Source organism: Eulemur rufifrons, chromosome 19, assembly GCF_041146395.1.
Source record: "Eulemur rufifrons isolate Redbay chromosome 19, OSU_ERuf_1, whole genome shotgun sequence".
In the NCBI taxonomy this organism is placed as follows: domain Eukaryota; kingdom Metazoa; phylum Chordata; class Mammalia; order Primates; family Lemuridae; genus Eulemur; species Eulemur rufifrons.
This window is the reverse complement of record NC_091001.1, coordinates 78,362,912-78,435,000: the sequence shown is the minus strand read 5'-3', so window position 1 is coordinate 78,435,000 and position 72,089 is coordinate 78,362,912. Positions and strand designations below refer to the sequence as shown.

The 72,089-nt window shown below is 38.7% G+C and overlaps 1 protein-coding gene and 1 non-coding gene across 4 annotated transcripts; both read left to right on the top strand.

Annotated features, from left to right (window-relative positions):
* The first annotated feature begins 14,196 nt into the window (after window positions 1–14,196).
* On the top strand, window positions 14,197–69,371 carry PPP1R21 (protein phosphatase 1 regulatory subunit 21). 3 transcript variants are annotated; one of them, XM_069493913.1, is made up of 22 exons: window positions 14,197–14,429; window positions 24,554–24,622; window positions 27,120–27,266; window positions 29,793–29,894; window positions 31,042–31,206; window positions 31,387–31,445; window positions 32,418–32,512; window positions 36,277–36,329; window positions 36,819–36,968; window positions 40,633–40,734; window positions 40,841–40,929; window positions 42,914–43,050; window positions 48,629–48,721; window positions 52,293–52,420; window positions 55,181–55,333; window positions 56,466–56,558; window positions 58,664–58,906; window positions 61,388–61,420; window positions 62,572–62,688; window positions 65,364–65,462; window positions 66,677–66,805; window positions 68,677–69,371. In XM_069493913.1, the coding sequence occupies exons 1-22, from the start codon at window positions 14,373–14,375 to the stop codon at window positions 68,704–68,706; spliced, it is 2,343 nt and encodes a 780-aa protein (XP_069350014.1). In that variant the 5' UTR covers window positions 14,197–14,372; the 3' UTR covers window positions 68,707–69,371. The 3 variants fall into 3 exon arrangements, with proteins under 3 accessions (XP_069350014.1, XP_069350015.1, XP_069350016.1); XM_069493914.1 differs by lacking the exon at window positions 61,388–61,420; XM_069493915.1 differs by lacking the exons at window positions 56,466–56,558; window positions 61,388–61,420.
* LOC138400361 (U6 spliceosomal RNA) lies at window positions 60,639–60,745 on the top strand. Its single transcript, XR_011236258.1, has one exon. It is a non-coding gene; the product is annotated as a U6 spliceosomal RNA (small nuclear RNA).
* Window positions 69,372–72,089: the final 2,718 nt, after the last annotated feature.

Here is a 72,089-nt window from a genome sequence, read left to right as displayed (position 1 = left end):
CAGTACACCATTGCTCCAGCGGTGACCTATTTCTATTAGACCAAAAGCCCACAAGGCCTTTATTTTATAACTGCCCAAGAGGCCCTCTGCCATCTGACCTCTTCTCCTACTTCCCTCCCCTCTGCTCCAGTCACACTGGCCTCCTTGCTGTTCCGTAAATGCCAGCAAACTCTCACTTCTGGGACTTTTACCCTGGCTACTCCCTGCGCCTGGAACACTTCCCCCAGATAACCACACTCTGGGACCTGCTTATTCCTCCTCTTCCTGTAAGTTCTTGCTCAAATGTCATCTTCTAAACGGGGCTTACCTGACCATGAATTCTAACCCCCTCCCCAACTCTCCTGACCCCCTTACAATGTCCTGTTTTCTTTGCAGCATTCTAATCTACTATAGAATGCACTACTTTATTATATTTATTATTTATGCTGTGTCCCCAACCACTAGAATGCCAGCTCTGGGTGCCAAGTGGGAGGGGCCAAAGGGGCTCCTGAGCAGGCCGGTTATTATTTACTCCATTATGCTCTCCCACTTTCTCTCCTCAGCCCTTACGCCTGCCTTTCATAAGCTCTGATGTCCTTGACCCCAGGCTAGGGTCAGCTTTACACACAGGGAAAGAACACAGCTGCCTCTGTGGTGTGATGTGAGGGGCTTCGGGAAGGTTCTTTGTTCTCAAATACTCTCTTCCCCCAGGTGCCACTTTCCTTGAGGTCTTCTTGCCAAGGCCTCAGAGACCTGGTTCACCCCCTGGGTTGTGATGAGTCGAGGAAGTATTTTCTATTTTTCAACAAAGTTTCATGGAAAGACTGTAGTTTCTATGTAGCTTGGAGCCTAGTAGGGGAGTCAAAAGCATGGGATGATGGTTTGTGGCAAAAGCTTTGAAGGAAACGCTCAGGATGTAGGAAGAACCCCTGACGGGGGCCCTGCAGCTGGGAGCGTGGGGGCGGGGGAGACTGGGAGAGGTGAGCGCCCGGCTGCGGCTGCGCGACGCCATTTTTGCGAGCGCAGGGCAGGCCGGGACCGAGTGGCGACGCTTGCCGGATGGCAGAGAGCCGCAGGACGACGCTGAGGAGGTAGGGGTTGTCTGTGCAGGCCTTGTAGGCTACCAGGAAGTCTGTTCCTTACCCAAAAGACCACGGGAGCCATGGGAACCTTCCCTCTCCCCTGGGTTTTCTTGAGCAGGAAGTAGCAGGCGGAATCTACAGGGGAGAGAGATCCCTCCCTTACCCATCTTCTCCCTCAAGCCCTGTGTCTTCCTGTGGCCTTGCTGTGGAGCACGACCACGGCTGGAACCCAGCGGACACTCAGTGCACGGCCAGAAGGAGCCAGAAGGCCCAGGGATGTGCTGGAGAACCAGCTCCCGGGCCTGCAGAGAACATGGCAGTCCAGAGCGGTCCCCCGCATCTGTGGGGTCTTCCCCACCTTGGAGGCCCCTGGTCTGTCCCCAGTGAGGCCCAGGCTCTGCCCAGCCAGCCTACCTAGGGCAGAGAAGGGGCTGCGCCCTGCGGAGAGGGGGTGACTCGTCTCCTTTCCCAGCCATCAAGTGAGGAAGAAGGGTCCACACCCTCACTCTAAGCCTCCAGGGAGCACAGGACGTCCCAACACGTCCCGCAGAAGGACTTAGTAATTTTCCAGTTACTAATTTGCCTTACCTGTTTTGTTCAAGCAGGCTAATTGTTTCCTCAGAAGGACTCAGGTACAGTGGGATGAGGTCACCAGAGACGTGCCTAAACAATTGCAAACACTGGTCACGGGCGCTTCGAAAGACTGGTAACTAGTTACTCAGACTGTGGGTCTGATTTTATCTTTCCTGGAGCAGCTGCGGAGCAAATTCAGTGAGGGCGCGCCCCCTGGTGGTAACACTACATTACAGCAGGCGGAAAGCCCTAGACGGGGAGCTACTCCTCTGGGTAGGAGAATTGAGCAGAATTGGGTCCCGAACGTTCTGAGCGGTGCACGTTCATGGTTAATTCTCCATAAATATTCGTTGATTGAAATACAAAATAAAAGTGATTTGTATAATCCATTAGTCATTAAGGTCTTGGAATGCGTGGATTTTAATAAAAAGCGAACAATCAGCCAAGGCAGAAAAAAAGCAGGGAGAGCTGATCTGCGGTCTGATAAGAAAAAAGAACATTAGTTGGAGAGCTTCCATATACTTTCTGCTTTGACACTGTGAGTATTATATTCTCTCCTTATTTACCTAAGGCAGTCAATTTTTTATCATGAAAATTTCCAGATATACACAAAACAGTGAAATAAACGATTAACTCCCATATACCCACCACCCAGGTCCTGCAGTATCAAGCTTCTGACCCTTTCACTTTATATATACCTTTTTTATTTTTTATTTGCTCTTTTTCTCCCTTAAGTATTATAACCCTGACATCATGTGATTTTAGACATTTAGAAATGCATACTGCATTTCTAAAAACTGAGGGCATTTTCTTATACAGCCAGATGCCATTATCACATTTAAAATTTCATAATTCCTTGGATTCATCTAAATGTCCAAAGAGTCTACATTTAGGTTTTCTTGAAAACTTTTTGCAGTTGTTTGTGGATCCCAGAAGTCCACACATTATGTCTCATGTCTCTTGGGGCTCGCTCTCTCTCTCTTCCCCCCCCCACCCCGCCTCCCTTCCCTCGCTCTTCCTCTCTCCTTCCCTCCCTCTCAATTGATGTATCTTCACTTACAGTGAAGTGCAAGGTATGACACATACAGTTCAATGAGTTTTGACAGATGCATACATTTGGTAACCCACACTCTTACCAAGATAGTGAACATTTCTGTCACCTCCAGAGTCTTGGCAGTCAACTCCCTCCTCATCCCAACCACTGCTCTGATTTCTTTCACCTTGGATAAGTTTTGCTTATTCTAGAATTTTATATAATATGAAAATGTACAGTATGTACTTTTTGTGTATGGATTTTTGTGCTCAGCATGGTGTTCCTGAGGCCCATCCATGTTGTTGCCTGTTCCTTTTTATTGCTGAGTTGTATTTCAGGGTATGCATATATACCACAGTTTGCTTATGCGCACTCCTCCTGCTGGGCATCTGAACTGCTCCCAATTTAGGCTATTAGGAATAAACCTATTATGAATATTTTTTGCATCAATTTTTTTGTGGATATATGTTTTTATTTCTCTTGGGTAAATACCCCAGAGTAGAATAACTGGTCATAGTGTATGTATTTATTTAGCTTTGTGAGAAAACCTGTCTCTTCTCATCTAAAGCACTTCTCCCTTTTTTCAGTAGTCCAGTAGTTTGACATTCTGCACATGTCCATCAGCTTCCTTGTGGTGACACTTAATTTGTCTCTCTAATCCCAGGGTTTCTTATAAACTGGAAGGTGAATCTAAAGCCCAGATGCGATTCAGGTTAAGCGCTTTGGCAAGAATGACTCAGAAATGGTACATAGTTCATTCTGCATCTCATCGGAAAGCAAGTAAGTGGCAAGGTTGCCGACTGGTAATTAGGACACTAAGACTGATGAGTAGATCCAAAGGGTGGCAGCCTGATTCCCCCCATGTAAACTTCTGCATTAACCCCTCATCTAATTGTTTCAGATGGTCTTTACTTTGAATCCATTTTTTGTTAGAAATTTCAAAATGGTGGTTTTAAAATTCTGTCATCCTCCACATTTATTACCTGTAATTCTTCTATAAAGAAGCTTCCTTCATTGACTTTCCCTAATTGTCATGTAAGAAAGTCAAGAAAATTATGTAACTATTTGTCTTTAATTGCTAGTGAAAATTTTTAATTTGGCTTATTGATTGTAAGAAACTTGCTAAAGGCTAAAACAAGAAAAGCTCTCACAATAAAGTCTTATTTAAAATGTAAATGTTAGAACTCCCTCATTTTGCTTTAAGAAAGAGATACCTAATATAGAAGAACATTGATATGTCAATGGACTTGGATCAAAGGGCTAAACGTTAATAATTGTAATGATAGTGTGGGAGGCCGAGGTGGGAGGATCACTTGAGCTCAGGAGTTTGAGACCAGCCTGAGCAAGAGCAAGATCTGGTCTCTACTAAAAACAGAAAAAATCAGCCGGGCATGTTAGCACACACCTGTAAGTCCCAGCTACTCAGGAGGCTGAGGCCGGAGGATCGTTTGAGCCCAGGAGTTTGAGGTTGCTGTGAGCTAGGCTGACCCCATGGCACTCTAGCCTGGGCAATAGAGCAAGACTCTGTCTCCTCCTCCTCCCCAAAAAAGTAATGACAATTACTAACATTTAGGGAACATTTCTTACCGATTTAAATTAACTAATAATTAAATTGAAATAATTTTCGTAACAGTTATAGAATAAAAGTGCTAGTCATTATAAAATCCAAAGGGCCTTAGTCAGGTTAGATTTAACTTTTCCCCTTGAGAAAATAATGAATTCATTTCTTTATTCAGTTGAAATTTATTGAGCAGTCATTTCATTGGGAAAACAAAAATGAATTAGATCCCAACTCTGTGAGGCCTCAGGGGGCCTAGCAGATGAATTTTATTTCGCTGGTTCTTGGGATTTGCTCTGCACGGATGTTTATGGTCATTGTTGTGGTATATACAAAGAACACCCTGCAATTGTTGGCAGTACCCCAAGTTTATACGTCACCTGTCCTATATGCAGGTGGCAAATATATAACCAGCTCTGGGATGGGGGCAGGGAGAAGGCCTGATTTGTAGCATTTGCCTATTTCTGTGGCAAATACTCCCATCATGGCCCATTTCAAGCTACCAGCATGATGTCACTGAATGCAGAGTTACAAAGATACATGTAGCATACCATTATATAATATTCCCACCATACAATTACAATAGATGTAAATAACTTGATGAGCATAATGGGCAAATAAATATAGTAAATATAGTAAAATAAAGAAGTGATGAGTTTTGAATATTTATTCTCTTTATAATTTATTTAATTGTAAGTTTATATAATTTAATTTTTAATGATGGCTATATTTAACAAGTGGCTTGCACAATTTCTGAAAATTTAACAGTCAGCTTTCAAGAGCCAGTGTGAGCCTGCTCCAGCACACCACTGTTCACAACCACTGCAATGTTACAGAGCAGCCACCCTAACAGACAGCATGCAGCTGGGGACTTGGAACAACGTGTCTGGGACTACACTCTGAGCCAGGATGGTCAATGGCCTTAGGACACAGTAGAAGAGAGGAGCTGGGCACAGTATTATGGTTTATTTCCTTATCTCACCTGGGGGTTATTTAGTTTCCTATTACTGGTATAACAATTTATCCCAAACTTAGTGGTTTAAAACAACACAAATTTATTATCTTACAGTTATGGAGGTCAGAAGTCAGAAAGGGTTCTCACTGGGCTAAAATTAACATGTCAACAGGGTTATGGGTGTTCCTTCTGGAAGCTCCAGGGGAGACTCCTTTTCCTTGACTTTACCAGCTTCTCCGCTCACATTCCTTGGCTTTTGGCCTCTTTCCTCCGTCTTCAGAGTTAGCAATGTTAGGCTGAGTCCTTTTCACACTGCCATCTCTTTAATTTTGGAGATCTGATTAGCAACCTTAATTCTACGTGCAAACTTAATTCCCCTTTGCCATGTAACCTAACATGTGTATACATTCCAGGGACTAGAACGTGGATTTCTATGGAGGCTATTATTCATCCTAACACGAGGGTGCTGATGGCTCTGCACAGACTGTGCACTGGGAGGTACTTCTGGAGAAGGTTCTTAGAGCCCTTGGAGGTAAGATACAATGAGGATCCCATGAAAGCTGCTGATTTACTCTGGTAATCAGTAGATGGAAATAAGTGTTATAAAGAAAATAAATAATAAGGCAGAGAGAGAGATGGGGGAGTATTTTAGTAGATGGTAAGGGTGGGTCTCTCTGAAGTGGTGACCACTCTGGGTGCAATATGGAGAAAGAATATAGCTGGGCAAGAATCGAAGCAGAGAAACCAGCTGGGAGGCTTTTTCAGGCATCCAGAACAAGATGTGATGATGGCAGTGGAAATGGAGAACAGCAAACAGATTTGGGTGTTGCTAATGGATTGGCTTGGGAAGGAAATAGTGAATAACAATCTTCTTCCTTGAAATTTAGGGCTATGTAAATACATATACTATGTATGTGGCAAGTCAGATTTTTTTTCTGTGCCATTGTCTTTCTTCCCTTGGTGGAAATGGTGGTCCTTGACAAGTGAAAGGAAAGACCCAGAGACTTGGCAGCCTTACAAGCACTAAAGTTATGCTTAGAGATGCAGTCAACATTAGCAAAAATTAAAAAAATAAATTAAAATGAATTGCCTCGTAAGTGCTTTGCTCTGACAGGCAGGAGTCCACAGGGTTCATGGAAAGGACTGCTGCTGCAATAGGGTGGGCCTCTACAATGGAACCAAGGGCCTTGGGAAGGGGGAGGCAGGAAGCCTGGGAGGAAGGGCAATGGAGGAAGGAGACGAGAGGGAGAGAGACCAGGGAGAGAAGGCAAAACTGAAAACCCATCCAAGATAACCTCCACATGGGCAGAAATGCAATGGGAAAAATAAAGAAACACTCTGCTTGTGGGAGTGCGATGTGACTGCTTTCTTTCTGGGGATGGACTGCCCTGCATACCCCTCCAGATGCTGCAGGCACAACTCTGGGCTTTCTTGAAAGTATGTTTGTTCCCAGGCATCACTGAGTATAAAGGGCTGAATCAGATGCAGTCCTCACACTAAGGATCTTGCAGTTTAGTCGAGGGCACGTGACTAAAGATGGTCTCATGGGCAATTATCAATGTAAGGAAATAAGTGTCAATAATGGTCTAGATTTTAAAAATGCTCAAGGACATCAGAGAAAGGACTACTGGGAGAAAGAGGCAGAGGTAATGTTTGAAGAGGACCTGTGGAGGTGATGGGGAGCAGGGAAGGCACTCAGAGTAAGGGAGAGGGTGTACACTAAGACACAGAGGGGTGTTGGGGAAGTGGACTGAAAATCAGAACTCCTGAAGCAGAGTGTAGGAAAGCGGGATGGGGCCCAGGAATTCAATCTTTTCCTATGGAAATAGGAAGCTGTTTTTAATCTATGAAGCCAGTATCTGTGGCAAGAAGGAGGGTAGACTGGAGTCAGGGAGGATAGTTAGAAGGCCATTTTTCAGTAGACCAGTACCCTCAGGTGAGGCCTCATGATTGGTACTGTTATCCAAAAGACCACCAGGATGGTTAACAGTAGAAAGGAGAGCTTCAGTGGCAATATCAGTTTGCAAGCTGGGAAGAGAAAGTCTCCAATACAGACCAAAGGTGCTCTCTCTTTTAAAACGGGAGGGACTGGTTGGGTTTAATGCCTTACAGGGCTGGTATCATACATGTTCAGCAGGTTTGGGGAAAAACTATACATGTTTATGAAGGGAGCTGATGCATGCGCAATGAGTAAACATATATGTAACATACATCCTTTGTTCACTTTGGAATGGGGTTTTAGCATTAAAATGAGGTGGAATTTGGTTCTTTACATCAAAAGGTGATCTATAGGACACAAAGAGGGTTTGTGAGCAGCCTTTGTAAGCTGGTTGAAACTGGCTTAGGGTTTGCAATTGCTTATCAGAAAAGCATGTTTGTAAGGCCAGTCCTCTGTCCCATCAGAGATGTAGTGGTCTGGTTGTAAATCGGAGTTGATAGCCCCTCTTGTTAGGGAGCCTCGCCATAGGAATTTAGAAATTTGCTGTGCCAGCTGGGCCCTGAACCCTCAACCCATAGGTAACTTTGTTTCCTTAAGCTTAGGGACCTTACAGTCAGTTTTAGTTGAAATAAGGGCGTCTATTTTGGCCTCTCAGATCACAGCACTATTTGTAGAGCTATGGAATAAGGCATTACTAGCCTGTCCCCAAAGGGCTACTTATAAAGTTCAGAGATGTGTGCCCTTACTCTGTCTCTTTGAGTGATACTGGCAAGGAATAAAGTAGCGACATTTGTAGTAGAGTAAGAATATAAATCATGGGCAATAGTAAAGCATCTTTAAAAAGTGAGGACACCAATAAGCATACAAAAGCATATTCAACACTATTAATCATCATTCCACCCACTCCCTGAGACCCTGCCCTCAGATTATGTGAGCAACCCCAGGATACTTAGACCAGCCCCGACTTCTTCCCCCTTCAAACAACTCCAGTGGTATCTACTACATGTAGGTACAGGTTCAGATGAATACCAAGAAGTATAAGGCTTGCTTTGGCACCTCACCCCTAATCTAGGATTCATTTCATTTCTGACTTTTTAAGCTAAAGAGTAAAGCATTTCCTACATGGTGGTACTTAACCTAATGTAGAGAATATACAATCTGCCGTAGAGGTGGAGTATGTGGGTTCTAGTTTTGGTTCTGCCATGTGACTTTGGGCAAGGATGTCAGGATGCTGTGCTTGTTCGGCTGGTCTTCTGTCTTGCTGTAACTGAGATGGGCAAGCACTGGGGCAAAGCCAAAGGAAGCAGTTGCAAAACTTCACAGTGCAGAATTTCTATTTTTAGTAGGACTCCTCTAAGTTGCAAATCATCAGATTTTGTTCAGATTTTTGCTTCACTGAGCTCTTATTACTAAACCTGAACTTTGGAACTAGAAAAGCATGTGAAGGAAAGCTCTTTTCTTCCCTGCTCACCCGCTCCCCTTTTCTTTTCATTTCATGGTAGAGTGATAAGCATTATCTCACTGGATTAAAAATAAAATAACAACAAGGATAGTATGTTGTAATAAAAGGCCCATGACTTGCCTTCCTCAGTCCTTCCCCTATGTCCACTCATACAAACACTCTTTGTTGTTCATTATCCTGATAATAAAGTATGGTGTCCAGCCATGGGAATTATGAAACCAGCCCAGTGAAAAATCTTTGCTTAGTTATCTTGGTGACTATTTGGGGAGGTGCTGATGGGGCTAGCTGGTCTTTCAGTGTTACTGGAGTAGCTGCAGCATACAGCAAGTTACTATGAAGTAGAATGTATGATTTAAAGGGCATGAAGAAAGCTGTGAAACTTGAAAGGAGCTATTGAATTTCAGAAGTGTGCAAACGTGGGAAACATATCCTGTAGCCAAGACAGTAAACAGGCGACTTTACTGATGGCATAACTGGTCGTTGTTTGTATGGCCACAGGAAGTTCCACACTGTTCTCCATCTATATACAGTTGATTCTCATTACTTACAGTAGTTATGTTCTATAAATTGTAGCAAACACTGAATTAGCAAAAAATACTACTCCTAGGGAAAATACAGGGGTAGGTTCCTGTGAGTCTCTGATCACATTTTCACCAACTAACTGATCAATATATAGCTTTGTTTTATGTGTGTTTCTGTTTAAAGACACCTTATTTAACATATTTTGTTAACTCATTAACATCGAACCGGTAGTCAACAGCACTATGACTCCTGTCCGAACAAAGCTTATCATATACCTGTATTTTCTCCAGAAGGCATATCACAGCCTTCTTGCCATTAGGAACACTAGATAACTCTTCAGCACTAGGCTTGTGGGCCATTTTAAACAGCAAAATCACCAACAAAAATGCAAAAATAAAAAAGTGACACTAAATAGACTAGCAAAAAGGTCACATGTTTACAGTACAAGAGCTGAAACAAGAAGGTGAGCATCGTCTTCTTTGACCTTAGCTGGGAACGTAGGCTCTGGGTGACTCAAACCCTTCACTGCTCTGTGCATGTCTGCAGATGACCATGAAAGTGCCACGAGTATTGACTTGGGGATTATAAACAAATTTTAGCAAGTTGGCAAATTTGCAGGTACAGTCCATGAATAATGAGGATTGACTGTAAACACTACACACCAGGGCCTACTGTAAGTCAGAAAAATCCAATTTTTGCCTCCATTATTTTTTAGAGACATGAGAGGTTAAATGTGCAATGTATTCATGTATGAGTCACTCTCAGATTCAGTAAGTTATTTAGGGAATGGCATTGCATTTGAAATATTTTGGAAATCAGGAGCGTCTTCAATGTTAGAAAAGATTTGAGACCCCCCCAAAATTATGGGTTCCCAAAGTTCACTCAGTATCTCAGTTTTCATCTTTGTTTCAGCCATTCTCTAAATAATAAAATAGGTATGTAACCCATGACAGTTCCCCACCTACTCACCCACAGCCATTAGATACCAGCTCAAAAGCATCCAATCTTTGGTGTGGAACATACTCCATATAAAAGTGAGGTAGCTCTTCAGGCAAGACCTGGATGATTCCTGTCTCAGTCCCCTTTTCTGCCCCAGGATCTAACTTCATCTTGCACAGTTCGCTGTATGGGAGCTGGCAAGCTCTGTTCTCCAGTATTATCCCTCCATGATGCATAGTGAAGCCACCAAGTCCTGTTTTATGCCAGATGTGTTGTTCAGGGTGGTATAAGAACAACGCAAACGAAGCTTTCTTTTTGCTCATGCTGTGTGACTACAATTGATTCATACTATGCTTCGGTGTGCAGAGAAAACAGAGCCTTTCCTTTCTCTATGACAGATCTAGTCTTCCTTAAAAGTCTCCACTCCACTGGAAGGGAAAAGCCCAACTAATGATGTCCCAGTCTCCTCATTGAAAATAATTTTCTTTTGGTTTACAACAATCCCTCTCTTCAGAAAATGCTCATTTGTTCTGAGTTTTGTCCCTTCCCTCTCACTTCCTGAGATGGCTTCCAGGTGTGTGCTCTCAAAGGGCAGGGCTGGGGACCTTGGATCTACAACAAGCAGGTCCTAATGTTGCTTTCTGGTCCTCACTGGCCCTTTGGTGGTGTGTCCCTTGCTTACCCTGCTGGCATCTGCCACAGAAGTCTTCATTTGGGGAAAGAGTGATCTAGTCTCTTTTGGCTTGGTCATGGCTGGCCCTAGGGATTTTCCCAGCTGACCTTCCTGTCCTATATAACTAAGACCTCATGCCAGAGCTGACTGTCCCAGGGATAGACACCTGACCCAAGTGGAGCCAATCAGAAAAATCCCTGGGATTTTTCAAACTAGAACTAAGTTAAGCAACCTAGTTCCTCTCCAGAGGCAATGGAGGCAAAACTAAGAGATGGGAGGCTCAGGACCTGCTACTATGCTTGCTACCCCACAGAAGCAGAAAAACACCTGCAGGAAGAGGCAGAGGCAGTGTGAGGGCTGCAGAAGCATTCAGATCTCTGGTCTAAGTTGTACCTGAGCTCCTGCAGCTCCTCTTTTCTTCCTAGTGTTCTGTGAGATAGCCACACATCCTTCCAGTAAATTCCCTCTGAGTCCAAGCTAATTTGAGTTTAGTTTCTGACACCTGCAACTGAAAAAAAGAGTATGTTTTTAAATGTTTTAATGATCATCCCAGCACTTGCATATTTATGATAATTCCAAGCAATCTTCATTTACACCATTCCCCATGAGTATACTATGTTTATAGATTGAGAACTATTGTTGGCAAACATGAGACAATCAAGATTTAAAAAAAATTTTGTTATTGTGAAATGTCACACTGATACAAAAAAGTACACAAAACAAAACTGTACATCACAAGGAATTATCCTGAAGTTAACACCTGCGTCACCATCACAGATAAGAAATAGAACATTGCCCAAACTCCCGAAGCCCATCTCATGCCCCCTCCCGTTAGTTACCATTCCCTCCCTCCCTAATGTAATCATGCTCTTGACTTTTATGGTAATCACTTCCTTACTTTTCTTTCTAGCTTTCACCCAAGCATCCATTCTTGAACCTTTGAGTTCTGCCATTTTCTGAACACTACATAAGTGAAGACATACTATGTATATATGATCTAGCTTCTTTTGCTCTGGATTATTTTTTTGAGATCTATCCAAGACTACTGTAGCTGTAGTCTTTTTCATTGCTGTTTAGTATTTCATAGTATGAATGTACAATCATTTACCTATCCATTTGCCTATCTATGACAGACATTTGGAGTCTTTTTGTTTTGGGTTTTGGGGCCATTATGGATAATGCTGCTATGAATATTCTTGGTGAATACATATATACTTTTTTTCCTGGTATACATAAGAGAATGACCAGATCATGAGTATTCACCTTTTCAAGTCAGTAGATAACACCAAATTCTTTTTCTAAATCACTGTTCCACTTTACATTCCCACCAGCATTTTGTGTGAGTTTCTCTTGTTCCATATCCTAACACTTGTCAGTCTTTTTAATTTTAGCCATTTGTGTGGGTGTGCAGTGGTATCTTACTGTGGTTTTAATTTCACTTCCTACTGATTACAAATGGAACTGAACACCTTTTTGCATGTTTATTGGTCTTTGTCTGTCTTCCTTTGTTAAGTGCCTGTTGAAATCTCTTGGCTATTTTTTATTTGGTTGCCTTTTTTCCTTATTGATTTTTAAGAGTTCTTTATATATTTGGATAAGGGACCTCTGTCTGTGGATATATATGTTCCAAATATCTTCTTCCATCCTGTGGCTTGCCTTTTCACTAACTTAATGCTGTCTTTTGAGGAAGAGATTTTTAATTTTATCAACTGGGATTTTATAAACAATGCATCTGACAGAACTGGATTAGGCAGTGGAAAATACATTTTTAAATTCAGTAAAATGAACTTACACAGGCTCTCTGGCTAAAGTTGCACATTCTTTCTTTGGAGTGTTATTTCCGGAATGGTGATTTTTTTTTTTTTTTTAAATAATTGAAAATTCCATTATTTTACAAACCATAGAAATACACTTACTGTATTTATTTCTACCACTTGGTGGTGCCATAGAAAACTAATAATAATTAAAAAAATTTATTGTTCTCAAAGTTTGCTGGACAGTAGGACTTGGCTATTAGCAAATTGAAAAATATAAACAACATTTTCAAAAGTGTGTAATCCTCTTACACACTACAGCAGCTGAAAATGCACGTAGCCTCAGCACGTCACTATAAAAGTCCTGGCTTACTAATAACCAAATAAGAAACCAAGATAGTACTAATAGTTTTTTTAGTCACGGAAAATTTCAAGCGTTCTACAAGTGCCAATATAACATCCTTGTATCTATTACCCTAGATAATAAATATTAACATCTTATCTACTTTAAAAAAATTAAATAAATAAGAATAAAGTTGATGCTCCTTTGCTCTCTCCAGTTCCATTCATGTTTCCTTTTTTCTCACTAGAGGCAACTACTATCCAGAATTTGATGTGTACTGTTTCAGCTGGTTTCTGTATTTTTAGTACACGTGTCCATGAACGATACAAATATTACTTTGTATTTTTAAAACGCATCTTTCTATACTACAATACACTCCAGTATGCTTTTTACATTTAATGTGTTGTTTTGCCTTGTTGATATACACAGATAATGAGATATATACAGATCTAGGTCCTTCATTTTAACTGCCACATTGTAATTTCTGGTAAACATAAACCCTATATTTATTAATATTTATCCATGCCTCTACGAAAGTACATTTAATGCCGCAATGAATGCAATTCCTGGAACAGTTATGTAAAAAAAACATTTAAATGAATGAGTAGAGCAGCCTTTTAATTCAAGCAAAACCGCCATAAAGTATCTCAGGCAGACTAATTTTTGCTTCAATTCTCTAGTTTTTTTGTTTTTTCTGGTAACGTCCACTCCATCTGCATGCATGGCAGAAATCATTACCTGAAATTTCCTAACGGTCTTTTACTCAATCCACTGGAAAAGGCTCTGATGTGGTGTGCTTAGAGGTTAGGGGTGGGAGGATGAAGTGGGTAGAGAATGGACACAAAGAAATCTCAATGTCAAAATACAAAAGACAATGACGGTTTGTGTGGTTAGGAGCAGGGGAGAGTGGCAGCAACAGCGTTATAGAGTGTTTACAGTGTAGGGCATGTCCTGTGCTACCACATCCGGATAAGAAGATGGTAGAATACAAAGGTCTTTCTCTTCACGCTCGTTCTGAAAGATGTAACCATTAAACGCCAGGCGGTTGCCATAGGAACCCCGGACGGGGGTTGAGGGATGGCTAGAATTCTTGATGCGCTTAGAATGTTTCTTCTTCCGGTCCTCTGCTCTTCGCAGACACCATCCGTCTCCTCGTTCCCCCGCCCATTCTGTAGGCTCTCAGCATTCTCTTCCCCTCTTCATTTCTTCCTTCTCCGTTCCAGGTCGCCATCTTGGACCATGCGCCAAGATGGCGCCCCCTGGTCCCCGAGGCAGAGCCTAGACTCGCTGGTGAGGTTGCGCGCGCCCGTACTCAGGCGCGGGAGGGTGGGGCAGTGACGCCAGACGTCGCCCCGCCCTCGGAGGTCGCTCCGCCCCCGGTTTTACTCCGCCTCCTCCCACCCCGCGAACCCGGAAGTGGAGGAGGAGTCGCGGCGGCCGTGGCCCAGCAAGCAGACACTGGCTGAGCCGTACCCCGGAGCTTGTGTGGGGTTGGGGGCGGGGGGTGGGGACCCGGGTGAACGGCCTGGGCAGCCTGGCCTGGACGGGGCGGGGGAGGCCATGGCCTCGGCAGAGTTGCAGGGGAAGTACCAGAAGCTGGCTCAGGAATACTCGAAGGTACCCATCGTGGGCGGGGAGCACAGGGGGTCCCCGGTCCTGCGGCCTCGGGTTGCCTTGGCAGCGACTTGTCGGGACGGAGGGGGATTGCGGAGGAGGCACTCGAGCGCGCCCCTCCTCTCCCCTCCGCCTCCTCTGTCCACCATTACCGTGCCTCTACCTGCAGATCCCAGGAGATGGGGCCGGGCGGTGTCTGGGTCCGTGTGCATTTCTGCAGGAAGAAGCTGGAGTTTAATTCTCCCTTGTCACTGAAGTAGCGGGCTTGGGACTCTAATGTCAGAAATCCTGGCTTCTTGCCTCGTGCTGGCTGGGATGGGAAGGGAAAGGTGTGGACCATCCCTTACCTCGCTGCTTCCTCAATTTTCTCAGCCCAGTGATGGGGAAAGTCAACCTTTTTTCCCTGCCCCACAGGCATGATATAGGTTAAAGAGACTTATCTTCCTCTGAATCAATTCGAGAGGTTAAATAGAGTCATTCGTGTAAACTGCTTCCCTGGGGATGGGTGGTTATGAATGTATTCAGTGCTTTGGCAAGATGTCTGGAATGGTTTTTTAAAGCTTGAGTGCTAGGGCTGTGTCCTTTTCTCTCTCTTGTCCCTTGGTCACCTGGACTGGGGTGGAGCACCCAGCAGGTGCTCAGTGCATATTAAACAAAATAGGAACTGCCCCTTTGTCGTGTTTATGTCATCAGTCTTTTAAATGATGAACCCTTTCCTTGGAAAAGGATGGTACAATTTCTGGGTAGGATATTTCCGCCTTAAGAATGAAGTTATTAAAGTATACTCTTATATCTTCAGATATTGATTCAACAGTTATTAAGCTTGGTTTTTAATGATCTTGGCATTCGTGGAGTCAACAGGAATGCCTAGCCCCTTTTTACGATTTAGGGAAATTGAGACACACATTTTTCCCCTTATGATTTCATTCAACAAATACTCAGCAAGGTGAAATGAAATATTCTTTGAAAAATAAAACCTGTGCATAAACATACACATTTAAGTCGTCACCATCAAATGGTAGCCTTTTGAGATACTACACTTATTCCAGTGGTGCCACCATTGGGGACATTTTTGCATTTCCATTTGAAATTGTCTTAAGAGCCTTTGGCACAATGTCAGTGATGACAAGTTTTCATCCTTAAGGGAGGATTTCCTTGTTTTAAAGGGCCAGAAGTTGGAAGCAAATCCATGTGATGAAGTAGGGTGGGCAGAGGATGGGAGTGCTCAAATTTGGCTCTACTATTTTTGGTTGAAAGCGTTTCATGAGTATAAAGTAAGGGGACTTATTTTTTTCCTCTGGAGAATAAACAAGCTCAGAAGGCAATTCCAAATGGCAGAAGAGGAGTTTCAAAGTGTTTTGAGCAGAGACTGCATTGTTTGACCTTCCAAAGAAATAAGAACTCCAAGATTTTATTGTTTTGGCTATTCAGGCTTGTTCAACAGACCCTTAATATGTGCGCCCTGTGAGCACTCTGCCAGGGTCTGTTGAGTGAGGCAGGGTTCCAGCTTAACAAGTCACCGTTAATAGAACATTCAAACATGGTAAATAACTGTGATACAATATGATAGATGTTAGTTCAGTGGGAGGACAGGGGAGACATTGGTAAGGGTAGAAGTTACTTAGATTGGGGAGTAGAGATGAGGGAAGGAGGTAGTGGTAACTTTCCAGGCAAAAGGAACAGCCTGTGTTTGCTGACATGCAAGATCATTAAGATAAATGGCAGCAAGTGGTGACATGAGGTTGGAGAGGTAACTTGGACCTGCTCATGGAAGGTTGTGTATGTCAAATAAGGAGTGTGAATTTTATCTTTTGAGTGATGGGGAGACATCAAATATTAAGCTGGGTAGTGACATTAGTTTTAGGAAGGAAACTGGTAATCATGTGGAGGATGGATTGAAATAGGGAAAGACTGGTGATAAGAAGGCCAGACAGTAGGCTGTTGGAATAATTTTGGGAGGGTAATGTAGGATTAATTAAAGTTGGTGACTTTGGGGATGGAGAAGAGGGGCTAGATTTAGGAATTATGGTTGAACATTTTAGCTTACCTCTTTTTTCAGTGCCTGCTATGTGCACAGGACTAAACTTATAAAAGCTATAGAGTGTATAAGGCACTCATCCTTCTGTCTCATTCATTTTTTGGGACTTGGTGGGTGAGGGAAGACTCAGAATTGGCCCTGGAGTTCTGAGGTGAGGGAACATGATTGCTGCTGACACAATGAGGGCTTGCAGGAAGGGAGTGTATTAAAGGTTAGATGCAGTCATGGCATTTTAGGGTTGGAAGGCACATTAAAGTTATGTTATTTACATACTAGCTTGAGGTGATGGGGTAATTGCTGAAACTTTCTAATGGAAATGGACTGGGTAAAAATCAGGACAAAGGCTAGTGCTTTTGGAATAATTCCCGTCAAGATGAACTTGAAGAGTTAATCAGGATAGAAACTGTGGAGAACACCTGTGGGAAGAATGTGCAGGGAGGAGGAGGAGATGCTAAGGAGACTGTAGGAGGTCTGCCAGAATTGGGATCATCTTTCCTGTTGGACCAGACCATATTTTATTCTTTTAATTGCAATGTGATGGAAATTTCAGAACGCAAGAGAACAGACACTGGTCAAAGATTTCATGTGCTTTTTATTAGTCCCTGTCAATTCTGGTACTAGGCAATTTTTGAGGTAAGATCTATCCTTCCTTCAGCGTTGTGCTATGGGAGAGATATTCTGCCTTTTTGTTATTTTCTTTCCTGGTACAGAAATTGTGGGCAGATATTGAAATCCAGTTACATTGTTCTTCTGCCTTATTTAGGATACAAAGGAAAAAAGATTTCCTCTTAATCTGTAGAAGGAAGCCTGCATATCAAGAGAGCAGCAAGCATGATCCTTAAACCAAGAACGTTTGCAGAATCTTCTCATTTGTCTTTAATGCAAATCTCAGCCTATGTTCCAGGAAAGGGCCTATTATTCCTTGCTTAAGAACTGTGGTCATAATCTGCTTTCCTCCTGAGAAGGAAAAAAGAAAAACAAAAGGTCTGAGGAGCTCTCATAAAGCCATAAAATAAGACTGATCCTTCACCTCAGGAAGAAATAAGACTGAGAGTCTAGTTAGATATAAGATGAGAAGTGCTGAGGCACACAGGTTGCTAAAACAGTGTTATGGAAACATCAGTAAAAATGGAGATTAAGACCCCCCAGTGGTTTGGGCAATTAGGAGGTCATTAGAGGCTTTTACAATTTAAAGTTGAGTAGAGTTTCCGACTGGAGGAAGGTGTGTAGAGGCTGGGTTTTAGAGGCTTATGAAGTTAATAGGTAACAGATGCAAGTTATCTCTTTGAGATGTGAGGGAAAGCTGATCAAGTCTTCAGTTACTACATTATAGATTAAGAATGAAAGAACATCTCTTACTTGCTGTTTATTCTACAACCTGCTCTGTTTTGATGCTCTGGTATATCTCAATATGGAGAAGGAAAGTGAAAAATACTCAGTTCTGGCTCGTTTGATTTTGACCTGCTTTCTTTGCGGGAGCACTGTTGCCTGGCACTATGGCATGTGTGTAAGCAAGTTTCTAGTTCTGTCTTCTCACTGTTTGTGTTAACCCGGGTCAGTGATTCTCAAAGTGTGGGCCCTGAGCTAGTTTATCATCAGTGTCATCTGGGAATGGGTTAGAAATGTAAATTCTCAGGTCCACCCTGGACCTACAGAATCTGAAACTGGCAGTGGGACCCAGCAATCTGTTCTAACAAACCTCTCCAGTAGTTTGGATGCATGGTAACATTTGAGAATCATTGCCGAAGGAATGGTATCAGGATAGTAGCTTTTGCTGAGATAAAGATAATCTTTTTAAAGCTCTTTTTGAGGCAGTGGGAAAGCCAAACATCAATTATTTCTCTAGAGTTTACTTTGTAATTGATACTTCTTTTAGTTTCAGAGGGGATTGCCTTTGGGAACTTTTTAGACTTACATTGTTAGTACGGAACTACTCACATTGGGAAAGGGTCAGCTTTGATCCGGTGTCTTTGCTCTCCAGATAAAGAGCTTGGTGGAACTTGATTAATCACCCACTCCTGTAAGAGAAATAGACTCAGGAGCTGGACTGGATTAAAATCGAGTATCCACTTTTTTTTTTTTCACCCTGATGTGTAGGTAGGGCTCACTACTAAAGCTGGACTGGAAAACAGCTTTGTGTTCAGTGCTGTCCAGTGGAACTTTCCATGACAATGAAAATGTCCTACATCTGTGCTGTCCAGCAGGGTAACCACTAGCCGTGCAGTGGCTATTAAGCACTTAAAATGTAGCTAGGACTACACTACAAATGTAGCTAGTGACTGAGGAACTGAATTTTAGGTTTATTTAATTTTAAATAATTTAAATTGCTACATGTGGCTGTTGGCTACCCTGTTGGACAGTGCTAGCTTAGACCTTAGATCAGTGCATCACAAATGTAGATGTCATGTGATTCACTTAAAGACCTTGTTAAACTGCAGATTCTGGTTTAGTAGGTCTGGGTGGGGCCTGAGATTCTGCTCCCAGGTGCTGCTGTTGCAGCTGTCCAAAAACCACACTTTGAATAGCAAGGCCCTAGAAAGACAAGGGGTGGCCTACTCTTGCTCCTTAGTTCACCTTTCTTACTGACCCAGTCACTGATGGGGCAGCTAAACTGCAAGGGGTGGGAGTGGGGGTTTTGTCTTAGTGATTTTCCTTGAATGGAAAAGATTACATTTCAGGGCAGGTCTGAGAGGAGGTTTTTCCTACTTCAGTGACAAAATAACCTCAGCTACCAGTACGTAGCATGTAGCCTGTACATACTTTATCCTCTTCCTGGGATAGGAACAAGTAAGAAGACAGACAGAAAGACTGAGTGGTATTCCCAATACTTTGACATATTTAAAACGTTAAAACTGGAAGGAGTTATCGGGATCATTCCAGCCAGATACTGAAGGAGGGGTCTACAGATGACTTAAGTATTTGGAAGCTTTTGGTGAGGCTTAGGGTTGTCTGTTGCACACATCACTTTGTAATGAAGAAAGGCTGTATGTTTAAAGGTTTGTTTTATGGGGCTGTAAAACGTGTGTAAATGTCAAAACGTCCATTGCATGAAAACAGCCATGTAAGAATGGTTCTAACACAGAAGATTGTTGAGGGTTAGCTCAAAAAATGCATATGGGTGGTTCATCTCTTTTCCCTCACAAACTCTTCCAACAGTTTGTCACTGAAGGTAGTAAACCGCTAATCTTGGGCCAATTGTCCTATCATATATTGTCAAAGAGCCATGAGAGAAATCATAGTTGGTTTACCACCACTTTCTGTAGCTAGAGAAACAGCTTTGTGATAGGCCTGACTGAGGTTGGGCCAGTCTAGAACCAAAGTTATATAGAGCCGGTCTGGGTACTGATCATTAGAGAGTTAGACTCAGGGCTTTTGTGGATTTTTGGTGTCCAATAGGACGAGATTCAAATCATTTGGAGAAGGGTCTTAAAAGGGAACTATTAAAATAATGACAATTTCTTACATAATGTATTACATTTGAACACTGTTTGCATATATTTAATTTGATTAATTAACTAAAAATGTATTGAGTGCCTTCTTTATCCATAGCATTTATCTTTCATTGTAGGCAGGAACTACAAGGAAGTATACTATAGTCTCAGAACAGTTTAAGTTGGCAGATGGGAAATGAGTACAGAAATCAGAGATGAGTAAATGTAAAGTTTACTACTTTAACACATTAACTGCCATGTGAGTTGTATTTAACTCAAGCTAGTTTTGAGCCCGGGACCTTGTGAAGCATATGTAACTCACACATCTCTTTACCCTGGGAGCCAGGTGGTGTGCAGGCAACTCGTGCTGCCATGCTGCAGCATGTTATGTGATGGGTGGCCCCCTGGGCAAGACCCTGCATTTGGTTCATGAAAATCTTACTTGTTGATGTTCTTACTGTTACAGTTAATATTGACAATTTAATTGCATATAATTCACGCACAGAAAACAATAAAAAATAACAAATTTTTCATAAAACTAGAAAGGATCATTTTGTTTTTGAAATTTTTATTCTGTTTTCGTAATAAAACACCATGGCCCCAAGGAAAAATTTTTTTTTCTAGTGTGGCAGTCAATGTTTTAAAAAGTAAAGTTAAAACTGAATAGTTTGGTCCTGAGTTCAGTCTTATAAAACTGATAGTTTAATAAGAGATACCCTGTTACTAGTAACTGCCAAAGGATCTGAGGAGTAAGCTCACTGTGAGCCACAGGGAGTGATTAGGGAAAAAATGTGGAGGAAGGAGAACCAGAGGTAAGAAGTAGGCTCCTAAGGCAGGGCATGGTGGCTCAAACTCATAATCCTAGTGCTTTGGGAGTCTGAGGCAGGAGGATGGCTTGAGCCCAGGAGTTTGAGGCTGCAGTGAACTATGATTGCACCACTGTACTCCAGCCTAGGCAGCAGAGTGAGACCTTGTCTCTTAAAACATTTTAAAAAATAAAAAAGATAGGCTCCTGGAAGAACAGATGGGATTTGGTTGGCCAAAGTAAATAAGGACTGTGCATTCAAAGTAAAGGTAAAATTAATCAGAAGATTACAAAACAAGGAAAAATGAGATTTAAAAGGATTAAGAGGGCTTCAGAGGTACTATTTCTCCACCGAATGGAACAGAAGAGATTGGTGCACACCTGCTGGAAATAGACTATATTGTCTTCAGGAGAGATTTTCTGTCCTAATAGAGACTTCAGAGCAATTGTTTCTTAGTTACATCATGTGTACTGGAGTCTTCACACTTGTCTCTTAGAGACATTAGTGACAAGCTGGTGATCTTGTACCTCTTATCTATTATAAAACAGAAACACCACACGTTTGCTGTCAATGTGGTGAATGCTGTGAGGAGAAAAATAGATTCTAAAAGATGAGATTGATCATAGTAGTATCAGCATTTGACAAGCTTCTCATTCAGCATTGCAGTAGGAGTGTCAATAGTGATGTTGAAATGCAGAAAAACATCTAGTTCCACAAAGGGTAGTTAAAATGGCAATAGAGTATGTCAGTGTTATCATCATCATCCTTGTCTGTCTACTAAATAATAGAAAGGAATTTTAGATAAATGGTTCTAAAAGAGCTGCATTTTCTGTTAAGTTCACTGAAACCATATTTGAGTTGAGTAAACAATATTTTTCAAAGGAAAATCAAAATTATTTTTTGTTATAATTATAGTCAATTCCAAACAGGAGTAATTTGGAAGTTTCATTTTGCTTTTTAACAAAAGTAGACTCTTCAGTTTGCTTTAAATAGTTTTCAGTGTGCCATAGAAATGAACAGTGAAGTTCTCTTTTTTTTTTTAGGTGCTGTGATTGGTTTAGTTGTTCTGTTCCTACAGAAAATTATAAGCTTAATGGACTTCAAACTTCATCCCTAGTCTAAATACCACAGAAAGAAAACATAAGAGATTATAGATCAAAGTTAGGATAGGCTTATGAAATGAAATCTTAATACTGAAGTAGAATTGCTATCTTTTGGCTATATGGGTTTGAAAATATTTATTTATTATATTCTGCTATGTAGGTAGCACCTTATTCAAGAGTATGTTGATGTTTCTTAAAAAGTAGAACATTACATCATGGAAGTCAACATTAAAGTAGTATTTCTGTCTTTTGAACTACAGCAGAGATCCCCAGACTTTTTCTGTAAAGGGACAAATAGTAAATATTTTAGACTTGGGATCACAGTAGTTTCTGTTACAGCTACTCATCTCTTCCATTGTAGCTCAAAAGCAGCCGTACACATGAGTGCGGCTGTGTTCCAGTAAAACTTTAAAACAACTAGCAATCCAATTTGACTCTTGGACCTTAGTTTGTCAACCCTCATTTTAGAAAATTTAATGTCTATGCTCCTTTTTATTTATTTATTTATTTTTTGTGAGACATGGTCTCACTCTATTGCCCAGCCTGAAGTGCAGTGGGATCATCATAGCTCACTGCAACTTCAAACTCCTGGGCTCACGTGAGCCGCCTGCCTCAGCCTCCCAAGTAGCCGGGACTACAGACGCATGCCACCGCGCCCGGCTAATTTTTCTATTTTTTTTGCAGAGACAGGGTCTTGCTGTGTTGCCCAGGCTGGTCTCGAACCCCTGATCTCAAGTGTTCCTCCCGCCTTGGCCTCCCTAAATGCTGGGATTACAGGCGTGAGACACTGGGCTTGGTTTATGCTACTTTTTTTTTTTTTTAAGCAGGAAATACTAGTATTGTTAATAATCTTTTAATATTTTATCTTCCTTTTTAAATTGTAAGTTCTTTGGAAACAGGGACCACATCTTTTACTTCCTTGTCTCCCCCATGTCATTTAGTACAATGCCTTACACCATGGAAACTGTAATAAATGTATCTGTTGTCCCTTTGAGTCCACTCTGATAATAAGAGCTCTGTTTCCATTTGTGGACCATTTTATAGTTTAGACAGTATTTTGATGTAGGTTTCTTGTCTGGTTCTCACAATGGCCTCAGAAGAAGAAAGAGTAGATGTGCTTACCCATTCTATAGACCATGTAGCTGAAGCTCAGGAAGGTTAAGTGAATTCCCCAAGTTTGTATAGTCTAGTAAATGGCAGAGCAAAGATTTGGGTCTGCTTTCTATTGTGGTAATGAACTGTGATCTTTAACTTTCTAAAAATAGAAGATGCTCATCTTTTTAGTCTGTCTTTTGCTCAAACTGTTGAATATCCTGCAGTGTTCTTGCTTTTCATTTTAGAATCTTAGCTAAATTTTCTATTGAGTTTTAAATACTCAGTTTAAGATTTAGCATTCAAATATTCCTACTCTTTTGGCACAGAAGAGAGTCATTTCTGTTCTCTGTTCTCAGGAGACAGATCTGAGCTATACAGAATTAGAAATAGATTTTTTTTTTAAAAGCTTATAGATAAAATTGTCCCATTCTTTCTGTTTCTCGGAGAAGAACCTGGTCTTTCATGGTCTCTGAGCCCTCAGAATATTAGTCTGTAAACCTTTTGCTTTGGCTACAATGGACTTATGTATCTATACTTAATATGCTCTGTGTTCTCTTTGCTGAGAATACTTTATTCTTACTACAGAAGTGAATTTTATCTTTTAAAACCCTGCCAGTGGTAGTTACATAAGTAACTAGATGTATACATAAGTAATGTGTACATTAAGTAAAAATTTATTAAGCTGTATAATTTTTTATTTGTATGCTTCATTTAAAATAAAGCTATACTTCAATTTTTAATAAACTATGAAAAAAAGCCCAATTTTTACCTCTTTCTCCAAAGGCTTCCCCCACCTCTCCAGCTCACTGCTTTTCTTACTTAAACGTAGCTTTGTAAAAAAGTAGCCAATATTGTCTAATTGGCTTTATGACTCTGGAGTCCAATCTGGTAGGGTCTGAATCTCAGCACTGTTGTTTAACTTCTTGGTGCCTCAGTTTCCTCATCTGTGAAATGGAAATAATTAGAGTACCTACTTCATAGGACTGTGAGGATTAGGTGGGGTAATACATGGAAAGTACTTAGGATGGTGTCTGCTATGTAATAAACGTTCAAATGTAAGCAGATGTTAATTTTTAAATTGAGCCTTCTTAGCTGCTTTTGTACACTGCCTCAGCTGATGCCTGATAACATGTCTGTCATTCTTGTGGCCATCATTATGATGGCATTTGCCATGTCTAAAGTTAGGCACAGTGTCCCACTGGGAATGTTGATGGCCCACATTGTGATCTCCTGTACAATTCTTGTTTCATAATTAGTCCAACTGTATGTATTTTACAAATGAATGGTGTGCCAGAATTTTAAGAAAAATGGCACATTCAGTACCCTGCTATTTATTGTATTAGTTTTTATTTAGGGACATGACTTGGTTTCATAGAAAGGATGATGCACTAGAAATTGGGAAATGTGGATGTTAGTCTCAGTTTTGCCATTGATTAGTTTTATGTCATTGGGCAACTTGGCCTGTGTGTCCTTATCTGTAAAATGGTGTGTTATGGTATCTGTTACTATCTGTGAGGATAATTTTTTTTGTTCTCATATATATGTGAGGAGACATTTACTCAGTGTCATGATCCCTATAAAATAGTTTAAGTGATTTCCTTGCTATAACTGATTTCTTTATATTAAAATTAATTATTGCTTCCTCTGTTTTCAGCTTCGGGCTCAGAATCAGGTCCTGAAAAAAGGTGTTGTGGATGAACAAGCAAATTCTGCTGCTTTAAAGGTATGCAACAGGATATTTGTATTGTGAGGGTTAAGTTAGTGTTTGGTGGTACTCAAAGCTGGGAATTCAGCTGGTTTTCTGGGTTAAAGTTCCAGCTCTGACACTGATTCACTAGGGACAGGGGATGGTAATGCAGGTTTTTGTCATTAACTTGCTTAAGTGTGAATATGATGTACTTTGATTTCCTTGGTTAAAAATTACCAAAAGAGTGTGATTTGACTTTCTCCTGTACTTCAAAACCTTTATTTAGCTCAGTTCATCTGGATTAATGGGGCTCCTTGTCTGTCGTCATCACTAGGTAGCGCTCTGAGGAAGGCTGTGTCATATTCATATTTGTATCCCCAGCACTAGCAGATGGTAGGTCCCTAATAAATGGATTTGAATGTGTGAATCATTTCCATTAATCTTGCCTTTAGCAAGAGCTACTTAATAGTAATCATCTGTGTTAATCAGGACACTCCGAATGATACATTTTATCATCAGCACCTTTGTTAACTGAGGGGAAAAATATGATAGGAGCTGAAGGAAATTGTCTCTACTTCATTCCAGTAGGCATATAATAAATATTGCTTAGTGATATTTTAAATGGATAAATTAATTCTAGGATATGGATTCCTTCTTGGCCAAGTTTCAGTTAAGTATACTGCCTACCTCACTCTTTCACTCTCTCTCTTCCTTGCTCCCTCTCCTCTCTTTAGACTGATGTGATTAGGATTCCTTTTACTCTTATCTCTTTCTGGAGTAGCTCCCAACCAGTAGTTTATCCTAGGTGGCTCCACTCAGATAACTAAGCCCCAGAAATACGTCTTTTTAGCAAGCCAGTGTTGGGCCCTACATGAGGAAAATATGTCTCTGAGACTGTCCTCTCCTCAGGGTTGAGATGATTCCGAACACCCCACCCATACTTCCAATGCTCTCTGTACCCAAGCCAAAATTATTAAAAAAGCTTTATAGTCAGGATTTGTTAGTCACATTACTGTTTTACCAAAATCACTGAAGAAATGATCATCAGGTCTCCTAATAATGTTTAAACCTATTGCTGTGGAAGGTATTTCCTAGCGTATCCTAGTAACCTCCTCTGGTATTTGACACCCTCCTGTTGCTGGTTGTGTTTGATTAACTCTGTGATGGTAGCAATGGTGGCAACAGTGGTGGCAGTGGTGACTGTGGCATCTTGTTCCATCTATTGAGCACTCAGCGTGCCAGGTGTTTTGCTAAGTACCGTATCCATTTTCTCATTTAGTGTTGACAACAACTGTGAGGTTAGATAACATTATCATCCCCATTGCAGAAACTGGAGTTTAAAGAGAGGTTGGGATAGATGTCTCCTGAAATTAATGATTGGTTAATGGAGTTGGAACACTAATCAACTAGTGATAATTAATTATAAGAATGTAAATAAATTACTTTTCGTTTTAGTATTTATTACAGTGGTCATTGTAATTACAGTAAGGTGACAATTTGCCAGTTTGCTAGACAAGAATGTTAGGATGTCCTTTGTTACAGTAGGCTTTTGATTTTGTTGGGTTTGGCTCTTCAGTGAACTGTGGATATAGTAAATATTCATTGATTTGAATTTCTTTACTTTGAAATAAATAATTTGGACATGGGCTGGGCCTAAGTTTACCTTTGAACTTCAAGTAAAAATTAAGGGCTTCCTAAACAAACTGTAGAAAAGAAAAAAGTTTTTCTACTTAATGGGAACATATTGTTCTATTCTTCTAGCATTGCTTTCAACATGAAAATAATATCAGCAGATTGTAGACACCAGCCTATGGTTTTAAGGTTGCTGTTTCAATATAGTTAAAACATCTATTCATTAAAACATGACTTCTTCTTAGCTTTATAACTGTTTGTTTCAGTGGTAGTAATAAAAGTTGAAACACTCATTTCTTTTAATAAACAGTAGTATATGGTCATCTGTGTTTATCAGTGAATACATCATCTGAAAATATTTTTGTTATGATAATATCGGTTTTTATTTTTGACATTAGAATAGTTAAAGTAGAATTAAGTGTGTTGAAAGGACTTCATTTTGACTAATTTAAATTCGGGGGAATTTATAGAAAAAAAGGAATATAAATATGCTTTTTCCCATTCTTGATCACTGAAGGGAATCATCAGTGAGTCTGAAATTCTCTTTAAAAATTCGAGTTTATAAACTTGTAGCCTTAGGCTTTGTGTCTATTCACTGCCATAGATACAAGAACATAGAGTTGTGGATATTTTACTTTAAGTTGATGGTGATATGTTATTTCAGCAAATGCTCTTTTTATTTTCTTTTTAAATTTACTTGGTTTGGCCAGAAGATGATTTTTTTTTTTTTCACAGAACAGAGCTAAAAATATAAAAACTGCAGTGATAAACATAAAACTTGAATTCCCTAAAGCAAGAGGTTTTGATTATATTTTGGTGAAACAAAAATTTTTATTATTGTTATTATTTCTAAACCTTAGGGCTAAATTGTGAGGAATGGTCTGTTTTCACTTTGATATAGGAACAACTGAAAATGAAGGATCAGTCTTTGAGAAAATTGCAACAGGAAATGGACAGTTTGACATTTCGAAATCTGCAGCTTGCCAAGAGGGTAGAGCTACTTCAAGATGAACTATCTCTAAGTGAACCCCGAGGCAAGAAAAACAAGGTAGGTTCAAATAAATGCAGGTTAATGTGACCTTGTCATTAGGCACAGACTTCTACAGGCCATCCTAGTTTTAACAGAAGACCCTACTCTCAAATTCTGTAATGTTCCATTGATACATCTGGATATTGAGTCAAAAAAGCAGACATTTACTGTTAATATATACGAAGTATTAGGGACATTTTCATATGAAAGTCAGTTTTAAAGAATTGATTAGGAGCAAACACGTACATAGTTGATTTAGTGACTGAGAAAAGTCAATGGAATAACTCATTGGTCTAAATAGTTGATATCTTTTACTTATACCAAATTGCCATTAACCCAAGGTAGGGCAAATAAAATGAGAGATATTGTGAAAGTGTCACTACTCATAAGAAAATAGCAGTTGAAACATTAATACCTTAGGTTTGTAAGTTCACTGCAGATATATTTTCTTAGTGTTTATTCTTATGAGGCCACCAATTTGGTATTCTTGTCCTGAGATTTAAAGATAACTTTTTTCCCTTGTGGTTTTATATGGTGAGGCAAGATTCTTACTGCTCTGAGATGTTTGATCCGGTACTTTGAACATTCTATAATTAAGAAGTAGCTTTTGGCCGGGCGCGGTGGCTCAAGCCTGTAATCCTAGCACTCTGGGAGGCCGAGGTGGGCGGATCGTTTGAGCTCAGGAGTTCGAGACCAGCCTGAGCAAGAGCGAGACCCCACCTCTACTAAAAATAGAAAGAAATTATATGGACAGCTAAAAATATATATAGAAAAAATTAGCCGGGCATGGTGGCGCATGCCTGTAGTCCCAGCTACTCGGGAGGCTGAGACAGGAGGATCGCTTGAGCTCAGGAGTTTGAGGTTGCTGTGAGCTAGGCTGACGCCACGGCACTCACTCTAGCCTGGGCAACAGAGTGAGACTCTGTCTCAAAAAAAAAAAAAAAAGAAAAGAAAAAAGAAGTAGCTTTTTTCCTAAGGGTAGGAGTTAGTGATTGAGTCTTTAAATCTTGTATGTAGAGCAACACTCCACAAATGAGTAGACTGAAGCAGTTAACAATAGAATGGATAGGAGGGAAGGAGAGAAGGCACACAGTGACTCTGAAGAAATGCAGTGTAGAGGGAAGAGCACAGGCTTTGGAGTTAAGCCCAGGCTTGAATTCTTTGCCTACTGTTTATAAATCTATGACTTTAGGCAAAATTTTTAACCTTGCAACCTCAGTTTCTCCATCAGCAAAGTGGGGATGAGATGTTCATGTTTGTTGTGAGGATTAAATGGGATCATGTAAAAGTGCCTAGGACCATATTTGGCATATATTGGGAAGTTGCCACAATTCTATGTTAATACCTTTTCCATATGTGTTTCCCCTACATGAGAGGATTCTGTAGAGTGGTAATGTTCAAATAAATGGGGGTTGGAGGGACAGAGAAGGTATAACTGGTATGTATTAGAAGCACTTGGGAAACTTTGTCAAAATACACATGTCCTGGAAATTCTCAAAGTTGGTTGGGAGAGGGAATAGCCATCTAGGCTTCAAACATGCTCCCGAGTTTATTAATGTCCCTGCCTAGGACTGTTTAGTAGAGGCTTGGGTGTGACAATTATAAATTAATTTTAATTAAAGCTTTCTAAATTTGGAAGCACTGAGGACCCCAAATATGTCATTCAGAGGTGTTCCTTATGCATGTCTTTGTGTTCGAAACATGGTGCATATTTAGTGTTTTTTTTTAATCTAGCTGCTTCATTTTTAAAGGGCTTTTTAATCACTGACTACATTGGATCAGTATGTGACTTCATTTTAAGTGAGGAGTGAGGGTACAAAAAAGAGAGAATGGTGGTGACAGATGTCTAGACACAGTTTCATTGTTAGACTGTTCCTGGAATAGTCTCAGTTCTATGTAAAACATGAAAACAAATGTTCATTATTAGATCTTTTAAATAGTACTATTCTTCTATGTAGAAAAAGTTATTTATTAGTAAAAAACCAAAAGGAAGGGATTTTAATTAATATTTGAGCTTTTTTCTTATGTTTATAATAGCTTTATTTTGTGTGGTTTTCTTTTTAAATTTAGAAATTTACATGGGCTTTGATATAAACTTATCTTTGTGGATGCTGTTACATAATTTATTACAATTTCTTAATGGGTTTAATAATTCAGACTCATGGAATTGCTACAACTCTCATTTCCCAAACCAAAAGACCAAATTGAAATATTTATTGAATGTTTGTATTGCTGGCTTTCTGGGTCTGCTCTGTTCTCGAACAGAACTACTCCTAAATTCATCTGCAAAGACAGTAGTGAGCCTTATCTGTTCTTTTCTCTCTCTCTTTTTTTAAAACTTTCCTGCCCATTGCAATATTTGCAATTCCAACTTGTATTTCATAGGAAAAGTTAAATGATGGACTGTATACCTTTTGCAGGATTGTTTGAAAATGGTGAACACGTAGAAGAGACAAGCTACTAAGGTGCTAGAGAATCTGTGTACCTTAGGATGTTTCTCTAAAGGATGAAAGTTATGTGGACATAACTTATTCTTTCCATCAGAAAAGTGGAGAATCTTCTTCTCAGTTGAGTCAAGAGCAGAAGAGTGTCTTTGATGAAGATCTGCAAAAGAAGATAGAAGAGAATGAACGGTTGCACATACAAGTGAGGAAATCTTTCTGGTTTTCCATATCAATTTAAAAAACGGGTCGTGTGAACTAGAGTGTGGAAAAGTCAATGCACATGAAGTGTTTTGTGTCTGTGTGGGTGTTTTAATGTCTCCTATGGTCTTTAAGTATATATGTCAGTGTCATTTATTCTTTTCTTAAGTCTCACACACATCTTTGTGTGGATGTGTGCTTTGAAGTGCTGTATGCATTTGTTTGGAGTACAGCAGATTAGCTTTATAACTTAACAATACAGAAACATACTGGGCACTATTCATCTTATACCGGAAGTGATTGGATGGTCATTTAAATGGGGGCTTATCAATAAATACTCTTCGCATTTTAATTCACTGATGTTTTATTAGTTTTCTTCTGTACCCCAGTTAGATTGTAAGGTCTGTGAGGGTGTGGACCACGTATGTTGTATGCTTAGCCCCAGGACAGGGCCTCATTCATGGCAGGCATTTATGGAATGTTGCAAAGTCAATGTCTGCTTCCAAACCATTGAGCATAGTCATAGTATAGTGTATCCAACGATACTTCCTGATTTTTTTTTTTTTTGTAAAATGATGAAAATTAACTATACTAATTCTCATTCTTTGAAAACTTTTAAAAAGTGAACTTTTGACCTCCGTGTATTTTGTGTCTAAGTATTTATAATTCTTAATTGGTATTGGACTCTCATTAAGGAAAAGAGCTTTACCTATTTTAGGAATACCCCCTATTTTAATTGTGATTATTTCATTTTGGAAGTTAGCCTAGTAGAAAAGTTATGCCCTGATCAGTTGAATTTTATTTGTGCCATAAATTGTTTGAAATAGAAATCCATGAGACAGAGAGGAAAGAGGTGCAGGCTTTGGAGTAGGTTTTCTTTGTTCAATCCCATTTCCACTGTATTTTAACTATGAGACATTAGGCAAGTTACGTAACCCTTTTAAGCTTCAGTTTCCACATCTGTAAAGAGGGATAACCATAGTTCTAGCTCTGATTACTGTGAGGATTGAAGGAGACAATGCCTGTGCAAGTTTAGTGCAGTGAGCATGTGGAACAATATGAGCGTTGCTCAGTGAATAGTCACTGCTGGTTTTTTCTCATTTATGCATATTAGGATGTTGTGAGAAGAGAAAATGATCTTTTCTTTGCAGTTTTTTGAAGCTGATGAACAGCACAAGCACGTGGAAGCAGAGCTGAGGAGTCGGCTGGCTGCTCTGGAGACAGAAGCAGCCCAGCACCAAGCTGTGGTTGACGGCCTGACCCGGAAGTACATGGAAACCATTGAGAAACTGCAGAATGACAAAGCTAAACTAGAAGTAAGCCCCCCTGTTTGTGAGAGCACTTTAAGAAATAGTTAAGGCTTTTGTAAATCATCTCTGCACTTTATAGAACACAGAGTTAGTCATTCCAGTTGAGACTGTTGCCTGCAGCGTCTCCTAAGCGTGCTCCCATCTGTAGCCTGAGCCATCTGCTTTTCTCTTTCTTCTAAAATGCAGGTAAAATCTCAGACTCTAGAAAAGGAGGCCAAGGAATGTCGACTTCGAACAGAAGAATGGTATGTGGAAACTTGAATTCCAAGGCAGCTCTTGAAGTAAGACTCAGAAGACTTGAGTTTTGGTTTTAGCAACTCCTCTGTCTTAACTATCTCACATTTAAAATGAGGAGATGGGAGTAGGGTATATGTAATTTCCAGGGTCCTTTTCAGTTCTGGAATCTTTGGGGCTTCAGACATTCTTGATAGAGTGGCTTGTTCATTAGTCCTCAGCCTGCAGGTGTTTTGGGCCGTGGCAGATAGTGTTCTGGGGCTCCTGTACTGAGGACTGGGTACTTTCTGTTTCAAACCTCTCTAAACAGAGGGGCCCTCTGATAGTCCCAGGCCAGAAAGCTGACTAATAATCACTGTGCCAGCCTTTTAATGGTACATTTTGGATAAAATAGAGGTTATGGGATCTACTTTGGACATATCTAAATCTTAAAATATTATTTAGTAATGTATGGTAAAGGCATACTCCAATAGGATTGGTCAAGTGAATTTCTCACTTCAGTTTAGTTGCATTGGTAGAATTACATGCATGATTAGATGTGTACCTGTGCTCATAGTCGAATCAAAAACAGAAATTGTCAGCTTTTGAGCTCAAAGAAAAAAATCTGATATAATATATACTTAAAAAAAAACTTCACAGTGATACTTGGATAAACATTTATGTGTTGTAATGAGAAAAAATTATGATTTTGAAGTGGCTCTAAGATTACTTTGAGCTTGAGGAAATAAACTTACGGTTGTATACTATCCTGGGACTGTGATTAATTCTTCCAAACTTACACATCATTCTATAGAAGTCTCAGGGACTTTAGAATCCAGGCTTGGTGTTTTTCTTATTTTCATCTTTTAACAACTTTCCCTTAAGAGTATCCCAGATGTCAGGCACAATTCTCCGAAAGCCTGATACCAGCTGTTAAGGTAGCAAGCAAATGAGGATTCACTCTATGATTGGTGATAATGTGGCTTTGTATTTTTTTCTTTCAGTCAATTACAGTTAAAGAATCTTCATGAAGATTTGTCAGGTAGATTAGAGGAATCTTTATCAATCATCAATGAAAAAGTACCTTTCAATGATACAAGTAGGTATTATGTACCGTTTTCCATTATTTGCAACTTTGAACCTCTCTGTGGTAGCTGACTAATTAAGATAATTTCTAATCTATTTGGGAGTAAATATAATTGGCCCAATAGAGGGTTGCTTTGTTTTTATTCTTTTGTTCAGCTTTGGTCCTCATATTTCATAGGAAGATTTTAAATTGTCGTGTAACTACTCCAAAACCAATCTTCCTGGAAGAAGCCCAAATCCACACATTTTTTGATTGCATGTATTTAGCATGTCCTAAAGTAAAACCAACCTGCACATAAAGGAGTTGAATATTTGTACAAGAAAAGTTGTTTGATTCAAGAAGGTAAAAAAAAGAAAAGTTATTGTTTGTGGGGGGTGGGGTTGGTGGTGGAAGGTGGATCTTCTCAAACTGATATGTCAGCCTGGTATCTCCTGCCTCTTGGTCAACCCCCAGTTGTAGTTAGGAAGCTGACTCGGGTAAGCCCTGCTTCCTATTTCTTTCCCTTCCTGGGAATGGTCTGGTAATTTATACTTCCAAGAGCAACAAAAAAGAGCTTAAAAACAAATTTATATATTTATATATAAAACTTACAATTTTTAGGTAAGAATTAAGTCAAAACCTTGAAAGCAAATAAAATACTTAATTGTTTGGATTTTGAAACCTACGTTCAAATTAATACACATTTCCTTTTTCTGTAATCACGTGGTTGAAATTAATTTTTTACTTCCCCTAAATTTTTCTTAGGGAAGACCTCAAAAAAGAGGAAAAGAAAGAAATCAAAGAAAGATAGTGGTTTGATGTGGCACTAAAATCAGCCTATGTCACCATGATATCAAAAACATAAATTCCCCTTTGAAAACACCAGCTGTTTCTAGTTTCTACATTAGTGTAAATAGCACTGGCGTACTTTGAGTCACTGGGTTTGAAACCTCGGCATTACATTTTCCCTTTGGTATTTATAGCAGTTATTCATTAGGTTCTAATAATTTTCTTCTGAACCTAGGATTTATCCTTTTTCTAGTACTAGTCACTGTGTTTTAGGTCCTTATCATGTCACATGTGGTTTACTACTTTTAGTCTTAAAATATTTGGAGATCATTTGCTGAGTGCCTAGATGGGTGGGTAACGTAAGGGATGTAAAAATTTATAAGACAAAAATCTCTATCTTCAAGAAGTTTATAGTTTAGTTGGGCAAAGATAGAATGGTGCCTAGAATATAAAGTAAACTGTGTCATGAAGACCCTCTTGGAGTTTCAGAGGAAGGAGACATTACTGCTGCTGGCATTGTTTGGGGAAGCCTTCCCAGAAGAAGTGTGCTTTGAGCCGGGCTTGGATGCATTTGCAGGTTTTATTGGGCAGAGATGCAGGAAAACAGCCAGGGAATTGCAAAGTGTGGTATAAAGGCCGAAAGGTGCCATCACAACCGTAATTCAGTGTGATAGGAGACTAGGGCAGGCTGGTGGGAAGTGGAGGGCAATGACAGGTGAGTTCTAAAAGGGAGGATGGGACTGGATCCTAGAGTTCTGGGCTAAGGGACTGGGAACCTTATTCACAAGGCAGTGGGTTGTTGGAGAGGTTTTTGAGCCAGGAAACATCATGATGAGATTTGTGTGTTCACAGGATTAATCTGGCAACAGAGTATAGATTACCATAGAGTGGGAGGAGGAAGGCTGAGGCTATTGTTTTGATTGTCCTGGTGTCCTGTTATGAAGGCTTAGCCCTGGTTGTCAGGAAGATGCAGATCTTGTGGAGGGATAAGGAACAGCATGGCCCTTTGAAGGAGGCATGGAAGAGGGAGGAGGCAGTGAGGGGGAAGCAGGAAATAAAAGAGATGAGTGGGAGCAGGTTTATAGGAAAGGTGATGAGGTTGACTTTGTTGTTGTTTAGTGTTCTCACAGGCAGATGGATGTGTATCTATCTAACTATTGGTGTGTGCACTTATAAATAAAAGACTAGACCTTGTCAGAGAAACTGGTGCTGACCCTCTTGGGCTGGATGAGCTCCCATGTTGGGGTGGGGGGTGCACACTGCCATGAGGCCTGTGCAGGGTCCTTGGCAAGTTCTCCCTCTCAGAGATCAGGAGGGGAGGCTGTGGAAACGGGGTGAGATAGAAACTAGAGGACGGAGAGTTTCAACCTGGTGGTGCAGGTCAGCTCTGCGCATTGCTGTGGAGAGATTAGAAGGTGATGGTGGTAATCAGTTGGGTTTGGTGGCTGGATTTTGTGACTTCAAAAGAACTGTTAGGATTTGAGAGGAGCACTTCCATGCAGAGTATAGGTGGACACCAGATTACTAGCACACGGTTTAGAAGTGAATAGGTGCTGAGGAAACAGGCAGAGCAATGCTGATTTTAAAGCAGTGGGAATGAAGGAAATGGAAAAGGCTGAGAGTGAAGTAAAGTAAAGTTTATTAGCAAAGTAAAAGAAAAGGCTGCGTGTGCGGGGATGGGGTGAGGGCAGAGAATTAAGTATGATAAAAGTAAAGGAAAGAACTCACTGTGGAGATAGTGTCAAATGAGCTGCAACAAATGCTTTTTTGGTAATGAGGTGATACAAAAGATAGGAGGAGGGAATGACTGATGGGCGAGGACCCTGAGCCAGTCAGAAGCAGCTGTTGCTAAGGGCCCTGGAGGAGGGTATGTGAGCCATGGACCCTGAGATGGAGGGTGGGGAGCATAAGAACCCTTTCACTTTGGCTCTGTTCATCTTGGCGTGGTGGGGGGAGGCCATCCCATCCATTGGGGCAGGGGAGGAGAAGAGGAATGGTATTAGGGACTTAGAACAGGTTTGGAATAGGTGTCATGGGAAGTATGATAGGGACATGGCAGTGAAATTATGGATTGCTGAGTAGAGTTGGAGCCCCCTGAAATTAGGCAGACTATATTGTAGTGGACTCTGCTCTGGTTTTGTATTAGCAAAAGCATTGTTGAAATGATGGTCCAGGCCTGGAAGCAAAATAATCAAGGCTGAAAGAAAGAGGGCTGATAGGAGAATAGAGAGGTGTTGACGGATGGGAGATCAAGCTGGGAATACATAGCGAGTTAGTAGCAAATGGAGACAGAGAACTGGATGAGAATGGCACAGGAACTTTCAGAATCAAATTTTTGGCACTGGAGTCATTCTGACTGAGGTCATGGGCAGAGGAGGGCAGGTCTGAGTGGCTAAAGTGGTGAGTAGAAATGAGCAGAGATGTAGATCATTAGGATGAGGAGGTTGAGGACATATGAGGTCAGGTGTGCAGAAGCTGTCAGAGGTTGATGACAGACTCGTGTATAAAGGAGCACTGTGAGAAATATATTGGAACCATCCCAGGAGAGTTAGGATTGAGTCATTAGGATTAGCAGTGGCAGATAGTAATAGATTTTTGAATATCATCGTGTCATGAAAACAGTGGTATTTTTGGATGATCAGTGTGGCAGCCGTGTACAGGGTTATTTTAGGAGGGAGAAAGACCGAACACAGCAGGAACAGCATGAGCCTTTCTAAGTAATCTTGATAGTCCCCAAAGAAGTATTTGAAATGATTTTTAGAAATGGAAATGCAGGATTTGTTTTTTTTAATCCTGAAGTTAAAAAAAAATAGAAATAATTACTTTATCTTGAGAAATGACTGATTCTATGTAAATTCCATTTGTCTCTTAGACAGTGATTGTGGTGTTGATCATTTTAAATTCTTATGTAAAGCTGATTTTGCTGCAGAGCATTCCTTATTTTGCAGTTAAGCTGTTTTTCTATAAATGTAAAGTGAGACTTAATGTACATTATTTTTGTTTTGTAGAATATAGTCAATATAACGCTCTGAACGTTCCACTCCACAATAGGAGACACCAGGTAAAGGATGAAGTGCATGTATTTATTTTCAGCCATGTGTATGCCAGGCTTTCCAGAAACAAGGATTAGTTGTTTGGGCCTCTGTTTAGTGCACTAAATCATTGCATTTAACTTTTGCTTTACTTTCTCATACATTTCTTCAAAGTGTGTGACTTACTTTTTATTGAATTCATGAGTAATACATATTTTTGCTATCTCTTATCTCATAACATTGGAACTCAGTTATGGGGAGCATTAATTTTTTATGCCATACTTGTAGGTTGGTAGACCTTATGCTTAAGTGGTCTAGGTTAAGTGGAGGTGGTGTATTTGCCCAAATTGGTGGCTTTCTAATTTACTTAGGTAGGAATATTGAAATTCAAGTGAGAGCAAATGAATTTAAGAATTCACAGTAGAATTCAAATGTTTTCTCCAGAAGCAGACTTAATACAGTAGTGTTAGAATAATAATTTGATGGTTAACTTTAACTGTGTACTTTTCATTTTAAAGCTGAAGATGAGGGATATTGCTGGGCAGGCCCTGGCTTTTGTCCAAGATCTTGTGACAGCTCTTCTGAACTTTCACACCTACATGGAACAGAGGATTCAGATTTTTCCTGTTGATTCTGCCATTGACACTATATCTCCATTGAATCAGAAGGTAAATTTAACTCAGAATAGATTTTGTTTGCCCTGAACAAAGAGGCAGACATTATTTATTTTCAGACCGCTTCTGTGCATCAGCCAAGTACTGTGGAGGAATGGAAAAACACTAAAAGTAGTTTTTACCTTCAAGATAAAATATGGCAAAAATGGAGATTCTTAAGAAATTAAACACTTAGGGGAGTTGTTAAAAGACATCAGTGTGAGTGAGAGGTATGGCCGGTAAATGGTACAAGATCACCAGGGAGGAAGATTGCGGTTGGTTATAATGTCTGGGAAGATTCTTCAGGGATTTGAATGGTCCTTGAAGAATGAGCAAGATTTGAATAAGAGGAGAGAATTGGGATTTTTTTCCCCCCTAGACGAGGGAAAGTCATGAGTAAAATCACGGAGCAGGAAAGCATAGGGAATATGGGGGAAGGGAGCAAGGATGGGGAAGGAGTAATGAACAAACTGTCTTGGCTGGAGTGTGAAGTCTTGGCTGGAGTGTGAAGTCTTGGCTGGAGTGTGAAGTCTTGGAAGTGTGGAGGAATGGGAAGTAAGGTTGAAAAGAGAGAAAATGGCTCCAGGTTCTGAAAGGCCCCTAAGCAAGCTAAGGCATGGACCTCCACTTTGTTTATAGAATTAAGGCATTTGTAGCTTTTTGATCAGGGGGTGACATAATGAAAAGTGCCATTTTATTGTTGGAAAAGTTAATTTGCTGGCATTTTTCGGTCTTCCTGTTTTTACTCGCTATGTAACTTTCATCACTGGGCATGTCTAAAAGCGAAACAACCCGTGTGGTATAGTTGACCTTTCCCCTTCCTGCGGGGTTGTGGAATGGGAGTCTAACTGCCTCTCCAGTTGAGCTTGGAGGGCATTTTCAGGGTTTGTGAGGTTTAAACAGGGTTTAAGTGTCACTTCCTTCAGTCCGTGTGCTAAGAGGCCTATTAGAGTTTGCTCCTTTCTTTCCTTTTTTCTCCCTAGCTAATTCTAAAAAATGATTTAAGGTAGCATGAAAAATTTCATTTAACTGAAAAGGATAAAATAAATGTTAGTGAATGTATGAATTATGCATTTTTATGTAATAAGTTACTTCAAAACCTAGTGGTTTAAAACAATAAACATTTACTATCTCATACAGTTTCTGTGGGTTGAGAATTCAGGAGGTAATTTGCTGGGGGTTTCCGGCTCATAGTCCCTTACAAGGTTTCAGCCAAGATGTGGCTGGGGCTGGGGAGTTTGCTTCCTGGGTGGCTCACTGACATACCTAGTGAGTTGATGCTAGGCATTGGCTGGACACCTATTTCTCATTGCCTGCACTTCTCCATAACGTTAAGTGTTCTCGTGACATGGCAGCTAACTTCCCCCATAGCAAGTGATCCAAAAGAGAGCAAGGTGGAAGCCACAATGCCTTGTATGACATAGCCCAGGTAGTCACATACCATCACTTCTGCCATATTGTGTTGGTCACACAGACCAACCCTGAGACAATGTAAGAGGGTAGTACACAAAGCCAAGAATACCAGGAGGTGGGGATCCCTGGGGCCATCTTGGAAGCTGGTTCCCACAGGGGGGACATTGATGGAAATGTGCTCTAGGTGCCTCATAACATGATAGTCTGAAATGAATCATGCCACTCTTCCTACTTAATGGATTATTTTTCCCCGCTTGTTTTTGTGCATCATGCATTGTTTCCAGGGTTTGAATAAGTGTTTATGTCCATGAGTCTCATAAGTGCCTATTAGTGTAGCCAAGACTTGGACTCTGGAGTCAGACTTCTGGGGTTCCCAGTCCAGGCCTGCCACTTTCTAGTTATATCCCCTTGGGAAATTTACTTAATCTCTCTGTGCTTCAGTTTCATCATCTTTAAAGTGGGGGATAGAACACCTGCCTCGCAGATATGCATGGGTGAGATTTAAATAAGATAATACATGTAAGGCACTAAGAATATGCCTGGCGTGTAGTAAGCACCCAGTAAAGCTTAGCTCTTATCATTGTCACCGTTATGCCTTTCACATAGGAAGCCCTCAGTAGGTGCTTGATTTTCATCAGTTTTGGTCTTACTCCACAAATCTATTGAAATATATAGAAATTAAACTTTGGGCCTTTGCAATGTTCTTTAATATCACTGTGGCAAAAAGCTTTCAGAAGACCTGGATAGGGAAAACAGTACTGTAATGTAGTTATGCTTCTTTCTTTCTTTTTTTTTTTTTTGAGACAGAGTCTCACTCTGTTGCCCAGGCTAGAGTGCTGTGGCATCAGCCTAGCTCACAGCAACCTCAAACTCCTGGGCTCAAGCAATCCTTCTGCCTCAGCCTCCTGAGTAGCTGGGACTACAGGCATGTGCCACCATGCCTGGCTAATTTTTTCTACATATTTTCAGTTGGCCCGCCAATTTCTTTCTATTTTTAGTGGAGACGGGATCTCGCTCTTGCTCAGGCTGGTCTGGAACTCCTGAGCTCAAACGATCCACCCGCCTCAGCCTCCCAGAGTTGATAGGATTACAGGCATGAGCCACCGCGCCCAGCCTGTTATGCTTTCTTTAATACTTCCTATGATATCAAAAAATATTTTCTACCCAATACTTGTTCTTTTTCCATTATTGGAATTTTATTTTAGCTTGTTGCCATACTATAGCCACATGGTGAGAATCAAATATGTAAATCTTAATTCATCTGAAACACTTCATTACTTTGAAGTTCATGTATTTCTCAATATTTTACCTTTGGTGCTTTGGCATATGAAAGGCCCTTTCTGATTTTTCTAGTAAGTCTGTAATATTAAAGGAGATTCAGAAACCATTTGTTAAAAGATGACCAGAGTGTTTAAACTTGTTCATAGAATCATAAAGTAGACCTTTAGACCTGTAAGATTGGCGTTCACCTTATTTTACAGCTCTAGAGATTAAAGCCCAAAGAGATTGAGTTTCCCGGGGCCATATATCTGTGTAGTTTGCAGTAGAGTCAGTTGAATCACATTTCTGCAAAATGAGATCTTAAACTTCTGTACTGAAAAATCAAAATTTGAGCTATTATGAAATACTTAAATAATTGAAACATCTCATAAGTGAAATTACCTTTTTTGCCTCTAAATTGTCTAAATGCCTATAGGACTTTTTTTCTGAATCTGTTCTTTATACTGTATTAGTCCTTTGTAAATACCAAGGTATCAGTGACAGTTATAAAAGATTTCATATCTTCATTTGATGATAAATATATTCCTGAAATTTGTTAACCCTGAATATTGTATACATTAAAATAAGAGGTTCCCATGAATAGGCTTGTATTTTGAAAGTGAGGTATGTAACACAAAAATCAGTGTCATACAGTTTTGATTTTCAAATCTTAAAAATTTTTTTTTTTAAACTGGGACCCCTGTGGAGAAGCAGGAGCTCAGGGAAGCTGGCCTGTTGGTGCTGGGTTGTAAGGCAGTATCCCTCCCCATTTCCTCTGATCCTGTTTGTTAATTGTGTCACCAGTCTTCTGGTTCCTCAATTTGGAATGGTATGGGGACTTGGGGACATTATCTGGGACTGCTAGAGGGAAGCATCTGTGTAAAAGCCAAATTTCCAGGAAAAGTTTCCAAAAGAATTTAGGTTTATAAGTCAGTGGGCTCATTTAGAAATGTGGTGTTTGTTGTTTTCCAGTGATTTAATTCACAGTTCCTTCCCTCCCATTTAGTTCTCACAGTACCTTCATGAAAATGCGTCCTATGTCCGCCCTCTTGAGGAAGGAATGCTTCATTTATTTGAAAGTATCACAGAGGATACTGTGACTGTCCTGGTAATTTTCTTCCTTGCTTTATTATTTTCTTCCTTACTTCTGGAAACTGGGAATTCCTCTTTGCTCAATAGCACTTTTAAACTTTGAAATTATTTTTCTTTTCCAGGAGACAACTGTGAAGTTGAAAACTTTTTCAGAGCATTTAACTTCCTACATATGTTTTCTTAGGAAGATTCTTCCTTATCAGTTAAAAAGGTACTTACCCCTGGAGACCGGGGAACTTGGGGAATTGTGGGTGTAACTTGATCTGCTCTGGAGTTAATGAGTAGTAGTATGTGCCTCTTGTGATCAGCTGATTAGGGCTTTTGTGAAGAGGAAAAGCACAGTTGAACAACATAAACTTATATGTAAGAAAATGGAATTGTAGTCTGTCAGCTACAGTTTTTCAGTAGTTCTGTACTGTGGTTACTATTTTCCCTTTATGGGAAGTAAACATCTAGATGGGAGTTGTAATAGTGAACTTTACATTTGGTTCTGTAATCCTTATGTTTCTTTGAAAAGGGATGTTCTTGTATTTATTATTGGTGACTTAAATTTAAGTTATAAACAAAAAACTTTAACTACTCTAGCCCTTATAGGATATGTCATTTAGTAATCTTTCATCTTTCCACCTGACATATTTCTGGAAAGGCAGAAAAAATAATATATATTACTGGAAACTTGATAATATTGCTTGTAAGTTAGCTTTTGGTCTAAAACTACCAAGACTCCTATTTTATCTAAATCTTTTCATTGTAAGTTTTAGCCTTTAAAAAAAAAATAAAAGAATACTATATCTGGAACATAAGAAAAATAAGGATGTATTTATTACAGTATATTGTAAAATAAGGTTTAGAAAATATGTAGGTTAATCACTTGCAGATATTGAAAATATGTAATTATAGTTCATAAGTCCTTGTAAATCTAAAGTAGTTTTAGCTTTTCAAAAATATAAAATTTCATTATTAAAAAAATTAATATGTGTTAAGAGACATCCTATTTCCTAATTCTAACCTAACTGGATATTTCAGTAACCAAATTCTGTGATTTCTTCATGTGTTAGGGTTTTAGGAATCTGGGAATTATGACCTACCCTAATAATTATGAATTATAGTTTCATTTAGATCTTTATATGTTATAGTTTAGTATAACTACAGTTTTTTTTTTTTTCAAAAATGACTCTAGAAGTTTAACATTAAAATTGAATATACCTTATTGATTTGGCTTATATTTAGGAAGAATCTGTTTAAAAACCATTACAAAAGTATTTACTATTGGAAAAATTTATGCATTTTTATTTTATCTTCTTTTTTTTCATGATTACAATTTTAAAAACACTGGATAAATCCTTTCTTGAGCTAAGATTTCTGTTTTTGGAATGTTCTATCTAATATGGTTTCAGCTCTGCCTCATGAGTTATTTGTGTTTTTAGGCAATTTGGGGGGCATTGGTTGAAATACCACTTTAATTGACAAGATGACCTACTGTTTAGTAGTAAATGAGCTTAGAATGGAATGAAGCTGTCTGCTGTAAATAAAGTAGAAGAGAAATGGCAAGGGAGAGAGAATGGATGTAATTAAGATTCCATGCTAACTTGTCTGGCTTTGTGTAAAAAGCTTTTTTTACTTGATTGCCTCCACATGTTTTCATTAACACTGTTGAGTCCACATTTTTTTAACCTTATAATTAAGTTTTCCCATGTAACTATTTAAAGTTGAAAATGATAAAATGTATTTTATGAATGTTAAACATTTACTTTTAAATTTGAGCCTCTAGATTGTTTTTTCCAGTCTGTTTGGCATTTGAAAAACTACATATACTCAAAAAGGTTTTTTAGTGATTCTCTGCTAGTATCAGTGGCAATAATACCAGTTCCTGTGTAATTAATTTTCTTGAGGAATTCAGTTCATGAAATATTTTTTTCTTGTAAATATTAAGAATTTTTAATCTTTAAAATATTAAAAATATTTTAATGTTTTTGTGTTGCTTTTTCTTCCATTCAGTCTCTGGTACTCCATCAGCATTTATGGCAAACAGCGTGTGTTTCATGATGTAGAAGGTGGAACCATATAAATGAGATCAAATTCCTTTTTCTGCATGTCTCTCTTTGGATATTGTTGTTTGAGAATTTAAATGGTTTCTAATAGCTAACTGAAAATCATTTAGGATGCTCACTTCTTAAAAATATGCCCATTCCTAGTTTAGAAGAAGAATGTGAATCTTCTCTTTGCACATCCGCATTAAGAGCCAGGAATCTAGAGCTGTCCCAGGACATGAAAAAGATGACAGCTGTGTTTGAGAAGCTGCAGACTTATGTTGCTCTTCTCGCCTTGCCAAGTAAGTCTGTTATTCATGGTTCAACTTGAAGGACTTCAGAGTACAAGCAGCAGCAATAGGGAGATAGTTTAGCTTAGTAGAGTGAGAGGAGCACAGGATCTTGAGTCAGAAAAACTCAAATTTAAAACCTCCAGCCCTTTATACCTTTATGACCTTGGGCAAAACACTTTTTCTTTCTGCATTTCTGTTTTCCTGTTTATAAATAGAGTTAAATGTTGTGATTATGAAGTTAAGAATGTAAAATATCAGGCATTGAACGTGCATTAAATATTAATTTTTAATATGTGATTAATATTTATTAATCCCCTTTCTCTCCTTCCTCTTTTTTAAATGAGGAGGGACAAATCATAAGAATTTGTAGCAACTTTCCAACAAGTATCATAGGGAGCTTTAGTAGTAAAAATGCCATTTGTTTCCCTTTGTCCTAACTTGAAAAAAGTATATTCACGTAACTGAATGGACCTTAGTATAAATGACATTTTAAAGAATGCCATGGTTTTTTTCCTGGTACTGTGATTTTTTTTTTTTTTTCTAAAACAGCTTCATTGTGATACAATGTACATACCATACAACTTACTACTTTAAAATGTATAATTCAGTGGTTTTTAGTATGTTCACAGATATGTGCACTATCATTACAATTTTAGAACATTTTAATCACTTCAAGAAGAAACCCCATGTCCTTTACCTATCACCTCGTATTTCCCCGTTACTCCCCTCCCCGTCCCTTAAGCAACTACTAATCTACTTTCTATTTGCCTACTCTGGGCATTTCATATAAATGGAGTCATATAATATGTGGTCTTTTCTGACTGTTTTCTCTCACTTAGCATAATTTTTTTAAGATTCATACATGTTATAGCATGTATTAGTACTTCATTACTTTTTATTGCAGAATAATGCTCTGTTTTATGGATGTACTACATTTTATTTATCCATTCGTCAGGTAATGGACATTTCGGTTCTTTCTACATTTTGGCTGTTATGAATAATGATGCCATAGACATGAGTGTACCAATTTTTGTATGGACATATCTTTTCATTTCTTTTGGGTATACCTAGGAATAGAAGTGTTGGGTCATGCGGTAACTCTATGTTTAACTGTTTGAGGAACTGCCGGATTATTTTCCAAAGTGCTGTTACATTTATTAGGTTGGTGCAAAAGTAATTGTGGTTTCAGACTGTGAATTTTAAATCATTATAACTAGGCTCAAACACATCTTTATTAATCAAAATAGGAACCATTAAAATCATTTTTGCCAACGAGAAATAAGTTTGTTTATTCCTGTAGCATAAAAACCTGTGTTTTTGGATTCGACGAACTTTTGGAAAGCATTTTCTGTATCCTGCTGGTTGTAAAAGCATTTTCCCTCCAAAAAGTTGTTGAGATGCTTGAAAAAGTGGTAGTCAGTTGATGATAGGTCAGGTGAATATGGTGGATGAGGCAAAAGTTCCTAGCCCAATTCCTTCAACTTCTGAAGCATTGGTTGTGTGATGTGCAGTCAGACATTGTCGTAGAGAAGAATGGGCCCTTTCTGTTGTCCAGTGCCGGCTGCAGGTGTTGCAGTTTTCAGTGCATCTCATCGATTTACTGAGCAGACTTCTCAGATGTAATGACTTCACCGGGATTCAGAAAGCTATAGTGGATCAGACCAGCAAGCAGACCGCCAAACAGTGACCATGACCTTTTTTTTGGTCAAGTTTGGCTTTGGAAAGTGCTTTGGAGCTTCATCTCAGTCCAGCCACTGAGCTGGTCATCGCCTGTTGTCATATAAAATCCACTTTTCATCATATATCACAATCCAATCAAGAAATGGTTCATCTTTGTTGCATACAAGAAGAGAAGACGGCACTTCAAAACAATGATTTTTTTTTTTATTTTTGGTCAGCTCATGAGGCACCCACTTATCAAGCTTTTTCACCTTTCCAATTTGCTTCTAGTGCCAAATGACCCTAGAATGGTTCACATTGAGTTCTTTAGCAACTTCTTGTGTAATTATAAGAGGATCAGCTTCCATGATTGTTCTCAATTGATCATTGTCAACTTTTGATGGCCAGCCACTGCACTCTTCATCTTTAAGGCTCTTCTTTGCAAAACTTCTTGAACCACCATTGCACTGTACGGTCGTTAGCAGTTCCTGAGCCAAATGTGTTGTTGGTGTTGCAAGTTGTCTCCGCTGCTTTACGACCCCTTTTGAACTCGAGTAAGAAAATTGCTCAAATTTGCTTTCTGTCTAATATTAATTCCATAGTCTAAAATAAATATAAAATAAACAGCAAGTAACAAGTCATTAGCAAAATACATAAAGCGAGAAGTATGCATTAAAATGATGTATAACACAACCACAACCACATTTAAGAATGCATTCCAATATCAAATGGCAAATTTCAACAATGCTAAAACTGCAATTACTTTTGCACCAACCTAATACATTCCTACCAGCAGTGTATGAAGGTTCCAGTGTCTCCACATCCTCACTAACACTATTATCTAACTTTTTTATTTTAGCCATCCTAGTCAGTATAAAGTAGTATCTCATTGTGGTTTTGATTAGCATTTCCCTGATGGCTAGTGATGTTGAACATCTCTTTTTTTCTTATTTTGTTTGTTTGTTTGTTTTTTTTTTTTTTTGAGACAGAGTCTCACTCTGTTGCCCAGGCTAGAGTGAGTGCCGTGGCGTCAGCCTAGCTCACAGCAACCTCAAACTCCTGAACTCAAGCGATCCTCCTGTCTCAGCCTCCCAAGTAGCTGGGACTACAGGCATGCGCCACCATGCCCGGCTAATTTTTTCTATATATATTTTTAGCTGTCCATATAATTTCTTTCTATTTTTAGTAGAGATGGGGTTTTGCTCTTGCTCAGGCTGGTCTTGAACTCCTGAGCTCAAACGATCCGCCCACCTCGGCCTCCCAGAGTGCTAGGATTACAGGCGTGAGCCACCGCGCCTGGCTTGAACATCTCTTAATGTGCTTATTGGCCATTCGTATATCTTCTTTGCAGAGATTTTTATTGAAATGCTTTCTGTATTTTTCAATTGAATTGTCTTTTTATTTTCAAATTGTCAGAGTTCTTAATATAGAGATACAAGTCCGTTATTGGATGTGTGATTTACAATATTTTCTTCCATTTTGTAGGTTGTCTTTTCACTTTCTTGGTAGTGTCCTTTGCATCACAACAGTTTTTAATTTTGATGAAGTCCAGTTTTCTGTTTTTTCTTTAGTTGCTCTTGCTTTTGATGTCGAATTTAAGACTCCATTGTCAAATCTGAGGTTATGTCCTTCTATATTTTCCCCGCATTTTCTTCTAAGAGTTTTATAATTTTAGCTCTTACATTTAGGTCTTTGATTCATTTTGAGTTAAATTTTTGTATAGGTGCAAGGTAAGAGTACAACTTCATCTTTTGCGTGTGGCTATCCAGTTGTCCCAGCACCATTTATTGAAAAGACTATTCTTTCCCTATTGAGTGATCTTGGCACCCTTGTCAAGAATTAGTTGACTATAGGTGTATAGATTTATTTCTCTGGACTCTCAGTTCATTGATTTAAATATTTCATTGATCTAAATATATGTCTGTCCTATGCCAGCACCACACTGTCTTGATGACTGTTGCTTTGTAGTAAATTTTGAGACTAGAAAGTGTGATTCCTCTTACTTTGTTCTTCTTTTTCAAGATTTCTTTAATTTCTTTAAACAGTATTTTCTAGTTTTCAGAGCATAAATTTTGCACAGTGTTGCTTCTTAGCGAGTTCAGCCTTGGGAATGCTCATGGTCACCCTGAGATGGTAGTGGTGTCTCCTTCCCTAAGCTCCACTAATTGCTGGATGATTGCTTTCTTGTTTTCAAAATGCCTTAGAACATAACATGTCTGCAGATAGAATCAATTAAATGTGGACTCCTTTACAGGTATAGTTTGGACCTAGCATATACCTCACAGGTATAGTTTTTCAAGTCAGTGTTTGACATTTGTTCTGACCCCAGGAGGGCTCCTCCTAGCCATTTCTGTCCCCGGTTCTCTCTGTTAAACCAGCCAGACTAGAGTTTAATTTACATCTCTAAGGAATCTACCAATTTCCTCTTAATTGCTTTCACTACAGCTCCAGGTCTTTTTTTAGAGAGTACCCTTAAGCTTGAACTTATCCACATTCTGTTGCAAATTAATCAATTCTTTTGAGAAGAGAGTCAAAGCTCTTGTTTTAAGGTTTACTTATCCCCTGGAGTAAATCTCTGAGCCATAGTTCTGGTGCTGGGATGGGGACGGTGGCAGCACTTCCCTGTGAGGGACACCCTCTTGTTAGCAGCTGAGTGCTTGGTATTGGAGGGAAGGACAGCAGTCTCCGGTCTGTTTGCTCTGCCTTCTTCAGTGCGGAACCCCTGTTGATGGCCTGGGGCAGGGGTTATCAGGGCCCCAGTTTTCTCAGCAGCACCGTGCCCAAGGTAGAGCCTCTGTCCCAGGAGTGGGTGCTGGGTGAAAGAAAGGAACCCTCCCCCACCTCTTGGCCTGCTCTTGTCCAGAACTTAGTCTCAGAGACAGGTAGCTGGGTGCAAATTGAGAAGTCCAGCCCTCCAGCTAGGGGTTGGGAGAGAGGGAGTCCTGTGTTCTTGGCTTTACCTGTTATTGGGAATGGAGTTTCGGTCTATATGATCTGGTGAGGAGAGGGAGGGAGAGAGTGAGTCTTGATTTACATACCACAGATTCTTCCCATTCTTACTGAGTCGTTAAAGGTTTTCTTGAGTAAATGTTTCTTCATTGGCTGTATGCCTTTAGAACCATTTTCTGAGACTTTAAGTGGTTGGGTTTTTTTTGGAATTTTCACCAGTTTCACTGGGGAGCTGGTCCTTTGAGCTCTTCCTGCTGTCATGGCAAAAGTGGAACTCTCTGATGTTTGAATAAGAGTGTTTTAGTGATGTTCAGCAAATAATAACGTGTAGGGAGTGAAAAAAGTGAGAAATGTGTTATATGATAACAAGATAATAATTTACAAAGACTTTGATTTTAAAAAGAAGGCCAAGCATGGTGGCTCTTGCCTGTAATACCAGCACTTTAGGAGGCTGAGACAAGAGATCACTTGAGGCCAGGAGTTTGAGACCAACCTGGGCAATATAGCCAGATCCCATCTCTACAAAAAAATAAAAAACAATTAGCCAGGTGTGGTGGTACACACCTGTAGTCCTGGCTACTCATGAGGCTGAGGCGGGAGGATCCCTTGAGCCCAGAAGTTTGAGGTTACTGTGAGCTATGATTGTGCCACTGTACTCCAGTCAGAGTGACAGAGTGAGACCCTGTATCAATAAATAAGTGAATGAATGAATGAATCATGAAGACCTAATCCTATTTAGCAATTTAATTTTGATTCTCAACCTCAACCATTAAAAATAATTTGTCGATGTGAGAGATGCAAATCATTTAGATGTGTCTGTGTTTATTACCATTATATCTGAAGGTATCTGCAAAAATTTTAAGAGCCATTATTTCCAACATATTACAAGTAGTCTTCATTCTCCATCTTCCCCCCTAGAAGATATGGGGGCAGTCCCCTTTTCAGGAGAATGCTTAAGTTTGTGATTTTGGTTTTCTAGGTACAGAGCCAGATGGACTCCTTCGGACAAACTACAGTTCTGTCTTAACAAATGTTGGTGCTGCTCTGCATGGGTTTCATGATGTCATGAAAGGTAAGCCTCAACAAAGAACATAAATAAGCTTAAAACCTTCACTCCACTTTCTCAGATCTGCTGGAATGAGATTTAAACAAACATTGCCAAGTGTAATAGACCCCAGATAAAGGCCTGGTAGCATTTGGATTATGTCGAAGTGCACAGCTCACCGCCTTCTGTTTTTCCCATCTGCTGCATTTCTGAAGGTAAACAAAGTGCTGAAGAGAAGTCCTTATGCACAGTACTTTAGCCAAAAATACATTACACTGACTTTAGGCAGGTATGCGAGTTTTACCAAACCAAACATGCTGTTCAGAGGCATTTAGCAAAATACTTTGATCTTGTTAGAGGCCAAGCATGAAGGAATTGAGGAAACCAAGGTTTAAAGTCCCCAGAAAGAATATGCTAACTTTCCACCATCCTGTGCATTTTAATGTCTAAATGCCTGTTTTAAGTCCTATCTTATTCAGCATAGCCTTGAGAAATGAAGGTCTGTTTTTAAACCTTGGTCAGTTTTCAGTTGCCTTTGTGCTCCTAAGAATATAGTCTGCCACAGGGCAGAGGGAAATCTCTTAATGCATTTCATGTGCTTTTTTGCCAGTGATTCTTAGTCCTGACTAATCTAAAGCTTTGCGTTGCTTCTGGGTTTTCCCCTTTCTTCTTCTTTTAGGACAGGAGAGGGGAAAGAGGAGAGGGCAGGGTTATTAGAAATGGCCCAGGTACCTAGATGATTCGTTGTGGTGGTTAGTTAAACAATCAGTGACCAGTTACTAATTTCACAGAGAATAATTTTTAAAAACTTAAAACCATGTTGTATAACATGTGTAAGAGGTGGATATTTGGGGCCCTCTTACAGATTGGCACATAGGCTGAGACACTGGATTTCATTCTTGGTCTCAGCGTCATTACCAAGCACCACTTTACCATTCAGTCTGGCATATGGGCCTTCCTGTGTCTTGTCTTCAATTACAAGGAACTTTAAAAGTCACTGTACTTTGGAGCTAGCCCTGGTTTCAGAAGTCACACGTTGGATAGGCAGTCTGGGTGGCAGTTGACAACATTCAACTCCAATCCTGCAGAACTTAGTCTGGTCTATAGAAAACCCAAGAGACAGTGGGTTTTTTCCTGTGCCACTTTTGATTTGAGGAGCTAAGACTTAGCTGTAGCCCTACATTCCAGAACTTTACTTAGCCTAGAACCATGCCATTGAAACCACAAGTACCTCTGTGACTATAGGCTTTTTTGTTTTTAAAATTTTTCTATGCTGAAACATGTTGACCATCCCTAATTAAAAATTCAAAACCTGAAATGCTTCAAAATCTAAAACTTTCTGAATGCCAGCATGACGCCACAAGTGGAAAATTCCATAGCTGACTTCATGTGATGTGACAGGTCACAGTCAAAACTTTATTTCATGCACAAAATTATTAAAAATATTGTATAAAATTACCTTCAGGCTACATATATAAGGCGTATGTGAAACATAAATGGATTTCATGTTTAAACTGGAGTCCCATCCCCACTATATCTCATTATGTAAATGTAAATATTCCAAAATTTGAAAAAAATCTGAAATCTGAAACACTTCTGGTTCCAAGCATTTCAGATATGGGATGCTTAATCTATTGGTTGGTAGGCTAGCCTCAGTGTAAAAAGAGGGATTTATAAAAATATGTATCCTACATAGAATTAAAATGGGAACGAATTAATCTTTTAAGTAGTCATATTCTAAGTAAGAAGTGTTTGGTCTTTAGCTGCAGAGAGGTCTAAAGCAGGTAGACTCAGAGGAAATGTAAAAGGAAAAATAAATCTATGGTCTAGGTCACATGATTCCTTTGTATTTTTTGAAGTTAAAATTTAATGTTGAGGAACACCCTAAATAATTAAAATATTTGGACTAAATAAAGAGTAAACAATTCCATTAAGAGAATGATTATAATCAAACTAGAATAGCATTGTTCTTAGTATTGTACCTCTTTCGTAAGTACCTCGATTACCTACCAGTCAACCAAGATTGCCTACCAACCAAGTTGTATTATTATAACATTGTATACTTCCAGTAAAATATTGAATAAAACTATCTGTGGTGTGTTGAAAGAAAATGTCTGTTTTAGGGACTAGCAAGTTCAATATACAAAAAATGTCTAGCCCTCTAATTGAATTTTTATACACTTGGATATCTTATGAAAATACAGAGGATAATCATTTCTTTTCAAAAACATATTGAACATAATAGTAATGTACCATGCCTGTATCAAAACATCACATGTACCCTATAAAAATATATACCTATTATGTACCCATAATAATTAAAAATTAAAAAAAATAGTAATGTACCAATTGATTGGTTCCTTTACTCTGACAGTTGTACCATAGTAATATAAGATGTTAACGATAAGAAAAACTGGTTGAGGGATATAGAGAAACTCTCTATAACTTTTCTATAAATCTAAAACTATCCTAAATAGGTGCATGTATACAAGTATATAAGTATATGTATTAATTAAAAAATTTCCTAGTTTTAAAATTTTAGTAATAGTAATCTTGTTCATTGGACATAGTATAATAATTTTGACTTAAAATATCATGATCATGTCAGGTTAAATCTCAAATACCATTTCTTTCCAAATAGTCTTATTTGACCCTTTAATTATCTGTAGTCTAAAATCAACTAAATTTCTTGATTATGAATAAATGAAATTCTCTGCATACACACCTGCTTTATTATTAAAAGTTAATTTCCATGTTTTGTGATTTGCTTTTAGCTTTGTTGGTAATAATCAGTGTTCTCTAACTGAAATATTCTGATAAATTCAAAGGAGGATGTATTGTAAATGCTTTATATTTCAAAAATATAATTATCCTTCCTTGTAAATCAATATTCTTTTTATAATTCTCCCATTTTCCCTTGTTTCCAGAACAAAATTATTATATCTGTAAGAGACCCAGAAAACTCCAAAGCTTGGCTATTTGGCCAGTCTCACCTTAAAGTTAAGAATTTCTCTTAACCTTTTAAAATTTAAGCCTCTTCTCTGCCTTTGTTGTAATATCGGACTGGAGGCAGCAGTAGCACAGGAGGTCAGACACTGGAGCATCCAATCCTTATTTGGCTGAGCAGACATGTCTCATTGCTAGTTAGGGTGTATACTAGCAAACTAGCTAAGGTCCAAGAAGGATTTTGGGACATTGTTCCTATGTTGGCTGTTCTGTTGCAGCCTCCTGGGTTGCTTATATAAGTACAAAATGATTTCTCATTAGTGTTTGCTAGATTATCAAAGCAATAATTTTTAACTGAAAATACTGGTCAAGGTCATTTACCCAATGTTAGAATGAGGGCCAATATTCAGATGAGAAAGAATCAAACCTACAAGGTAGTGGTTATAGTAAGGACATCCAAGATGGTGTTAAGAAACTCTCACTTTTTTCCATTCTTCCCATGTGGATTTGTGACAGTCCTGACACTTGGGACCATTCTTTGTCAAATTTACTTATAAGTTTGTAAAAGTAGGTATGAGAAGTGAACGGGCTGGTTATTTGTATGCAACTTGTATATACATAATAATGAGTTTTCATTTAATTACTTTTATAGATATTTCCAAACATTATAGTCAAAAAGCTACAATAGAGCATGAACTTCCAACAGCAACACAAAAGCTGATAACAACCAATGACTGTATCCTCTCATCAGTAGTGGCATTAACAAATGGAGCAGGAAAGGTAATTATTCTCTGGCTTATATTGATGTTAAGTTTAATTCTTATATGTGCTCCTTTTTTCTTTTTCTTTTCCTTTTCTTTTTCTTTTTCTTTTTTCTTGAATGACATAGGAAAATTGATCTGTAAAAGGATTTTGGAATATGAGGCTTTTTTTGTAAAATAAAGTTGTTTCCTTTTCCCCACTCTCTACCCAATATTTAAAACAGTATGGGCCCTTGCAGTGGCTGACACCTGTAATCTCAGTGCTTTGGGAGGCTGAGGTGGGAGGATTGCTTGAGGCCAGGAGTTCAAGACCAGTGTGGGCAACATAGTGTGACCCCTGTCTCTACAAAAAATAAAAAAATTAGTCAGGCATGGTGGCACATGCCTGTAGTACCAGCTACTTAGGAGGCTGAGGTGGGAGGATCTCTTGAGCCCAGGAATTCAAGGTTATAGTGAGCTATGGTCATACCACTGTACTCCAGCCTGGGTGACAGAGTGAGACCCTGCCTCTAAAATAAAATAAAATAATATGATAGTGACTGTTTAGCATTGTTGAGTGAGTAGATCATTTACTGTTTATGTTTTAATACAATATTGGATGATAAGAAGATTCTATTAATAGATACTCTCAATAATCTATATCCTTGTGTACCTCAAGGGCCTGCCATATAGAACGTTGAGAATATACAGAAAAAGAAGACAAACAAACCAACCTCAGTACAACCTCTGTTAATATTTTGGGTTTTTCCCTCCCAGTTTTTGAGGGGTTTTTTTGGTAACAGTTGTGATAATGCTACCTCTGTGGTTTTGTATCTTAACAGATACTTCAGAGTGACTTCAATGTGTGTCTTTTCTTGAACCCTTAATTATAGGTAATAATCATTTGGATCATTAAGCACTTAATTCTTATTATAAACTGACCAAAGTGTAATTTCTTTAAAAATCCTTTGATTATGGATATTCTAGTTTCAGCAGAAGTCATATTCTCAGAGTGCATGCTCATGTAGCTATCATCAACACCTTCAACAATTAAGGTTTCTTTGAGAACTCCCTGTATGTATAAAACTAAAAGGATTATATTCAGAGCTATCTTAGCCCATTTATTTCAGCAGACTCAACATAATTTCTCGAGGGAATGTTAATCTCTGTATCTGTATTTATATACCATTCTTCTGACAAGTTGACTGTAATAGGAACAAATTTTCTTCAAGTAGTTTGAATGAATGAGATATGATCATAGATCATGTTAGACATTTAATGTCATCTTTCCCAAACTCAGACTAGTCTTTGTGACCGTTTGCTATAGCTTGGGGCCATAATTATAACATGTTATCTTTAGATTCTGTCAGCTCACAGATCTGTGTCTAGGAGTCCCCAGCATGAGGACCACCCCACTGCCTCTTCCTTTACCTCTTTTATCTAGAGCATGCCAGAAGCTTTCTGAAGATAACCCTAATTTTGATTTAATTAAGAAAAATTCTGGGAAAGGAGAATGTAGGCATTTTATAGTAGTTTCTGTATTTGCTGCCTTTTATGAGAACTCTGAAATAGTAAATGCTTGTATATTTCATAACTTATTTTAGCTTTGCTTTGCCTGAAACCTTAAAATGTCTCAAGGAAAGATTCTGATCTTCACTCTGGAATTTTTTATAAATTATTTTCAACTAAAATAAGTATTTGAACTAATGTTAGTTGGTGTCCGCTTAATATTTAGCTAATGTGATTAGATTAAACTAAATTTTATGCTTTGTAATTTTTTTTAAAACCCAGTAGGAAAGTGTAGCATATACATATAAAATGTAGAAATATTAGAAGAAGGAAAGAAAATAAACCTCAGCATATACTACCATGGCCTAAATTCAAACACTGGGGGTATTCATATCATTCTCAAGGACTGTATAGCTCAGGATTTTTGGAATGCATTTTATTGAATACTACCTAACATAGAATTTCATTTGACATAGTAAAACATTAATGAAAAATATAACCTTTCAGACCATTAGTGATTAATTGCTAATTTTTGAGCAGTTTTTGCCAAGGTAGAATACTCTGTTTCACAAGTCACTTTTTTTATTTATCAAAATATTAATAGAATACTCTTTAATGTATCCAAGATTATAATTTTTCCAGCTAAGACATTTGGCCAGACATTTTTATTTATATCATCATTTCATATAGCACTGTATATTCAAAATCATGGCTCTGAAAATTACAGTCATGCGTCTTTGTGGCTGCTTGCATAGATTTAACACATGTTAAATCTGTAAATGATAGTCTACTGAATTTTCAGTCTTTTTTCCTGTCATATTTGTAATTCACAAATTGAGATTTACAGAATCAAATTTAAGTAGAGATTACATATTCAAGGTGCTTTGTCATGTCTTCTGTTTGAATATGAAATATTCGAAGTTAAAATACAAATGTAGTATAAAAACCCAAACATGGATATTTTGAGAGTGGTGGCAGAAGTTAATGAGGTAAACAGCTCATGAAAGTCACCTACAGAATAAATCAAAATCAATCTTGGTTTTCAGGAAGAATAGATATTGTCTAGCGTAGGACATGTCAGAAGTCTGTTCTCAATATTTATACTGGTATCTTCTTTTTATTATAACTCATTGTCTAGGTGTTCTCCTCAAATAAATAAATGTGGGCTTTTGGATAGGTGTTAAAAATTTATTTCCGTTCTCAGCATCTTTAAACTTTGCTCCAGAAGCTATATGTATTTTAGATATATTATTGGAAAACAAAATCTATCTTCTTGTCACATTTTGTTTAGATTGCATCTTTCTACAGCAACAATGTGGACTATTTCATTGCTTCACTGAGCTATGGGCCTAAGGCAGCGAGTGGATTCATTAGTCCTCTTTCAGCCGAATGCATGCTACAGTACAAGAAAAAAGCTGCTGCCTATATGAAGTCTTTGAGAAAGGTTTGTGAGCTGCTGTTAACTTTTAAATCAGAGGAAAAAGCAGGAATCATTCCAGAGAATGGCAAGAGTTTTCCCATAGTTCATATTGTTTACATTTTATACAATTTTGGGGTATAGGTGGTTGATGAGTGTTGGGAGGGATCTACAGGGAAGAAGGGAAGAGAAGATAACAGAGACCCGTACTTCACCTAAGAAGCTTTGCCTGTATTTGTAGGTTGTGCTGGACTCATGTTCCAAGTGCGTGGGGTGAGGTAGTAGCCTGGCAGTCAATAAGTATCAAACTTCAGAAACTTAAACCTGTAGAAACAGAAAAAATAATGAAATATGTTTATAATTTGTTCTGAATATAATAGTATGTGGTCATTGCAGAAAAAAATCAGAAAATACAGCAGTACATTAAGAAGAAAGTTAAGGTCATCCCAAATCCCACCAGCCAAAAATTGCTACTCTTTTTTTTTAAGAGTTCATCAGTGAGCTAGAATCTACTCTTTGTTAGAGAACAGTATATCTATATGCAAAAAATTTTAATGTACATGCAAGCACACACATACACATATACTATAAAAAGCAAAGTGTATCCAGGTACATACTCTATTTTAGGATCTTTTTTCTTGTAATGCATTATGGATATGTTTCTATATATGAAAAATTATATATATAAATTACTATCTATCAATGCCTTGATAGTATTTCATTCTATAAATGTAATAATTTAATTAACCCATTAATTTCTAGGGGATTGACTACTTTTCACTGTTCTATTTTGTAATAAAGTGTTGTAATATCTCATGTAACTTACTGAATACTATACTGAAAGTGAAAAACAGAATGGTTGTATGGGTACTTGAAGTATGGTTTCTGTTGAATGCGTATTGCTTTTTGTAAAGTTGAAAAATCAGTGTTGAACCATGCTAAGTCTAGGACTGTCTACGATTGGTGTGATAAGTTCTCCTTCATTAGTTTTCTTTTAAAAAGTTATTTTTCTTTTCACATGTATTAAAGGAAATAGTCTATGTTGTTATATATCTGAATTTATTATCATACCTCATTTATCATTCTTATTTGTATATGTAGGATGTGGGGTAGGGTAACAGTATTTTTCTTTTAATTCTTATGATGCATTTTTCCACAGCCCCTCTTGGAGTCTGTGCCTTATGAAGAAGCACTGGCAAACCGCCGGGTCCTTCTCAGCTCTACTGAAAGTCGAGAAGGCCTGGCACAACAGGTATGGCGCTTGAGGAATCATGGATATTGTTAAAGAACAGAAATGTTAAATTCCCTAGAGAAGGTGTTTAAAATACATAAAGGCAGTCAAAAGTCTACATAAGTAAACATAAAATTAACTGTTTAATACACACTAAAAAGCACCATAGACATAATTTGTTAAAAAAAAAGTGTTGATACTCTAAATAAGTTATCTTGATTCAATGGGTATTATAATTGGAACTAAAGTAATATCTACACTTTGGCCATGATGAGTAATTCTTTCTTTAGACACTAGATTTAAATGTCAAAAATACTAAGGCACAGAGGGAGAGGGGCTAGTGACTCAGTGAGTTATTTTCATTTCTTAAATGAGCAGGAATGAAAAGTTTCCAGTATGTAGTGGTCATTTGAATTTGGGGAGTGGGTGGAGGTGGCAGGTATTGTCTTTTTCAGAAATTGGTACAAACTGACACCAATCTAACTTTTGTCAGAATATAATACTCACCTCAACATCTGTCTTGTTTTTAGTTTGGAGAATAGTTATTTTAAAGAGAGCACAAATAAATTCACCTGAGACAATATTTTGTCTATACTGACCTTATTTTCATTGGAAACATTTTACTTTTCATTATTAATGCAATAGGATGTTGGAACTAAAAATTTAATTCACAACATAATTCCTGAAAAACAAAATTCCAGAGACAATAAAATGTAGAATACCTTTTTTTTTAATGTGAGGCAACTAAGGGTTTAAGAAATTAAGCAACTTTTACCCAAAGTAGCTAGTAAATGGCAGAACTATCTGACCTCGAAGCTAATGCTATTCCCACTCTGCTGTTGACAGCTGCAGGCCAGTCTAATAAACACTCTGGCCCTCACTTCTTGCCTCTCTAAAGGGAGGATAATATCTACCTTTCAGGGTCTTGTAAGAATTAATTGAGCCAATGGAAGACAGTGTGATGCAACAAAAAGAATCAGACTTGAGAGCTGGGCAGACAGGGTCCCAAATCCTGGTTCTGCCATTTGGTCGAGCTGCTGGGAGCCTTAGTTCTCCTCATTGAGGAATAAGAATTGTGGGACTAGAAGGAGGCTTCAGTGAGATAATGGGAGTAAGGTACCGCTAACAGTGCTAGGTACATGGAAATTCCTCATCACAATAGTTGGTAAAGCATTTGGAATTCACTATAAGATTGCTATTATTTTTATGTAATTCTCAAACTTTTATTTACCCTGAGAATTAGGATTTTTTTTAACTTATTAAAGCATAACATACTTACAGAAAAGTATACAAATCAATAACGTACATCCCAATTAATCTTCACAAGTGAACACACTAATAGATTTTTTTTAGAAAAGGACATTTTTCTATGTAAAGTATACATTAAAAAAAACTCGCTAGGACCCCAGAAGCCTTCCTCATGCCCCTTTCCTGTGACTGCTCTCCACTCTCCAAAAGATAACCATTCTCCTGCATTGTAACACCATAGATTAGTTTTGCTGCCCATTATTGAACTTTTTATTAAATGCAATTATGCTGTATATACTTTTTCAGGTCTGGTTTCTTTCATTAAGCACTACATGATAGTTCCAATTGTTCCACAAACATGTCTACCTTTGTATTTTCTGTTTTTTCAACTTTAGCCAAATGAGTTGTTTAAATTGTTTTTCTTTGATATTTAGTGATATTGTACACCTTCTTTTTATGTGTTTATAGTTTTGTTCAAGTATCTAAGTCTTTTGTTGGTGGTGGTGTTTTTTGCCTGTATCTCTGTTGGGTTGTCTTCCTTTCTTACTGATTTGCAAGAATTCTTTATATATTCTGGGTATGAGATCTCTGTGGCATACATGCTTTATAGATTCTTTCATTCTTTGGCTTTCCTTCTCACTCTCTTAAAGAGTGATGAGTAGAGATTTTTCATTTTTACTATAGTTCAATTTCTCAATTTATGGTTGTACTCTTCGTAGCCTGTTTAGTAAATCCATCCCTATTCCAGGGTCAAACTATTTGTTTTTACCTCTGTAAGGTAGTTTTGGTTTACATTCTGTAAAATTTTTTTTTTTTTTTTGCCACTTGAGTTTTGTCTGCATCATTCTCTAAAATGCAAAACTCTGTTACTTTTCAAGGTCCAGCAGAGTTTAGAAAAAATTTCTAAACTGGAGCAGGAAAAAGAACATTGGATGCTGGAAGCACAGTTAGCCAAAATCAAGTTAGAGAAAGAAAACCAGAGAATCGCAGATAAGCTGAAGAGTACAAATAGTGGGCAGTTGGTTGGGCTGGCCCAGGACAATGCTGCCGTGTCCAATGCTGCTGGCCAGGATGAAGCCGCAGCTAAGGCTGTGCCAGAGCCCGTTCAGAGCACCAGTCTGGTAAGTATCTTCCTGGTTGTCCTCGGTTTTCTTTTTTTAATGCCACGTGGTAAGGCTTTAACCCAGTACTCAGTGTTAACCATTCTTGTAGTCCATTTGGGCTGCTGTAACAAAATACCATAAACAGAGTGACTTACAAACATCAGAAATTTATTTCTCCCAGTTCTCTTGGCTAGGAAGTTCAAGATTAAGGCACTGGCAAATTCATTGTCTGCTGAGGGCCTGTTTCCTGGTTCACAGACAGCAGTCTTGGTGGAAGAGGCAAATGAGCTCTCTTGTGTAAGGACACTAATCCCCGTAGGTCACCTCCCAAAGGCCCCACCTCCTGATATCAAACATTTTGAGGCCGAAAAAGTAACCTCAGATAGAAACTTATTATTTCTAACCCTATAGCATTTCAAAAGTTAAATGCTGCTTATTTTCATTAAAATACCTAGTACTGTAATTTGAATATTCAGCCACCTATTATTTATTATAAAGAAAAAAGGTAGCAATAATGTTAAGAATGTTCTGAGGTCATCTGTTTAAAAATAAAATAAAAGAAATAATGTCAAGAAGGAAGAAGCACAGAATAACAAATTTCTGGGTTTTGCTGGAATTTAAAATTAATAGAATTTTAAAATATATATTTTAAGTATAAAAATAATACATGTACATTGTAGATAGCTAAAAAATACAGAAGAAGAAAAGAAGAAAAAGATGACATTATCATTAATAATCAAGCTATCACTATTTCCTACAAGTCATGTGGGGCAGAAAAAAGAAATAAAAAAAAGAAAAAAAACCCCAAAAAACAAGCTACCATTGTTACCCTTTTTTTCTATAAAATTTCATATATGGTTGAAATTATACTACATAAAATTTCAAATCTTTTAGCATAATGTTAATATATAAATATTTATGCTGTTAGAAACTCTGTATAAACTTACTGATTCCATAGTATTCCATATCTAATATACCTTAGTTTACCTATAATTAGACATTGGTCATTATTTTTACTGTTTTAAATACTATCTCATTTTTATGCATGAGATTCTTTTTGCATGTTAGATGATTTCCTTGGGCTATATTCTCAGGGTTGGAATTATTGGGTCAAAAGGCGTGATGTTTTCAAGTTCCTTGATCTTTAATGCCAAATTATTTTCTAAAAGGACTGTATGAGTTTATGCCCTTTTTAGTAGCATATGACTAAATGTTAAAATTATGTATCTTAAAACTTTTCCTTCCATTTGTACAATACCATTCCTTTGAAGGACTTCATGCTACACCACACTTCCAAACTATAACCCAGAAGTAAGAGATGAGGGTGGGCGGTTGGAATAGATGAATCCTTGCAGTTTATTTCATCAAATGCAAATTGAATATATAAAATTTAACAATTGGTGTGTTACTGTAAGCAGTTTTTAACTAAAAGAGAAAGAGCAATTGCTACTTCTGCTTCATTGAGTATGAACTTATGGCTCTTCTATTTGAAAAGGTCTTATAAAAGACTCTTACAGCCAGGTAGGCATAGCATTCGTTAGCACACATTCAGTTGATATACTGCTCACTGTTCAGAATAATACTCATGAGGATATTATTTAGACTATATGAAAATTGTTAAACAGGTATCATCTTTGGCTAATAGAATCCATTGAAACTTCCAGTGGTTTCCAGTAGTTTCCTTAAGTCATTGTACCCAAGCACATGCCCTTCCACCTTGAACAATAACCTGAATTCAATAATTCTGATAGTGTTCGCTTCGGCAGCACATATACTAAAATTGGAACGATTCAGAGAAGATTAGCATGGCCCCTGCGCAAGGATGACACGCAAATTCATGAAGTGTTCAATATTTAAAAAAAAAAAAAAAATAATAATGATTCTGATAGATTTTGAAATCTTAATCCACACAAGCAAGCTTTTAAAAATCTAGCAGCACGTCAATGTGTTTAAAATTGCATTTTTGTTTTCATTAATTTAGATATGAAATTAATGCTTGCTAATGTCATGATAACATTACATCAAAGTATATTTATTTCTTCTTTTTCCTCTTAGCTTTTAGCCAGAATGTTTGTTATTTGTGTTTTCTGTTCAGAATGTTTAATTAAAAAAACATAGAAAACTTTCTTTAGCCCTTCTTGGCCATTGCTTTGGAAATAGGTACAGAAATGACAAGATGAGGTCAAAAGCTGATCTTCCTTTTTCTTCCCAGATGATTTGTTGGGTTTCAGTGAGAATGAGCTAATCAGCATTTAGATAGAGGATTTAGTAATGATTATTATTGGTTCCTGCCTCATGGCAGAAATCGTGAATGCAGTTACCTCTCTGCATGCATAGCATCCTTGTAGTAAAAGACAATCTGAGGGTGATCTTCTAATACTGCACTCACAGTGCTCTGTGAAACTGTGAACTGAAAAGAGAAAATATTACAGTTGTCGAGCCTATTGTGTTTGAAATGTAAACATTCAGTTTTAAAGATTTTTTTCCTTTATGTTCTAGATTGGGATTTTAACCAGGACATCTGACAGTGAGGTAATGTGCGCTTGGCATCATACTGTTCGTTATAAATTTCTGGCAGTGTATTTGTTGGCAAAGTTCTGTGAAAGCCGTCTTGGTCCATTTGTTTTTTCCTGACAATTCTAGCAAATGTGGAGCCAGTGTTTTCCCCCTTCATTGATGAGTCCATGTTGCTTTTCTCTCTGGTTCCATTTTAACTGTCACCAACAAATGATAGCCTGTTTTTTGTAATTGCCTTGTTGGATGACTTGCCTTGGCAGTTTGACAGGGTGTGGCTCCTGCTCAGCCATCCGCCTGCTGGCATACAGCATGAGGCTGAGAGCCATGTTAGTCCTCCTAGTGGGTAGCCAAGAAAGCAGGGCTTTTCAGGGCCCTGCTTGGTAGCTCTTTCCAGACCTCAAAGTGTGTGAACCCAAATCAGATTTGGCTTGTCAGATAGGTTTGCACATTTGAATTTTGAAATGTTCTAAGATGTAACTTTATAAACATTAAATGAACTCTGAAGTCATTCAGTCTACCACTCAGTATGGCAGACAGGTAGTTCAAATATAGTTCAAGTAAATTGGTAAATTTCTTGATTTCCTATTTATCTTATATGTAATCTTGAACTTCAGTGTGTATTTTTAAACTAAACTCAATGGTATGTCATTGCTAGAGTAACTAGTAGAAATACCAGTCAGGGACAAAGGCCATAAACGGTTTGATACAGAAGTAGTTTAAATGATTAGTATGTTTAAGAGCATTAGAGTTATCTTAAGATAATTTGTGGGAAATCAAGAATGTTCAGATTTTAGGGTTCCAATAAATACTCCTTTTCCCTGCTTTTTTCCAGTTAGAGGAAGACATAGGAGCAGACAGGTGGAGATTTTAAAAGTCAGGTTTGTGGCTAATAAAAGCTGGATGAAGGGACATGGTTCCAGTGGGCTTCCCAGTACTTCACTACATTTCTGTTCTCTTGAAGCTACAACTTCGTTCTGAGATAGGTAGGATGCTGAATAAAAGAAATTTGGGATATACGTTTACCTGCCATGTCTGAAGTTTTTTGAGGGGTAGGAAAACAGTGATTCCCTATCAAATTTCAAATGAAAATGTGCAAAATGTCTTTTCTTTTCTAGAATTGCTTAGTCTCACTGGCATTTATTTATATGTGTTTGTGTTCTATTTAGGTTCCAGATGTAGAATCTCGTGAAGACCTAATTAAAAATCACTACATGGCAAGGATAGTGGAACTCACGTCTCAATTGCAGCTGGCTGACAGTAAGTCAGTGCATTTTTATGCTGAGGTGAGTGGACAGTTAGTTATAATAGGTTGGAAGTTTTTCCTAACCCCTGCAGGAGTTAGGTCACTGTTTGTTCTTCTGCTGTTCAGTAAAAGACAGAAGTCTTTGTGTTCTGTGTCTGTACATGTCTCTGACTTTGGTTGGAGTTCTTATTGATTAGTCTACATACCAACCAAAAATCTTTATTTCAATAAGTATAAGACTGATTTGTCATTTCTAACTTACTGTAAGATACCCGGGAGACTTATAGGTAGTCTTTCCTATGGTCACATAACATATGTTTTGGAGCATTCTTGTTACAGATTATTTGTTTTAGAGTTATGGACAGGTGGACATTTACAGCTCAAGGAAATTTTATACAGGCAAGTTAAAAAAGCAAAATATGCCTGATTTTCTAAAATACTTTTAAATTTCTAAATGATAAGTTTATAGAAATTAATTACTATAAATGATAAGATGAAAAATATAACATTTTCAACCTTTAAAACATATACAATCTCACTTTTTGTTACATTTTCCTCTCTCACCAAATAATTTTTTAAAAAGAATTAGAGGCCCGCCCGGTGGCTCACGCCTGTAATCCTGGCACTCTGGGAGGCCGAGGTGGGCGGATCGTTTGAGCTCAGGAGTTCGAGACCAGCCTGAGCAAGAGCGAGACCCTATCTCTACTAAAAATAAAAAGAAATTATATGGACAGCTAAAAATATATATAGAAAAAATTAGCCGGGCATGGTGGTGCATGCCTGTAGTCCCAACTACTCGGGAGGCTGAGGCAGGAGGATCCCTTGAGCTCAGGAGTTTGAGGTTGCTGTGAGCTAGGCTGACGCCACGGCACTCACTCTAGCCTGGGCAACAAAGTGAGACTCTGTCTCAAAAAAAAAAAAAAAAAGAGAAAAGCACTACGTGGCCTTTTGTTACAAGAGGCCCGTTTGCCATTCTGGTACGTATCTTGCTCCTACTCTCTAAACATATATATTGCTCTTGCTCTGTAAATCTATCTTGTCCTTCCTCAATAAACTTTGTTTCATGCTTAAAGAAAAAGGAAAAGAAAGCACTATGCAATATAATCAATAAAATTATACACAATTCATTGAGCAGAAGGGGGAAAAATGAGGAAAGAAAGAACATATATCGAAGAGTAAGAAACAAGATAGAATGGATGCGGTTCAACATATAAGAGTGCCTTTAAGGTCTCTGATTTGAAACTTTACATGAAAAGGTCAGTTATAGATGGCAGACGGAGAATTATAATGTTTAAAATTGTTAAAGAAATTGAAGAAGAAAAGACAACATCCGTTATTGGAACCTGAGTTTGTAATTTTCTTCTATACTGCAGAAATGGAGAGGTTGATAGGAGGCCAGTTGCTAGAAGTGCAGAGGTGCTTTGTGTCTTTTTCCTGCTAAAATAAATCATGTGCTCAGTGTTGTTCACAAGCAGCCATCACATACATGCTTGGTAAGCTGATCAATAGTGACAGCTTGTTGGAATGCAGAAAGCAGGGAGGACAGCAGACCGGTGACTTGCAGTGGAACTGCTGTGGCACTGTCTGAGCCACGCAGTGCAGCAGGCAATCGTATTCTCATTGTTTGCTTCCCCGACTGCTGTCTAAGTGTCCCAGACTTGACTGTCATCTTTATGAGGATCTCTGCCTAGAATGTCTCTCTCCCTCTTTGTCAGCTTCGGTGCTGAGCACAGAGTGGATATTTATTTAATAGGAGGTGGTTGATTCGGTTGGCTGAACTGTCCTAAAATTTTCTTGTGAGAAATGAAATGAGTAACTGAGGAATTTTGAGGCCGTTTTATTTCCAAGAGATTTGTTTATTTTAGTAAATGTCTTTAGCATGATTGTGACACAAGCATTTTTAAATTGTCCTAGTTTTTCCTCATTCGTAAACAGGAAGTGGTGACCCCTTGTATGACTTTACTGGAATGGTTAGTCTGAGCGCCTGATGTCAACACAGCATTCAAGTATGTCTCAATAGATCCTCCTTGTCAGTCTCAATGGCCTTATCAGAAAGTTTAGTGATCCTCTTAATCTCATGCCCTCTGTGAACAATAGTGTGAAATAGGATTTTTCTTTCTGATCTATTCCGTCTCTGAATAGTCTAGGTTTGGTGGAACCCCCATAGAAAGCAGCCAGGATCTTTATGGTCCTGCACTCATTTTTTTCCCTTGTAGACAGAGCATAATCTGTAGGGTAGGATTATAGAGCTTTTATTGTTCCTGTAATGTGATCTCCAATGAAGGACTTAAAACATAAGAAAAATGTCTTAGAATCCACATTGCATGGGCGGAAGCCGTTGATAACTTTTGAAATAATCACTTCCCTTTTCATCCAGTATAACTATAAATGGATCCTGGGTAAATGTAGAAAGTTCTTACGTTGTTTATAACCACTCGTCATCAGGCCAGAGCTAGAAAAAAAACACTGATGAGCTTGAGTTGGTAGACTTTTTTTCCCTGACTAAAATGATGAGGGTGGGGGACCATTTCTTTTCTATCTGTGTGTACTCCAATGTGGGGTACAGTGTTTGTAGGTGTTCAGCAGATATTTGTGGAATGGATGAATGGCTTTTGGCTTTGGGAAGTGTTTTTAGTAACCTTCCCTGAAGCAACTTTGGTTTCAGAAAAAAAAAAAACGCTGCCTTTAGTAATGGAATGTTTTCTGCTTTTACAGTGCCGAGCACTCTCTAAAAGACTGGCCTTGGCTGAGAAGTCTAAGGAGGCATTGACAGAAGAGATGAAACTTGCCAGTCAGAACATCAGCAGACTTCAGGTGACTTCATAAATGTTACCTTAGCAGTTTTAATGTTTTTTCATTGAAAGTTCCCCGGGCAGCAAAGTCAGAATTTCCTTTCCAAAGTAGTGGCATTTGACCTCTAGACATGCTTTCTTTTCCAACCACTTTATTTCAGACTCATTTTAAAGTAACATCTTACTTATGTCAGGCAAAAAGTGGTTGCACTGTTTGTTTCTCTGACTTGATTTTAATTTTAAATCATTTTATAATTAGTGTTTGCTTAACTAATACTTATCTACCCATAATCCTCCTTTCTTTCCCCTTCCTTGTAAATACCTGTCATGGTGGGCTGTAGGCATGTTCTGTACACATGACTGTGTTTCTTCTCTTTCCTGTTTCATAAAACTGACCTAAACTGAAAGGTAGGTCTGCAAAATCTTCCTCCTTCCTTGCTCACTGCCTTATTTTAAACCCTTGCTTTCAGAAAGTCCCTGTTGATAAAAACATAATACCAGGCAAGGAAAAACACATCAGCACAGCAACACCCACTTCCTCCTCATTTCAGATTAGTTTATCAGATTAGTTAGTACAGGATTAGATTTTAGGGGGCTGAAGAGAGTGTGAGGGGTGGGAAGAGACCCTCTGCCAGATGCTGTCTGAGAGGGCTGTGGGATGGTGGGAATGGTTGAGGCCTCACCTAAGGCTCAGGGAAACCGAGGGGATTTGGAAAGATCGTGTAGCCCTCTGACTTTTCCTACGATTGTATACCAGGAATAGAAAGAAACCATTACATTTTTGCAAAGAAATTATGAGCATATTTTGAAGGATAAGAGAAACTTTTTTCCCATTTCTTTTAACTTTATTCTCTTGTCTTGTGCCTTAACCTACATGCTAATTGACCAGATAGACCATCTTTATTTTAGTTGCTTTTCCCAATTTTTAAAAATTGTAAAAAATTGATACATAATAGTTGTACACATTTTGAGGGTACATGTGATATTTTGATACATGATGCATAATGATCAAATCAGGATAATTGGTATATCTGTCACCTCAAACATTTCTTTTCTTTGTATTGGGAACATAAAGTTCTTCTCTTCTAGCAATTTTGAATTATACAATAAATTATTGTTAATTATAATTTCCATACTCCAAATTATTTTAGGAGTTATAAAAGCTTCAGAGTGGTATGACTAGTGGGGTTTTTATTTTTCTCTATTCCTTTTTCTCTCTTTTTCTTTGCTATTTAGGATGAGCTAACAACTACCAAGAGGAGTTATGAGGATCAGTTAAGTATGATGAGTGACCACCTGTGCAGCATGAATGAGACGTTATCCAAACAGAGAGAAGAGATTGACACACTCAAGATGTCCAGTAAGGTATGTGAGGTGAGGTGAGGTAGTCTCTTTGCAATATAATATTTAGCAAAAGGTATTTCATTGTTAGGCATTTCAGGAGCAAAAGGTTATGAGATTGAAAGCATTTATAAATCATTTTCCTTAATATCATTTGTCCTCTTGCCCAAAGTAAAATTAAATGTCTTTGGCCGAGTTAAAAGCTGAGAAAGTCTGATATTGAAGGCTTTAATGCTATATTTGCTGCTTTTTGGCACTTTTGCATTTCTGCTACTGTTGTATAAGAGTTAGGGGGACTCACAAAGGGCTTCGGAGGGGGATTGCTCTTCATTTATAAGAGTCTAAAATGATACTGTTGAAGAAGAACCTTTAGAAAATTCATTCTCATAAATATCCATATCACCTAGGAATGTCTTACCCTTTAACTCCAGAGACTTCCTTTGATTTCATTTCCCATAAACTCTCTGCTTGTTCAGACCACGGTTAGTAGGTTTTGGGTGATGGGCTTAGGTTGAAATGCATATCCATAGACCATTTCTCTATTATTGTAACATAAGGTATATAGTCTTTTGCCCTGAAAGGTAAATCTTGGGAGGCCGGGGGCTCAGTTCTGTGCATCATCTCAGGTTCCTAGCATATTTTCCTAACTCAGACAGTATTATACCCCCACCAGCTGGAACTTACTGTCTCTAGCTCACAGTCTCTGGGATCTGCTGCTGCCCTTTATTGATTCAGCAGGCATTTATTGAGTTCCTGCTATGTGTACTGGGGAGGAAAGAGAGATGAATGAAGCAAGGTTTTATTTCAGCATCTGTTAGCGGTAGTGTAAGGCAGCATTCTGCTCATTTGGGGTCTCCTTGGAAAATATGTTAATGCATTGGAATCTGCATTATATAATTTTGTTTGTCAGTGTAGTTTCATGATATTCATTGACCTCTTGCTGCTCTGGAGGGTGTCTGATGCTTCTCTGGGCCATCTCTGTGATGACTGTATCCAGCCAATCTGGCCTTTATTATGGTTCTTCAGTTACTTGTGCTTCAGGAAACTTGAGCTTAGAGGTAGGGGGTGGAGAGTTGGTCCTCTTGGAAAATGCCTCCCTTAACCCTTTGATCCTGCGATATTTTCACCAGAGCAGTATCTAACTCACAGGTTATATTTATAGTAATGGTAGAAAGCACACACATTGAAGAGATCATGTTTTGGTTTTTCTCATGGTATGTATAATTCTCATGGTATGTATAATTTATTTTAATGGTAGTATGAGAAATCCTGTTTTAGAACCTAACATTGGAAAGAAGTAGCAATGCTTCTAGGAAAACATTTAGTCTCCAGAGCTGTAGAAGTAGTTTCTTTTTTTTTCAGACAGAGTTTTGCTCTGTTGCCCAGGCTAGAGTGCTGTGGCATCAGCCTAGCTCACAGCAACCTCAAACTCCTGGGTTCAAGCAATCCTCCTGCCTCAGCCTCCCGAGTAGCTGGGACTACAAGGTGCACACCACCACGCCCTACCACGCCCAGCTAATTTTTTCTGGTTTTAGTAGAGACTAACCGTTTTTTATTCAGCTTCATGAAATCTTATACTCCCTTGTCTTTAGAACAAGGAATGTTTGAGGTTTTGCTAAATCCAAGATAGTAGCTTTCTTTTCTTTCTTTATCACCTACCTTCAGTCCCTAGAAGGCTAGGGTCCATAGAAGTAGAGAGTGAAACATAACAAACTGCTTAGTGATTACTGAATAAAGTTAACAATGTGGTAGTTATCAGCTAGCCTCCCTTTTGGAAGCTGAAGTGTTCCACAGTGAAATATGGCTTTCAGACAGCTTGGTTATAAACTATGTGAGTTTTGTTTTTTTTTTTTTTGAAGTTTGTGTTCTTACTGTTGGTATTTTTCTTTGCACAGGGAAATTCTAAAAAGAACAAGAGTCGATAGTTTTCAAATAGCTGGTTGGCGACTGTTCTTTCCAGAGCTGCTTCTGCTGCACAGAGCCGCAGGGCCGAGACTCCACGTCCAGTCCAGGAAGCCGAAGTGTTGTTGGACCTCGTAAACTAGTCAGTGTTATAAATGGCCTTGAGACATTTAGAATATATTTGTAACCAATAAGGCAAATACAGAATTTGATGTTGGCAGTAAAATGGAAAACGATACACATACCATGGATATTGTAGGTTTCCTTATGCTGTTTTTACTGTGCACTTTTTAAAATTAGGTTTTAATTTCAGTATGTAAGAACAACAAATATTTTGTATATTTTCAAATTCAATTATATGGTAATCAATTTGGTATCTATGGAATAGATATATGTTTCTGGAAAAAATGCTTAAATTGTCAAACTGTCATTACTTCTTACTATAATTGAAAACAGTCTCCAGATTCTTTTTTAAAGATTTATTCATATTCTCTCTCTGTCTCTCTTTCTGTCTCTTACTCTCTTTCTCTTTCTCTCTGTCTCTTTCTCTCTTTGAGGGGGAGGGAGTGAATCTTGCAAACTTCCGATCTTGTGGGTTTATGATCATTGTCTTCAGCTCTTCGGTACTCTCTCTGTGTTAGAGTAATAGCTAAAGGAAATTCATGTCAATAAATTCGTACTTACATCAAACTTTCAGTCTCTCTATGAAAATTTGATAAAGGAAACTGAAGCCTATTAAAGTAGGCTTTACAAATGTATCAAATCCCAATTGACTTAGATATAATCTAATTCCCCAAATTGGAATAATCGTATGGTTAATCCTTTAGTAAGGCTCCTGAGTTTTGGCCTTGAAAGCTACTTATAACTGCACTTCAAGCAAGGACTCTGAGCTCTTTAAGGCTCCCCTTGGTTTCTCCCAGAAACATTTTATCATTTCAGTGTCCATCTCAGGGGTGTCTCTCCCAGCACTCCCCACCCCCTACTCGCGAGGCCCTAAATATGTGGCTCCTTTCTGAGTTGCTTGCACAGGCCCATTTTACCCCTATATCCAAGTCCCCAGATTAGCTGAAGGGTTCCTGAACCCCTTTCCTCCCCACCTTCCTGCCTGTAGTGCCATCTCCCTTGAGGCTACTCTCTAGGCAGTTGCCAGTCACCCTCCAAAATGTTTTACTCTATTCACCTGAGTGCCCATCACCAGCTTCCCTCCCTGCGTAGCACAAAGGCCAGCTCCTGGGCCTCTGCCCTCAGTCCTCAGCAGCCTGCCATAGACACAGACTCTGGCTGTTATGCCCAGTCCTCACGGCAGTGAGAGGGTTTGGATCCTGACTTGGGAGCCTCTGGGTTAGTCAGTTCAGTGCCATTCTTCTCGGCCCTTCAGGTCCTACCCCCTCGCCCTCTCTCTTTCCTGTGCCCTGCCCATTGCCAGTTCTCTATCAGCCGAGCCAGCTGTTTTCACTGTAACTATGCCTGGGCCCCCAGACACTGTGAGGGAAACATCAAAGAACCATGCTGATTAGCTCCGTCGTACACTTAGGGTTTCAAGCCCCTGCCAAACTTCCATTGTTCTGGGACAGTCCTTCTCTCCTTAAGCCGTGTCCCCCTCATTCTCAGGGTCTACACCATCAAAACCACAGCCTCTCAGCAGTAAGTACTTCTCAACCACCATGCTTGTTTATATATGTACCCATCCCTACAGCTCTCCTCTGCTTCAGAGGCAGAGGTGTCCCTGCTGCCCTCAAAGCTAACCTGTTTCTGATGTCGTAATGCCATTCTTTTTCTAATGCTTGTTTTTTTCACTTTTAGATCTTCAATTTTTCATGCTGCTATCTCCTCGCCCTCAGCTTCCAAACAGACTGAACTTACCCCATCCTTTAAAGAGTTTAGACCCCGAAGCCAAACTCTCTGGGTTCAAGTCCTTGTAAATGAGTTAGCATTTGTGTGCTTCAGTTTCCTTATCTGTAAAATGGGGATATTGATAATATCTACCTCCTAGGATTTTTGTAAGGATTAGATGAATTAATGTAGATGGCCTAGAAGAATACCTGGTATAAAGGTTATTTTAGTAATACATGTTACTGGTAATATTATTGTTATTGCAACTTCTATTATTTCTCTTTCTCCTTCTCCCTTTGTCAATATGCATTCCCTTTTACTGCCAGACTCTGTGGAAGAGTAGTCAGTCTATAGTTATTGTCCTCCCACCCTCACCATGACCCATTTGCCCTTTAACCTGGGGTAGTCAGTCAAGCTCCTTTGCCCACCGTTCTATTGAAATTGTTTTGAGCGTTGCCAGGAGCCACCTCATTGCCAAGTCCAGTAGCTTCTTTTCATTTGTGCTTTTGCCTCAGTTTTATATAATGTGGAACACTCTTTCTTCCTCACTTTCTCTTTTGAGATCTTTTTTTTCCCTTGGTTTTTCCAACACTACTTTCTCTTATATTCTTGTTCTTTCTCCCTGTGAAAATTCCTTCTCATTCTTTTCTCTGGCTCCTCTTCATCTGTCTTTCTTTTAAATGTTAGAGTTCCCTGAGGTTCTCTCCTGGTTTCTCTCAGCTGGTCTGTACTGATATATTAACAGTCTTTTCAGCTTCGACCTCTTCTGATCTACACCCAGAGTTCTGCCACCCTGTGAATTCTCTACCAGGATGTCCCACAGGCAGCTCGCAATTTAAGAGGCTCATTCAGTGTTAAATTCCCGCCCCCAATTTCTCCCTTTTCTTCTTGCCATCTCACCAGACCTGTTTCTTGCTTTATATTCATTCATTCAACAAATATTTATTGAGTACTTGTTACATACTGGTCACGATCTTAAGTGCTAGGATAAAAAAAAATAGACAGGTACCCTCATTGAGTTATCTTAGCGTGGGAAAAAAAAAACAAGAGAAGTAAAATGTGTAATGTGTTTTAAGGTTATAAATGCTGGAGAGAAAGAATAAAGTCAGGAAGGGGGACAAGGACCTGATGGGACATTGCTTTTTAGGTAGGAAGACCAGAAACAAAAGATGTGGCATTTGAGGAAAGATCTGAAGAAGATGAGGGTGTGAGCCATGTGGATATTCAGACAGCAAGAAGAGCAAACGCTAAGGTCTCGCCGTGGGAGTGTGCCCTGAGTGCCGGAACAGCAAGGCCAGTGCTGGTGGAGTGAGGTCAGAAGGTGACAGTGGCCAGATAACTGTGTCCTGTAGGTTGGGGAGGCTTTGGCTTTGACTCTTTTTTTTTGAGACAGAGTCTCACTCTGTTGCCTGGGCTAGAGTGCCGTGGCTCACAGCAACCTCAAACTCCTGGGCTCAAGCAATCCTACTGCCTCAGCCTCCCGAGTAGCTGAGACTACAGGCATGTGCCACCATGTCCAACTAATTTTTTATATAGTTTTATATATATATATATATATATATATATAAAAAAC

Bases quoted from the DNA above. Each gene is read 5' to 3' on its own strand.
- PPP1R21 (XM_069493913.1), top strand. From the start codon at position 14,373: ATGGCCTCGGCAGAGTTGCAGGGGAAGTACCAGAAGCTGGCTCAGGAA. The intron at 29,895-31,041 runs GTGAGGAAATCT...TTTTCTTTGCAG, and splicing joins ATGAACGGTTGCACATACAA to TTTTTTGAAGCTGATGAACA. The intron at 56,559-58,663 runs GTATGGCGCTTG...TTACTTTTCAAG, and splicing joins GAGAAGGCCTGGCACAACAG to GTCCAGCAGAGTTTAGAAAA.